The following is a 61,511-nucleotide window of genomic DNA, read 5'->3' as shown; positions in this document are numbered from 1 at the left end:
AGGGTGAGGATGATCGGACCTGTCGTTGAACCAGGAGCCACAATTATCTGTGATTTGCTACTTTGATTCGCGTGCCTCACTGGAAATGGCTGAGCTTGTGTGCGTCCTTATGAGTCGTATGAAAGGTGGCACTACCTTTAACAGTGTTGAGTCTTCAGCACAGGAGCTAGTCCAGTGTTGACTGTTTCTGAGACTTGCTCCAAACAACTAGTAAATCTCTCACATCAATATAGAGGACCTTCTTTCTTACAGGCTCCAGCCCTTAAAGATCAGACCTGACGTCTCCAGAATAACACTGATCCTGCAGCCATGATTCAGCCACAATTGCATTCTTAAATTACCACGGGCTGGAAGACCACAGTGGACCAGGTGTTCCTCACAGCTCAATTCATGGTCCTTTAATTTTCACTTACACTTTTCTCTCTCCCTCTTCTGTGTGTGTGTGTGTGTGTGTGTGTGTGTCTCCGTAATAGCCCAGGGCCCATGTGCAGCTGCCCACCAAGGGCCCTTCTTTGTGTGTCACCCTCCCCCACTTTGTAAACTCATGCCTTCATGGCTGTGCTCTCAGTGCATATATGTGTGCATTAAATGGAGAGAGAGAGAGGGGGACAGATTTGGGGTTCTGGGGATTAAGGGGCGGGGCTAAACCATCTTATCTTCCTGTCCCTTTCGATCAGCTGCGTCAGATTCTGTTGTTGGCTGAGGAAGCTTTGCAGAAGACGGAGGTGATCTGTGAGTGAGCTGCGTTGTTATTGGTGGGTCAGTAGAGAGAGGAAGGGCTGGTTCATGTCTCACCCTCCATCTGGTGTCACTCTCACAGATGAACCTGCAGCAACTGGATGTGTCTTCTTAGCCAAATAGGAACATCCCTGAACATCAAGCAGGAGCCATCTCTCTTGGAATGGAAGCTTTAATGCTGCAGTGAATATTGGTTTTTTTTTGTTTTTCAAACCCTTGGCTTTTGACAGGAATTCTCCACTCACCAGGGTTTACACCTAACCTTTTGGAGCAGGACTCCACTTTAAAAAGCATTTGAAGAAAGAGCTCATAGAAGACTGCACACTGAATTTGTCTGGTGAGTACTTTTGTCTTTTTTCACAAATTCTAGCTGAAGCACTACAATGGCCAAAAGCACGGGTTTATACAAACTTGTGTATTGTTGAAAATTGGTAACTTCTGAAAACAACACTGACTTGATGTTTAGCAGCTTTGATAATTGCTCAGGGTTGTTTTGGTAGGTACAATTCGAAATATGAAGTGAAGCTGGACCCCTGTGTGACTTGGATGGTTCCATCAACCAGGCCTTGGCAGAAATATCACTCCCTCAAGGGCTCATATTTAGCCTGCTCGGTTCAGATTTTCAGCAATTTCTATTCCAGCTAGGACCTTTTCTCACCAGCTCTGATGAACAAACCATCTTCCTATTGTGCCAGTTTTCATGAATCATCCATGGTTTAGTGGTCGGCCGGCTGATCGCAGCCCATTCGTAGAGAAACACTTTTAATATGAATTCATAATGTTCATTTCCCTGCCTCTACTTTAACAATAAATGTCAAAACAGTTGAACATCATTTTAGCAAAGTATTTACACTACAAAGAGAACGATTACAATAAGAATTAGGGAATGCTGTCATCAAATTTAAACTCAACTGCTTTACGGATAAAAATATTAACTTAGATCACCTCCATAACCATGTCATGTCATAGGCATGTGCGACTGTGTGGAGGCCCAAGACATGCTGGAGACCTCATGTGTCTCTGAAGACCTGAGAACTCCTCCCTGTTTCCCCAGAGGTTCAGGAAGTTCAGGAAGTGAGGGCCTTTCATCTCAGATACTGCCCTCTGCGATCCAACATCTGATAGAATAAATGGATGGATGGAAAGTCCATTTTAAACACCACAGTGAACCGATGAAACTAGAGTGTGAACATAACCGCTTCAGCAAATGAACGCCAAGTAGGAAAACTGTAAATAGAGTTCTGCAAAGCAGTCCTGGAGTTAGGATGGTGACATGAACTACTTCACTGCAGCAATAATACTTTGGACTATCTGATGGTTCATCCTCGTGAGAACCCAAATGCCAGCATCAAGCAGCTAGCATCAAGTCTGTCAGCCTTGCTCTTCCTCCATAGGCCTCAAAGCCTTTAGCAGAGGATACCATTGGCAAGCTAGCTGACACACTGTCACCCTACTTCCTGAATACAAGGGACGCATCACGTCAGAGCAGATCATTGATATGTCGAATGTTTAAAAGCAGTTTCATTGTGGGTTTGAAATATCCCTGTACATTTTCAGAACACTGTTGATCAGTCAGAGAGGAAGTTATAAACAATTTACAATTTATGTCTTGTTGTCAATCGCAGCAAAGTTCCACCTTCAGGCCACTGAAAACTTCCTTCTAAGACAGGACAGTGAAGTGCTTCCTGGGTGTCATCTATGATGTGTGCAGTTTTGAGAACTCTGAATCACCTGTATAAATGCAAAGGCTGGAGTCCAAATCAAATGTTTCCCTTCAGAGGTTAGAGAGCTGGTGTTGAAGATGACTTCAGGGAAGTCTTCTGCAGCCTTAGCAAGCATCTGTCATCCCCAACCCTCCCCCACATATCAGCCGCTCCACCAAACCATTGTCCCCCTTCCCCAGCCGGTCACTGGTGTGGCAGACTGGAGCACCGACAGGGCTCAGCCGGCGAATGGCAGCCGCTTGGCAGCCCTGAGGGACTGGTTAGGGTCTAGTCTCTGGGGAGCTCATCCCTCCACACCCACCCCAGGGGAGGTAACCCTGGATCATGACACAGAGAGAGAGAGTCCAGAGGCAGTGTAGGCCGATGGCCCGGGTCACTGAGGTGCAGGCTGGAGCATCTGCTGGCTGTGGAGGCACTCGCACCCCCCCCTCCTCCCAAACATCCTCAAGATCATTCAGATCACGTCCATATAAAGCTGATTCAGCATTTGATAGGAAGCCCTGACTGATGCCCATGAGGAGCACAGCTGACCAGACACACAGCATTGCATATGAAAAATAAATCAGCCTCAGAAATAATGAAGAAAAAGGTTGTCAAATTTCTGTGGTGTGGTTCAGTTAACTTTTACAAACTCGCTTGACTTCCTGTTTGACTATTGACACTCGTCCTTTCTTCTCGCTTCTTCCTTCCAGTCTATGTATTCATTCATTCAATTTTCTTATATTATATAAATTATTTAAAAAATGTATATATTTAAACTTTATTAATACACTTAGAGCTTTACATTCCTTCTCATTAAAGTGTTCCCTTTTTAATTGCCTAATATTTGAAGATGTGGTGTACCTGCACAGTTCCATTATAGGTATAATTATATAACATTGTATAACATTGTATAACATTGAGCTGGCATGCCATCTCCAACGTTGATGGCCCGTGCAGGGCTTCCATGTGGACATTAACAAACACAAGCAGGTGTTGTGTTACCAGTATTCAGCCATCCACGTTTAGTGGACTGACACATAAACCACAGCTGCAACTGAAAGACACATATTTTCATGTGCACAATGGCTTACACATATGAGGTGATCAAGCAGCTGGTGTTTTACCGGCTGCTGTGTCAATCTCTTAATTCTGCTGACTCCCCAAAAGATTGCGTCTGGCACAGACTAAACCAAGGGTGTGTGTGTGTGTTTCGAAAGCCCCCAGCCTCCGTCTGTGCATGCCGCCTGCTCCAGAGAACAATGCTGCCGATACAGAAGGACAGATTGGGTGGCAGCTGCATTGTTGCGGGACAGCACGCCAGACACACTTCTCCCCCACAAGCCCCTCCTCCTCTGCACACACACATATGCACACACACAAAACACTCTCCCTCTCTGGATTTGTGGCTCTATTGTTGTTGACTTAATTATTCCAGCTCACTCGTGGCATTCAGAGTGAAACAGTGTTGTGCTCTCTACAGCACCACAAGGTTTTCCAGGATTTCATCTTGACAATTTTGCCTGTTCGATTGTAAATGCCTGTTGCATGCCTTCACCCAGGTGGAGAAATACAGCAGGGCTTCTTCTCTGAGATGTAACCAGCTGATCTATTTCAGAGCATTCAGCTAAGTGTGTCTCTTCTGCCAAGAGCTCAGACAGAGCAGCAGGATGAGGTTGTTTTGAGGTCACACCAACTTCTGCCCGAGGTCACCATTGTCTTAGATTTCAGATCAACTGTTGCTCTCTGCTACTCACTCCTGCCAACCTTTGTGAACAAAAACCCGTACACACAGATGTCTGTGCAAAGCTTTTAAGCAAACGACAAAGGTGTGTGAGCGATGTCCCTGGATCATGCATCTGGATCAGCCGGGCTGTCCTTGGATCTGGCCGCCCCTTCGCCTGAAGAACATCAACCATCATGTTCTAGTTGTGTTGGTTATCTAGGACCGGGGTTCTGAACCTTTTTGATCTCAGGGCCCACCTTTCCCAGAACAAATGGGCCCATTCAAGTAATAGAAGATGCATGATCCATAGATTCCATATGTTACATAAGGAAAATCCCTTTATAGGCTTTATAGACGAGGTTTATAATCATGTATGGCGACTTTTAGTGTCATAAGGTACAGAATTAGAAATAATAATGTCCTCTTACCTTATAGTGCCACACGGTGTGCATGCGTGTGTGTGTGTGTGTGTGCCCTGCGATGGACTGGTGACCTGTCTCGCCCAATAACTGCCAGGATAGGCTCCAGCACTCCCCGCAACCCTGAACAGGACTAAGCAGTGGTTAATTGACTATGTATGTCTTACCATATTTCTGACAATATGATACTGTGGTGTGTGGTGAAGTTAAGGGATACAGTTATGGTTATGAGCTTTTGAGTCTTAATAACTGGATGAAGTAAAATCCACAACTTATAATATTTGCGTGAATATGAACATCCCCAACATCATCTATAAAGCCTTATAAATGTGTTATGGTGTCTTAGAAATGTACTAATAATGCACCATGGATGGCACCGTCCAGTAAAGCTTTGCTGCTTGTTAGCAAGGCATAACATGGAGCTACTGTGGTCCAGTATTTTAATTTGAAAAAAGGCCAGTAACCAAATATCAGGTGTTTATTTTGATAGTGGTCCTCTGTGTCGACGATCAGATGGAAGTATAATCCCAGTGAGGTATCACCAGAGTTTCTGTGGCACTAGATTGGATGGAAATCTGTTGTGTCAGACCCTTGAGGCGTTTCATCATGAAAGCAGAGTATGTGGTGACCAATGGGTGTTCTGGTGCAGTGGCCCAGCGGGAGCCTCCTGTCTTCATTTAACCAGTGGGTGGAGATTCTCACCAAAACTACAACACAACTGATCATTTGAATAATCTCATCAGTGGACAAACAGTGGACTAAGTCAGTTCTCAGCCTGGAGGACAGGACTGCTGACCGATAGCGATTTGAACTCGATCCATATTGATTTCGACATCCACGATACTGTATGGTTGTTGGAATGGTTACTAAGAACAAATTCATGCAAAGGGTGAACTGAGTTTTGGCAAGACTAAACTGGCAAACATGCCTGATAATTCTCAAGATTCTTGACTTCTCCATCTGCCCTCCTCAGGTTCCATTCCAAAATCAGTTGCTAATTTGGGTCCGTCCAGGACTCTGGACATCACAGGAGGTCCAGTGCTCTGGAAGTGTGAAGCTGGATGTATGAGACGACTTCATGGGCCTTAGGGACCATCTGGAGGATGGGACGGGCCACATCCTCAATTTGGGACTGGATCTGGACTACCTACACGTGGAAGGTGCTGAGCGGCCGGCGGGCTCCAGCTCAGTGGCTTCAGGTGCTGGAACTCCCGCCAGGCAGGGCACAGGGGGTCTTCTCAGTCACAGCATCGTCAGTTTAAGCACAGAGTCCAGCTTCAGCAGCAGCAGCAGTTTCTCCAACTTCTCAGAGGAGAGCGCTGCATCTGACAGTGAAGATGAGCGTCTGCAGAATTCTGGTGGCACCCAACCTTGTGGTGCATCTGGATCAGCCGGGCTGTCCTTGGAGCTGGCCGCCCCTTTGCCTGAAGAACATCAACCAACGATAACATCAATCACAGAGAGCCGCACCAAGGTTGAGTTTGCACTCAAACTGGGGTACTCTGAAGAGCTGGTGCTTCTGGTTCTGAAAAAACTGGGCCCTGACTCTCTCATAAATGACATACTGGGAGAACTGGTCAAGCTGGGAACCAAGACGGAGACAGGGCACCAGAGGGGAGGAGATGGGGGGAGCCCCCCACCGTCTTCTTGCTCTCCAGCTGCTTCATCGAACGCTTCCTTCTCAACAACCTCCTCTGTGGACTCGGTTCCATTGATGCGTCCGACCCAGCGACCAGAGGACAAGGGGAACCTGCGACCGGTGGTGGTGGATGGCAGCAATGTTGCGATGAGGTACAACATCTTAATCATTCTCTGTGCCACAGAGCAGGATAACCCATTTTGGTCTTATTATCTGGATCACCCCAAACCACAAATCCAGACTGTTTTGATCACAGAGTGGTCCAAGTTTCACATGCACGTTCTTTGACTGAAACACAGAGTGACGAAACATGACATTGGGTGGCATGGCTTTTGGCCGGACGTATAGCAGCACCAAAACAACAGTGTGCTTTATGTATGATGTGATCTGTGGATTTTCTTTTATGTTTTTTTTTCCATTTTGCTTTTTCCTTACTTTTTTTTACTTAAACCAGGCAACTGGAATCAAGTCTAGATGCTGAAAAAGTGGCACAAACCTTTTTTCTGATTCCTCCTCCAGTCATGGAAACAAAGAAGTCTTCTCGTGCCAAGGCATCCAGCTGGCTGTTGACTGGTTCTTGGATCGAGGTCACAGTGACATCACTGTTTTCGTACCTGCGTGGAGAAAGGAACAGTCACGACCTGATGCCTTGATCACAGGTGATGCACAGTTAAAGACCTGCAAGTGACACTCGACTCAGTTGATCATTGTGTCTAATGATCCCCACAGACCAGGAGATCCTCCGGCGAATGGAGAAGGATAAGATCTTGGTTTTCACGCCGTCTCGTCGTGTGCAAGGACGCCGTGTGGTCTGTTACGACGACCGCTTCATCGTCAAGTTGGCCTATGAGTCAGATGGCATCATAGTGTCCAACGACAACTACCGCGATCTGGCCAATGAGAAGCCGGAGTGGAAGAAGTTTATCGACGAGCGTCTGCTGATGTACTCTTTCGTTAATGACAAGTAAGAGACCTTTTTGTTTTACAGTTTCCATCGATATACAGTCATAATGCATAAAGGCAACTTTTTCAGACATCATATTTGTGTTTTAGATTCATGCCACCTGACGACCCTCTTGGACGCCACGGTCCCAGTCTGGAGAACTTCTTACGAAAGAGGCCAGTCATGCCGGAACACAGGAAGCAGCCATGTCCTTATGGTAAAGGGAACTTTTAGTACTATGATGCCGAGATGCTAATGCTAATGCTAATGACAATGTGGTTCGACATCTACGATAAAATGGGTTCAGCTGTCAAAAGCGGCACATCAATATTTAAACTGAAGTCGTCACAACATACTTCGCTTTCTTCTCCAGGTAAAAAGTGCACTTATGGCCACAAGTGCAAGTTCTACCATCCAGAACGAAGCAGTCAACCACAGCTCTCTGTAGCAGATGAACTCCGTGCTAGTGCCAAAATGTCTTCAGGAGCATCCAAAGTCCAGCTTGAGCACAACTTTATGGACAAGCATCAAATTACAGGTCAGGCAGTTTCGGATGCTGAGCTCAGGTGGTCCACACCAAAGAAACAGCCGAGCCCTCGTGCTTCCTGTGACCAGCGGCCTCATGCCCAACTCAAATTGGACCCATGTCCTAGAGGCAACTGCAGCTGGGATAAAAGTTGGCAGCCGGCTCCAGGGGGACCTCCTTCCAGAGGAAGCATGGATGAGATAGAGCCTTCCAGGAGACCAGACAGAGAGAATATTTGGCCACAGGGTCGAAATCCAAATGACTTGCTCACCAGAGGGGAGTCTCCAGACCTGGGCTACAGTTCCATGGTGAAGTCCTACGCCAGCCTCAGTCTGCTGGCGCCCTCCAGTCCTGACCGCTTTCCGCCCGTTCTCCATGCAAGATCTCTGCCATCAGACTGCAGCAGTGAGGGCAGTGCAAGTTCAGACTCCTTCTCCCCTGATCCAGTAATAGATGATGGCCACAGGTGCCACCACCACGGTCACCCTCTGCCTCAATTGCACCACTGCCCCGGCAAACTGGGACGACCTTCCCCGCGGATTCCTCCAGGATTGGACCAGCGGGCTCCTCCTGGATACCCACATTCACATTCATCCCAAAGGCCTCAGGGCTTCGCCATGGAAGACTCATCTGCACCGCCAAGTCCCTTCAAACCGGTTTCGACCTATACCCCACCACATCACCAGCACTCTCTGCTGAGCAGTTTTCCAGACTTCCCACCGACCTCAGCTCGCTCTCAGAGCTTTCACATGGGCCAAAGTCTTCAGGGAGGGATGCAAAACTCCAGGGTGTATCAGGGGTCCCCATTGCTCTCTAGAAGGAATTACTCTGTCCAGAACACACAGTACCAGTGGGACTATCAGCCAACCTCTAAACCTCACACCGAACCATTCGCTCTCTTCCCAGATGAGCGGCCTTGGCACTCCCCTTGGGGTCCCCAACCTCATTCCCCACCACGCCATCTCCCAGCAACACCTCCCCACCAGCTCTCCTTTCCAACTCACAAACCTCACCCTTGTCTGCAACCAAGGCACCAAGAGTCCCCCTTGTTGGGTCGCTACCAGGACCTAAGGGAGAGGATGTTTGTGAACTTGTGTGGCATCTTCTCTCCAGATGTGGTGAGGGTAGTGATGAATAGGAACCCCCACATGATGGATGCTCAAGAGCTGGCTGCAGCCATCTTGCGAGAGAGATCTGAGCATAACAGTTATTAACTGGTGAATGAAGACCAGTGGATTTCACCTGCAGCTGCAAGGATGGCTGAGCACAACCTGGCAAAAGCTAAAGCAGATCGACAGAATACATCACTGTTCGGCATCTGATCTGTGTCTTTTTGGCAAGTCATGGAAATAATTTATTCTAGCTGCACTGAGATGAGCTGCCGAGTGGCTCCTCATACTTCCTGATGTGAGCATGGCAACTGAGTCAGGGGCCAGATTTGTGAATCTGCCTGTTGAGCACTTCAAGAAAGGGAGCAGGTGTGAGACTGGTGACCTGCAATGCTCAAGCTGTGAGTGAGATGGATGAAATGATTTCCTGAAATATTTATTTCTTTTAAGTTATTTATGTAAGTTATTCTGTTTCTGCACTTTTTGTTGTGTGTTATGTTTCATGTTCTTTTTTTATTTTTTTGGCAATCATATCAGGGTATGAAGGCAGCTCCATGACCTCAGAGGGTGAAGTCAATGGAGAGTTTAAGGAGGACAATTTATTTCTGAACAGCCGCAATGTCAGACACGACAAGTCACTTCAAGTCCACTCCATTAGCATATGGCCCGAGTCAATTTCAAAACTACTTTTGTTATGGGCGCTTCTCTGAACACACACTACCACTATTCACACGATCCCATGATGCACTGAAACAGTTGAAGCTCTACTACCCCTTAGTACCATAAGAACCAAAGGCTGAAATCAAACCTATATTCCTGAGTTTTAATTAATGTTAGTCATGCGTGGTGCAAGACTTAGACTTAACACTAAAGCCCTCCATGTGATGGAGTTTGACTCCTTCCTTCACAGTAAGGGAAATCCACTTAATTTGACAGATGACTCACACATTAAATCCCTCTCCAGAATGTTTCTCTGGACAAATATTCATCCTCTCAAACACTGAAGCCAGAAATATACTGTTGATGTATATTGGAAAATAAAACAGATAAAGAAATAAAACAGGATTTAGAAAGTCCAAGAATAAAAGAACAATAATTATACCATAACACTATTTACAGATTACCACAAAGAGTTCTATTCATTTTGCAGCAAATTGATTTGCGATTCCTGTACAGTAAAAACATTTAACTATCTTCAGTCTTTTCCAGTTTATATCTCAACTCAAATGGGCCACATTTGTCCATAAATATTCAGAGACTGGAGTTTGATAATGGCAAAATTGAATGGTATTGATATGATTTAATGGTAAATAAAAACATGAATTAATAACTAATATAGTAAGAATTTAAATCTGTTGTTGAAGACGTCCCTTCCCCCTGTGGTGGGGAAAAAAAGTCCTGGAACTGTCTTCTAATTCCTGTCTGGACTTCAGTGTTATGTAACCAGCAAGCAGAATATCCAAAACTAGAGAGGCATGCTTCCTTATATGCCCATGTTCTCCCTACAGTTCTGAGCACTTGGAAAAGATTCACCAACCCACATTATGAAGCAAGTCAACGAGTCACTTGATCCTCTACTCCCCCAAAAAACTAAGGCACCAAAACTGGCCAGTAGTTTATATCCAGGTGCTGCGTCACAGCAGAAACTCACTAGAGACCATTTAATCTGCTTCTGTTTGCATCACCCCAGCAGACGGACTCTCTGTGTTGATACAAATTGTATCTTAATAGGGTTTTTAAGAGAACAATTTTTTGCTCCATAAAATATTGTGAATGTTAACCTTTCTTTAATGAACAAGATATTTTTTTCTAAAAAGTAGAGCAGTGGACTAAATCCCCAAATTCTTCTCAGACCAAAACTCACGACGAGGAAAAACGTGATTGTTCGCAAGTTCCAAATCCCAAAGCTTTCCAGGTGATGGCTTTATTTCCTTCTATGTTAACCTTGAACTTACTTGAAGAACCTTCGTGTTGAGGGCTGAACTGTAGTCCGGGTGCTGAAGTTTTTCCGAGAACCAAGCTGTAGCACCGTGTGCTAGTGATGATTTAAAGGGCCAAACCACAACTTTTACCTCGGGAGGTGTGCGTGAACTGTGGAGAGAGAATCCACGAAAAACTATTTTTCTACTGTTAAAGTGTGATTTCATAACGTGTATGTGATTGTAGCCAGTCAGTGTTGCTGCAGGAAGTGTTACTTGAAAACATATTTTGACTTTACTGTTGCAACACTGGAGTGATTGTATGCTGCATATGTGAAAGGAAAATACAGTGCCATTCATGTGTCTGTGCAGTCATGACAAAAACAAGAATTAGTGCTAAAAATGGATTTTTACTAAAATAAAGAGCATTAAATTGGTGTTCTGTTTTTGTCAAGTTTCTACATTCTCAGCAGCAGGCAGGACAGACTCATCCAGACCACGATGACGTACATACAGTTTGGACCAAGAGTTGATGAGTCCTATCGTGCACAGCCACAGTTCTATTAGTTAACAGTCAGTTAGGATCTAACATGGCCCAGAGACCACAGGTCCATCCTCTCACAAACTCATGGGAAGAGTCAGACCATTACTTCATCGGGCCAAACTTCACGACAGGTTCATTCAACTTTAGAAGGAGCCAGAAAACAACAAGCTGTTTATTTAAAGAAGTTCAAGCACAAACCGCGCTTCCGTGGCTCCTCTGCGCCGCAGGCCGTTACTCATGCAAACCTCAGCTTCATCCATAATAAACAACTATTCTGATAAAAAACAAACATGTGCTTTGTTGGGGTGGGGGCAGGGGGGACTCTAAAAAAAGCACGCAGCAGTGCGATTGTACAGCTGATGCCAGGCGGACCCTTTGGCGAGGCAGAAGCTGCTTAGCTTGTACCCTTCTTCTTTCCTCTCTGTCCCAAAAGCAGGAGGTTCCTGGGCCTGACGGTGAGCCAGTCACTGTCCACTGTCCTCACATGGACTCGAACTCGTCTATCCTCTGCTTTGTGTTGCCCTGGCGGATCTGACGCAGAGTCTTGTATTTGTCTCTGCCTGCTCGGACGTTCTCGGCGTGCAGGACGTCATTCTGCGTGTTCTTGGTGTCGTCTCTGGCCTCGGCCAGCTCGGAGCTCAGCGCCTGTGCGGGCAGGAGACAAAAGGTCTGAGCAGCTGCAGAGCAACCAAGTTTGGCCACTCAAAATAAGAACTCCCAAAACCACCAGAAACTATTTTTTGGTTAACAATAAAGAGTATAAAAAAACCCCAAGTGAATTCAATTAAAGACCGAAGTCGGAATGGCAATATCCAAAAGGCCATCCCTACTTCTTTACACTTCTAAGACAAGACCACACCAAACGTGGGTCCGAATCATTTTCCTCATTCAAGCAAGAAGCAGATGATAATCTTGATGGTTGGACAATTAATACACCACTTTGTTCAGTAGTCTAGTAACTATCAAGCAGTAGGGACAACCTTTGACCTTTGATACCAAGATCAGAACAATTGGGACGTGAGCCGAGTCAAAAGTGAGATTCCGTACCGTCAGTTATTTCACCATGAACATTTACAGTTACAGTAGGTTTTCTGTCAGTGGAATTTCCGGGCCGCTCCTACACAGTGGGTTAGCGGCTCTTAATAGGCTTAAAAGCATTAAGGACACTCATTGTTTTCTAATCGCATATGCCTGAACCTGTTGACAGCTGTTTGCATTATCACTGTCAATACGCAGGTGTGTAAAGTCTTAAGTGGGAAATAGATTGAGCTGTAACAGAGCCAGACATGCAACAGATCTCCCTTCTCAGTCGATCAAGTTGGTCGAAACATCATTTCGCAAGACAGCGTTGCAGTGCGAGCATCTACTGTGTTCACAGTTCATAGTTCAGTTTAGTTGTATCAGAGGGAAACAAACATTTGAATATTTGTCTTGAAAATGACGAAAATACAGGACCAATTGTAACTGCACCACCAATGCATCCTGGCACTTCTGAGCAGAGTTCCACTCCAGACCCAACATTAGTCCCAACTTGGCCACGCACGTGTTGGAGTCTGTCCTCCTCACCTGAAGCTGCTTCTTGACGCGCTCGTTCTTCTGCGCCTCAGTGATTCGTTCCTCCTCGCTGCGGTGGCTGGTGATGCCGTCGCTCAGCAGTTCCGCGCTCGCTTCCGCGTTGGTCTCATCTTCCTCGTCGTGTTCCGGCGCGGCAGGTGACATAATGGCCATCTTCAGTTCCTCCCTAGTCTTCTCTAAGTCCTCCTGTGCAGCCAGGGCCTGGAGCAGACACCAACAGGACTGAAGTGGCGCACCTGTCTTTGGTTCATTCCTGCTGCAGTAAAACCCAGCTCCACCTGGTGCGGTGAATGAGCAGATCAAACCATCTCACTGCAGCCACTGACACACCAATGCATTACTAGCCGGACTGGAGGTGAGCAGCTTTGCAGCACTCTCTGTGTTCACCAGAAACTGGAGATGCACTTCCACACTGAGAGCTCATTAAAACCGTAATACTCTGGCAGCATTCCACTTGGCCTTACATAATGACTGCAGTTCAGAGGAGGATTTCCTTGACAGTGTGTTAACAGCAGCAACAGAAGTCACTCAGACTCACTCTACCCAAGAGAACTGACAAAATCACTGACAACCTGCGATCATATTGCTGGGCTGGTGTGAAAACAGATTTCTTAAATACTTTCCATGTGTTTAATGATTTGTTAATAACGGCAGGTCGGATTTCAGGTTGAAGCGAGGTCTTCATGCGCCTCCTACCGATCCAAGATGTACTACATGTCAGAGTATGTTTATCATCAGTACTTCTCTCTTTGCTTTGAAATGTTCAGGAATCATTCCTCGCTCTCTGCAACTCTAGTATTTTTCTTAACAGTTGAACTTTTCTGCTCCTTAGTAGCTGACCCGCATCCTTGGCTGATGTGATCTAACTTCATCTTATTGAATTATGAAGACTGTTCACGTTACTTTGTGTTGCCATTCGGAGGCATCCTCCTCCTTTTTCCTCTTGGCCTCTTCCAGCAGAGCAATTTTGGCAGTGAACTCTGCTAACTCAGCAGCCTGGAGACAGAAAGCAAATAAACAGAGGAGGTGCAGGTGTGGCAATGGTGGTTTGGGTATGATCAAAATGTTTTTCTTGGGTAAGAAGAGGATGACAGCAGTGTTTGAACTGTGGTGCTTTGCTCAGTCAGTCATTCACCAGTTGTTCCTGCGTCTTCATCTGGTCCGCGGCCTGCTGAGCCAGCGCTGCCTTGGCCTCCTCTGCGGCTTGTCTCTCCTTCTCCAGCCGCTCGGCCTCCTCTTTCGCTCGCCTCCTCTCCTGTTCCAGCTCTAGAGCTCTACGCGTCTGCTCCTCCAGCTCTGTCAGCAAACATGTCATACTGAAGTCAGACTGTCAGCGGACTGAAGTGAACTGATGTGTTCTAGATGGCAGAAAATTCAGCAGGCTCACACAAAGCTCAATGCTTTGCTACAGAGGCTGGGACAAAAGTGAAACTATATTTTTTAATTGTGCATGAGCATCTCATGGTTACATTTACCATTATTATTATTATTACATTTATATTGATGTACATTCAGACCTGTTTGAGGTTTATCGACACACTATTGAGCCGAGTGGGTTGTGAGGGTTTACAGGCGTGAACCAGATGAACTTACAAGCCCTTCATTGCAGTCCTCCATTTTATCACTTTGACTTCAAAAACACTTATGGAATTAATGGGGAACACAGAAGTTAAATATCAAGTTAAGGTGCTTCCAAGTTATCCAGAGTGCTTTGCATTGAATGGCCTCCGACAGAAGCTGACCTTTCTGTGCCCTCTGTGTCTGCTCCTCGATCTGTCTCAGCCTCTCGATGAGCTCATCCTTTTCCCTTTCAATCCGCTCCTTCTCCTTCTCCGCATGCTCCCGCTTCTTCTTCTCATTCTCCAGCTGAGCTCTGAGAGGAACAGCCAGCACAGTAATTGGACACAGTGTTCCCTCACACCCTTCACCCTTCAATAACACCCGGCAGATTTTCTACTCAGGATACTTAGGCAGACAGATTAAGTTTATGGTTTTACTTACATGCTGTTTTAAATAAGCATTTTCCCACATAAAGAATCAGTTTAAAGTTTTATACCGCTCCATCTGTTTATGGTGCTTCTCCTCTCTGGCCTGAGCCTTCATCTGCTGCACCTCAATCGTGTCGGGCTTCCTCCTCTTCATGTATAACTCATGGTTGCCCATACACAGGGCCAGGATGCGCTTGTTGATACGGAGTCGTGGGGCATAGAAAACAAAGTCCTACAGGCACACAAAACCAAGAGAATCACTTCAAACATCTGTGCTCACACGTGCCACAGTCCAGAACTCACTGGAGCTTTCTTGTCGATGGGCTTGATGACAAACTTCTTGTCACTGAAGGAAATGTTTCGGATCTCGCTCCAGGGGAAGCCGATCTTTGGTGACAACCTGAGAAGGTCATAATGTATCAGTGAGACTGAGACGACATCAAGATCACTTTTGTAAGTGAAACAATGACATTCAACAGACATAGACTTAAAAACAAAAGCCTTCTGGTGGTCTATACATACATACAATCTCCCTTGCACTTCTTAAGCAGAAGCTAATAGGCCGATTTGCTCTACCTAACACACATCATGAAGCTATTCCCTGGACAATGGAGAGACATCATTCCAGCTGCATCCCAACAGCAACAGTTGCAATAATATTTTCTTCACAACACCAGACTAGTGTTTAAGAGACAAACCTGGTGAACTTTTTTGTTCAAGCTAAGCATATGTATGCAAAGCTGTCTACAACTGAAAGTGAAAATGGAACTCAGAGATCCCAATTCATTGTGCTCACGTCAGAGACCAATTTACCTGTTTATCTTATCATTTCACTTAACCCTTCAGACGGCATATTCAGCTGCAAATTTGAAGCCTACTGTAGTTAGCACTTGTATTTAGCACTTACACAACCAGTAACTTCAATCTGAGCAACATTTGTGGCTGTGTTCATATGAAAGTTTGAAATCTTCCTGCAGCTTCACAGGAGGTACAACCATATGGGGGCTGAGCTTCCAGACAGCCCAAGTGGGATTTTTTCTTTTTTTTTTACCTAAGACTCTCCCCGAGGGTCACAACTCATCTGAGAGTCAGAACTTGAATCAACAGAGAGTTTTGACTCATGTCTTGGCTCAAACCAATCCAGCGTCCTCATAACTAATTGCTGGATTCACTCGGTCCTTTCCTTACTTATGAACAAGACTCAATGTTGTCTTTAACAGTCTCAAGTTCTCACCCTGACCACTTGTTCTGACCATCAATGTTCTGGAGACAGTTGGAGGTCACATCATTTACTAAACGCACTACAATCCTGAGGCCACTTGACTGAAACCTCTGGATGAGCAGATGATATTGTGCTTTGTTAAGCAGAACAACAGTCAATATTAACGCATTAAAAATAAGTAAATAAAATATATAAATAAATAATCCAGAATAGTTGAACTAACACTGCTGCTCTACAAGATATTACAAGTACTTACTTGTCTCCATGTTCATATATGTTGAGACCAAGCGCATCCACCCCCAGCCACAGTTCTGTGCCTTTTTTGTTTTTTATTTCAAAATAGTTGACGCCATACATCTCCAAGTCCTGTGCAATCTTTAGGTACTCCATCATTGCATCCTCCCTGCACACACAAACGGCATGAGTTTTAATGTGTTCATTCGAAGTTGCTGAGGGCTTCTTCACCTGAGCAAGCTCCTGTGTTCCTCGTGCCATGTCTGTATTCTGTCCTCCCACTGCTCTTTTGTCAATTTGTGCTGCTCCAGAACTCTGCATGACGCATGGTACAGATGCAACACAGTTAGTGACTCTAAAACCAAACAACCATCAGGAAAACATGTTTTTATTGCTACTTACCACACTTTGAAAAATTCTGCTAGTTTCAGTATTGCTGTATTAAGTAACGCAATTGTGTTTTCAGAAGCACTGGAGTGGATCTACTGCCTTGAACGAGCGATATGTTTATGCCAGAGCTTGGTCTAATGAATGCTTGTCATCTTGGTGCTTCAGTTCACTTCTCACATTGTCTTGTGTTTCATGCAGCACTTTCAACACCAGATGTCGCCATCGAGCAATCGCATGTCAACCTCTCGGTACAGCTCCTTATGAGCCGTAAGTAATTTTGAGCATCATAATTCTGTGTATCACTGTATGTTGAAGTAGTGGACATGTGTGTGTGTGTGTGTGTGTACCTCTGTGGCAGCAGGCGATCTGAAGCCAGGTAACCAGGCTTGTGAATGTCTTTGTTGAAGTCTCCATATTTGGCCTGGACTGCGTAGGAAGCTAACAACACAGCTGTTTCTGGAGGACAATAGTTCTCATCGTTCAGGATGGCTTCCTTCACCTGCCACCAAGACACACATACATGCAAGATTACACTCACACAAACCTGAGTAAAAGAAATGTACTGCCTCGCTGTGCTAGGATTCATGCAAAAAAGAAGAAACTAAATGAAATCATGCATTTGAGGCTTTATGGTAGAAGAATAAATAATACACTTTTCGATCACAAATGCTTTTAATCATCAGACACACAAACCTAGAATTCTCAATCATGATAGTATATGAATAAGAAACATATTTCATGTTTAAAGCAAAGTGAGATGAGAAACAAGTTAAATGCCATACATCAATGGCGGGTGGGTGAAATCCAGTACCTGCATGAAGAAGAGTTTCTGCGTGATCTCCTGGATAAGTTCTTCAGACACATCCTCGGGAAAGAATCGGCCTCTGAACTTAAACTGCAGTGGATTTTCCTTCTTCACGTCCTGCTGTGTCACCTGGTACAAGTGAAACGTGAAACATGTTTGACTATTGTGTCTGTTCTCTAATGTAGGATTTGGCATGCAGGAATCCCTTAGTCAGCAAAACAAAACAAAAAAAGGTGTGTAATCCTGCACCAAGGATTATTCTTCATCCTAAAATCCACTGTGTAACACAGTTGACTCTGATTTTAGCAAAGAGTTTAATTATTTTAAGGACGTTAACAAGGAACTTACAAGGCCCACAATACATGTACTGTATTTTACCTTTTTGTTGTACTTGAGCCACGTGACGTATCCTTTGCTGTCAGTGTACTGCAGGCCGAAGAACCAGACCTCCCTCAAGCCCACCGTCTTCACCACCTGAGCCACACAAACACAACACGACTTTCCGTCTAAAAACACACTTCTTCTATTTCCCTGTAGAGGGCAGCATTGCTTCTCGCATGACTCGAATGTGTGTTATACGCGCATTAAAAAGAAATCGGCATGGAAGTTGACCAAACAGGGAGTGGAAAGATATTCATTTGCATTCAACGAAATGTGACACAAACGTGTAAGTAGAGAAGCGTCTCTGGAGGAATTGATGAGAACTAAAGTACAGTGGTGGGCAGACGCAGAAACCACTGCTGATGCATGTTTGCTTTGCTGCACTGCAGTGGCCAAAAGTCAGGGGACAAATTTATCAATTAAAGGATCGATTTCTTCCTTCCCTCCATTCTGCTTTTTTACTCATCTAAAAGTAAAAGATGTCAGTTAAAAAACAAATCACACCCTGAAATCTCTCTGCTTTGCAATGCAAGTTCAGAGGTAGAATCGAGCGCAAGCAAGTCGCCAGATACAGGGAGGGATTGTTGCAACAAGACCATGTGGATTTTAAACTCATGCAAATATTATTTTGGCTAACCATTCATTCATGTATTTTCAGTCACACATTTCCCTTTATACTGATGTACATTTGAACATGACTTTATTCTATTTCTGCTGCCTTTTAAGCCCGCTGCCTTTTTGTCTCCTCCCACATGTGCAAACCATCCAAGTTCTCCACATGAGCTGTCCCCTCTTGTTTTTATGAAATGCAAACCTTTTAATTTCTTCAACCTCTGCTTCCTGTTTTTGTGTCATAGCTACTGTCACTACTGTCAGTAGTAAAGCTACTCTTTCATTGGAGCATCGCATGCAGGGGCATAGCGCATCATGCACGGGGGTAGAAAAAAAAGACAAGCACGGGAGACACTGAAAGAGAGTGGATGTTAGTTGCTATTTGTAACCTCTTACTTAGTTATCCTCCTAGTGACGCTACTGAAAGTCACTGTGACTTAAACACATGGCCATTTGATAGGCTTTAAATAGCACCTGGCATGTTTTAGGTATAGAATGAATGGAGCGTCATCCCTTAGCTTACCCTAACCCCAACCTAGATCTTTTTTCACATGTCACACTGCCAATGCGACGTTGGATTGGACGTAATGGATTGGTGCAATGCTGCCATGACAATGCTATGGTGCAATCTGTTGAGATCCATACAGCAAGACTCTGAATCTACTAGTCACTTTACGGAACTCACCCGAACATAGTGGAAGGAATAGATTACATTTGAATTACATCCATCTCTGATCCTTCACCTTCACACACTTCCTCACAGAACAAATCAAATCATTGCTTTCACAACGATGCAGTTCGAATAAAAGAAGTCCTTTGTTTACACAAACCTGCTCATTTTCCTCAAAAAATGCTGACAAATCATTAATTTTTCGACTTCCTCCACTTCAGTGGACACCACACCAATTTCACCCAACTGGAGGAACCAAAGAGTCGTAGATGGCAGCGGTTTTTGACCCATTTTTGAGAACCTTGTCGGAATCACAATGTTATTTAGGATTTTGGATGCACAGAATGAAAACATAGTATTTCGTCTTTCTCTTTTAGTGGCTGTCTGAAAATACTTTGCAGACTTTGAAAGTAAAAATGTCAGTTCACTGGTTGCATGGACATATCTTAAAGAATTTAGTTCTAACTAACATATCTTTTTGACATGTGTCACAGCCATATTATCAGTGTGCGACATTAGTCAGTGAGGATGTCAACTGGGACAGCCATCGATTGTACTGCAAACTGGAAACTACTAGGTGATTGTGGTAGTGCACATTTTTGGGCAGCTACAATGGGCACACACAAGTAATTGATTTCACTCAGTATTTGTCCTTGAGTGTAAAACCCGAGCACACACACAGTGCTATATCAAAAAGCTGAAAAAAGAATTCCTTCCCTTTCATTTTTGTCTTCCTCCGCCTGCATTATTGAAAGCCTTAAGACCTTTACAGCTGGACATGAAACAATGCTGAAAGCTGCCCTTTTTACTTGCCCGACACACACATTCACACAACACTGCGCACCGTTCTGCCGCCCAGACAACGGACCTTTGTCTTCCTGCGACAGAGACGGCATGAGCCCAGAAAAATCACACAAACAGGTAGTCATCCTAGAATATCACCTTTCAATCTTAATGGACAAAACAAACTCCTGATTCTTTGAGCAGGTCATGAGGAAAGACCAGGGAGCAGATCAAACTGGGATTTCCTCTGCTGGCTGTAGTGAATGAAGCTGCTGGTTTACATTACACAAAGGAGGGATTGTAAGGTGTCTGACTGTTGTGCCTCTTACCTGGTCATAGAGCTGCTTGCCTGTTGTGTTTGGGTGGATGGCAAACTCCAGCTCAGCGTCCATGGTGGTGACGCGGACATTGATCTGCAAATACAAATTAGCGATTAATCACGAGGGGTCCTCTGCATGGAAGCTAGGCTTGAGCGATATGGTCGAAAAATAAATCTCAGATATTTTGATCCAAATAATGGATTGATGATTTTTTACATTTCTTTTCATACTCTTACTCAATACTCTATACTCAAACTAATCTAAACTGCTTAGCAACTTAAGTTATTTAAGCTGTTTGATACCTACTTACTCACAGCATTTACACATGTGCGCGAGCGATGCTTATATACATCCAAATAACCAGTAAGGTTTAGAATATCGCCAACAAAAAAACTAGCAACTGTATTTGCTGTTTGGTTCTGATGCGGAAAACAGAACGTGCTGTACAGAGAGCACTAAATGGCAGGTTGAACTCACTACAGACAGAAGCAGCACGCACAGCTCATATTTGCACCATTATTATTTGTAGTATTTTAATTTTTTTTAAAAAGAAGGGGACTCAGTTTATTTAACTCTAGTTAGTACTAGCCATGCTGTCTACGATGGAAATGGGGGAGGGGCGTCTACAATACTGAAGCTCCGCAAGGACACAAGAAGTAAAAAATAAAAAACATTAAATCTTCCGCCAAAAAAAAAAAAAAATCAATAAGCTCATGTTTTTGCAGTGGTTTTACTTGTTGAAGCCATGTATAACTCTGCAGAAGTTGCAAACAAGAAGTGACTCTTTTGTCATTACAAAAGGCCCTACAGTTACTCGAATGAGACCATCTACACCCCAGTGTATGTGCGTGTGTTCACCTATCAGCCTTCTATAAATAGTATTTGCAAAGGCAAAGAACACACACACGCACACACAGAGTGACTACAGGCAGTCCTTATATGGTACTAGGAAGCTAGACAGCCGACTACTTCCACTATGGCTATTGGATCACTAAATTATGTTATATTTATATAAATGCTGCTCTGAGAAAAAAAAAAGCAGTGAGCAGTCTAAAATCAATTAGTACTTGATGACAAAATTAAGGGGACAACATTTTTCAAAGCGTTTATTTAATTATTGCGTCCAAAAAAACCTACCTGAGAAATAGTTCATTTATTTTATCATTCCAGGTGATTCAACTGTTGACAGTTCTTTCAGATTATTAGTTGTTTCTGGATAAAAAAAACCTTTGATGTGATATCCTATTCTGGATATCCACAGAAGCTAAAAGCAATACAACACACAGATACATGTCTCTCACATGGTCTCTCCTTATTTGATTTACCTCCCATCGCACAAGGAGTTCATCTCTATCCCAGAAACTTTTACCTCAGTAACATTTTAATATAGTTGACTTTGTTGCAGTCACATTGAGTTTAAGGTGAAACTTATAGCTACACATTTTTTACATATTGAATAAACCAAGTTTATTTCAGATTGAGTCAAATATGGGAGGGACAGATAATTTCCTGTGTGGTCAGTCAGTGTTCAAATTGTCAGCCTACACGTGCACATTACACTTCGGTTAGTCACATTTGATTGTATTAGAAAAACAGCATGCACGTTTAATTTTGCTGGTCAGAATGTATTCGTGAGGAGGAGACTGAGCAAAATTTCTCGTCCAGTAATAAAAGTTGGTGAACCCTGGTATAGACAAATTATTTTTTTATTAAAAATGACGTTAATCCTGGTATTGCATAGGAGTAGCAGAGAGTCATCGACATCTGTCACACAAAAAACATACCAAGCTTCCCTTAGTGAAATTGCAAAATACATAAGAATATCTAAGAATTTTTAGGCTGGTCTGTAGAAAGATGCAGACAAAAATATAATACTTACACTAGATAGAAACCAAACAATCTTTGGAAGGTTAATTGACATTTCATGTAGTCAAGCTGTTAATGCTACTTTGCCTACTGGACAAAAATGCCAAACTTAACCCGTTTTCCTTTCTACTCTGTCTCAGATTTGTTTGACTGAAATAGGTGTCCTACATAACCCACACTCAGATGAGGGGGTGGACAAAAGTAATGAGTGGCAAGTGTGTGTCACGTGAAGAGAGCCAACCAAGGAATACAAAGCTGACGCTTTGAAGCCGAATGAAATGCCAATAAAAATTCATACAAACTTTATATGATAAATTTTATATTTAATATGGACAGTATATATTAAAACATATATTAAATATATTAAAATATATTTAATTAATTTGCACATAGCTGTATAAACATGTTTTGTACAAACCTGTGGTATCAGAATTTTAATTATTATTAAAAGGACTAATATTTGTCTGACTTTTCTGTACTTTGTTCATGTCCACTTCCATGATATGCTATGTGTTATCCTTTTGTTTCAATGTTTCCACTTGGTCTCAATACATTTGATCATGTGGGCTTTCATCTTTGAAAATCTTACATCTTTGTGGTGGTGCGATAGTTTATTCGTGGTGGAAACCCTCACTTTTTGATCCGTTAGTTCTAGTAAAGGAGGCCCATGGCTATTCTGAAAATATTGGCAAACAATGAAGACACCATTTCCCCTACAATTTAGGCCACAATTCACAAAAAGATGCAGTGAACAGGGTTTTTTTTTAAGCTACACATACCTATTTTACATTTTTTTTTCATTATTTATTATTTTACTACATAGATGTTGCATGTAGATGTGTATGGTGTGTGTAATCATCAGTGTTCACCATTATTTTGTGGCCAACACACAAAGAAAAAGACACTTTTTTGTCAATAAACAAGAAATTGAATCATTTGAGGTGCGAATAGTCTCAACTCTCCAAATCTCAACTAGTTTCTGACAGGCTTCTACCAATGTTGCTTAGCAACACAATAATCATCAAGGATAGCGAAAGCCACAAGCAAAATCAGGAAGGTAGTGTTTTGTTTCCCTTATCTGCAAACATCCTCTTCCCACTCAATCGCTGAATCTAGTTCTACAAAGGGCGGCAAAAGCCAGAACCTGACCAGAGGATAACAATGAGTGAAGATGGAAATCTCAGGTGCCATTAATGGCACAGTTGGAAACATGCTCCAGGGCAAATCGGTGTGGAAGCCAGACACAAAGAGTGATCCAGAACAGACAAAAGCATCCAGCCATCCTGACCGAAATAAACTCACTCCAACTCATGTGTGCTAATTACTAGTATAACATTCACTGGGAATGTAATGTAGACTAGATAGCAATGCTGGGATGGCAATGCAAAGCACTTATGCTGAGTCAGATAGCTTTCTCCCTTTTATCTGGTAATACAGTATGGTTACTGGTAAGACCATTTTGATTCCATCCCACCCACAGAAATCTGCTGGTTATTTGGGCCATACTGAAATGACATATTATAAAACCTTTAAAATGTGGGCTTTCGGCTTTTTTTGTCATCACACTGTGAGGAGGTGTTTCAGAGAAATAGGGTGCTCCACACAGAAGAGGGTTAAGATCCTTGAAGCAGACAGATCAACTAACCTAAAAAAAACTTCCTGGCTAATATAGTAAGTAAAGCAATGAAGCAAAAAAAATGAGCGCACCAAAAAACATCCCACATTCAAATGGAATGGCAAAAGAACAAAACACATTCAGAGCAGTAAATACATTCCATGGAGGTTCCACCAACCACCAACTTCCCACAGACATGACGAATCCGACCCCACACAAACACATGCAAACATTAGCAGCAAGGAACACAGGCATGAGAGTCTGACAAAAGACATGAATCCAATGATCAGTAGCAGTCATACGGACATTGTGCTCATAGCTTCAGGCACAACATGTACAACAGTGGTCCTAACACAAAAGAGCAGCTATACAAAGGCAGATGGAAGACTGTAAAGCTGTAATCAACAGTGAACTCGCAAGCATGGGAAGAATACCATGTGGTCAACTGTGTGTGTGTGTGTGTGTGTATATATGGAACGACTTTGGGGCTTTTATAGTAAAAATCGTTGAAACCTTGGTTGTGGTTTAACAGTTATCTTACAGTGACAGAAACTTTAGGCAAGAACACGGCTTCAGAACCATGTTCATCCATTTCTGAGTTATTTTGTTCTAAAAAGGTCAACACAAAAGATTACCCCTACGTGACCCATACAGATCATGACTTCAAGCATTTTCGTCACAGGTTCATGTGACCCGGAGAGAATCATGGGATTGATGGTGCATCTCTTGTTGTAAAAAAAAAACGGCTTACAGACTTCACAGAACTTTTAACTGCTGCTAAATATTGTGAGAGATGAAGAAGAGTGTTTTTAGATATAAGAGGAGGAGGAACATGTTTGCTACAGCTCTGTCAATAAAAGCGCAGCTGCAGCAGAGTCTCTCACCCAGCCGACTGATGCTGGTGCGGAGTGTGTGACAGACACAGTGTTCGTGGATAAGTACTCATGCACGACTAAGGACCTTTTTCGAACACTGGTCCTGGATCTGAACTTTGATGTCAGAACCTCTGAAGCTCAGTAGAGCTGCTGTTGCTGAAGTGAGTACTATGATTTCAACACGTACTGCTGTAAAACAACAATGAACTCCTCTTGGATGAATTAAACTGAAAACTGAGGACAAACGTAGAACAAATTTGTTCCTGTTCACTGGAAAGAGACTGCTACACAAGCTTAACTTAAAGGAACAGGTGAATGAGAAGTTACAAGAGCGGTTATTGGATGGTTTGAACTTTAGCAGCTTAGTAGACAATGTAAAAACCACTAACCATCATGTTTATATGAACTCAACAGTTACAGAAACCCCCTGACAAGAGAGATAGATCAGTCGTTCACTACTGTGAACACCAGTTGGAAATGCAGTTTTCTATAACTAATACAAATACTAATACAAATACTACTAATACCATAACTATTGTGCATACAACCAATTGTTTAGTTACACACAAATATTTAGAGGAATAAATACCACACATTTAGATGCTATTTATCTATTTATTGTAGCACACTTCGGTCGGAGGGTGATGTACATCATAACATCACAAAAAATTAGAAAAACCTACAAATAGTAGGTCAGAGGAACATATTAATCCCGCAACAAAAGCATGGATGCACAGTTATGATTGCCTTGGGAAATGCCCCATCCCCTTCAGCAAACCTCTTGTTGTCGCTCATCATCAGTAATTCAATGAAATTGTGTCATGAGTGAAAAACAATGGAAAAATGGTTCTTAGAAGTGGGGTGGCTGTACCTTAAACTTAAACATGAATAATGGCAACCAAAATGTAAATAAAATAAAATAAAATGTGTGTTGCACAGTGCTGTTCGTACAATCTGTTATAATTTAAACCTTATTCACCTCAAACACTCGACAACAGTGGTCGAGAATTTTGAACAATAGACATGGTTGAAAACTCTGGACCTACACGGTGACCACCTCAAGATAGGTTCCAGCATGAAAAACACATGGTTTGTGCTGATAAGAGAATATACAACGGCCAGTGAATTCATGAGTCACATTTATTCATCAAATTTAATTGTAAAAATTAATCAGCACACTATCAAACAGTTATTTTGGTGACTCAGCATGGCATCGTGAGTGAGAAACCTAGAACACCTATTATTTAGTCATTTAAACCTGCAGTGTGAGGCAGCAGTGGCAGGCTCCTCCCTCTGCAGTGCAGCTTCAGCTGCTAAATTAAGTAATAATGCAATGGCGTGTGTGTTTGATAATTAGAGCAGCATGAAATGTTCTGGAGTTTTCGGCTTTGTCTAATACAGATGACTACATAACAAATAGCAGCCTGTCTTTGAGCTAATTGTAGTATTATTGGTTTAAGTCAAGGTGTCACACTACCAATGTTGACAGAATGACGACAAGTCATTTGCATGCATTTATGTCACACAAATATTTACTGCCAGCATAAAATATGAGAACCAAATATTCACACGACAACCAGTGAATTTGCACACAGTCATTCATTCTGCATATCTGTATTAATATTTCACTGTGCCTTTCATTCAAATAGGTTTTCCATAAAACCCAGAAGTTCCACTGGGATGTCTGCCTCAGAACAGAGTGGTTGATAAAATGAACATCAACCTATTGATGTCATTTGAATCAATATGTTCCATGTTCATTTTAACAGAAACCTTGGATGTTCATGAAATACTTTTATTGAATAAAAAATTATAATTGCAAGCTGAATGTTGGCCTCTTTCTTGGAATTTGTGTAGCGTGTCAAAAACAGCACATACTTTTTAAAAAAAAAATTTTTTATTGAAGGTGGTATATAGATGATTGATTTAATGTCACACGCCGAGTTTCATATCAGTAAGTAATAACAATGACATTTGCCCAGAGTTAAGTAATCATCACATGTACTCCAATGTGTTTTCAGCTGTTATTTATGTAGACATAGATCTTCAGTTAACCACTGCTTAGCCCTGTTCAAAGCCAGCAGATCCCTGCAGTAAACAGGCTTTTCGCTAGGATTTTGAAACAGTGTATCCAAAGGCCCGCCCCCAGCCTATAACCCCGCCCCCATTCCCCTCCCAACACACCATGTCAACGACTGACTTAACAACTTGCTTTGTAAAAAACAAGATGTAAACATCAATTTGTACAAAAATAACTTCTTATAAAAACAAACATCTGACTCAAATAATAGAAATGAACTCAGTAGCTGTTGCCACAATAACACTTTTAGATGCAGAGCTCTCCTGGGGAGCTGTTTTTCTGGACTGACCCTGATTAATAAAAAAAAAAAAAAACAACAACATATTTTTATAATGATTCCTTCCCTTAGTACAAGCTAAACTTCTACTTCAATTTTGTTCATCTTCTTTTATAAGCATACAACAAGATAAGCATACAGTTATATCAGCTGTGTATCTATTTTCTGAACTTTCATTCATTCAAACAAAATATATATGAATGCTTGCCTCTTGATTAAATAGAACCATGTAGATTTTGATCACAGTTGAACTATTTAGCTTGTAGCAATCGCAGTGTGCAGTGCAACGAACTGCACCACTCCCCAGCACAGCTCGCTACACTGCACTGGGGACTGAGAGAAGCGGGTGTAGCGAGCTTCGTGCCAAATGAAATGCCCAAACACTCCTCTGATTAAAAATCAATGAGTTACTTTTGTAAACAATTGTTTAAAGTTTAGTGGAACTTTGCGGCTTCCTCCTGTCATCAGCGACATCCCATCAATCACAACGCGCTTCCATGACGTGAGAGTGGCGACTCGCGAGATGTGGATAACTGCGAGATTACGCCGGTAAACAAATATGTCTGCCAAGCTACAGCTGCAAAAGGGTCGATAAACGGCCAACTTTCGATCACGAAATTAAGAAGCGGAAACACCCTTTTCATGGAAAGCGGTGTGATGACACAACGAGTAGGGAATTATACAGGCACTAATAATGGAACATCTACATTTTATTATTGCTTGGCTCTAGCAACTGTATTTTATTAGGGTATTCTGACACGTCCCCATGAAATTGCTTCTCTACTGCAAAGCAGCAATAGTCAGACAATGATGTCTTATGGACTGCAGCGACAGCTGCCTTTAAAAATAAATTAGGATGAAACAACTACACCCCTTATCCTCGAAACCAATTCTCTCTTCTACAAGCAGATCATGCACCTCTGGAATACTTTTCAATCTCTGTGAAATTTAAGATAAGCTGTTGACTACACTACTGGTAATGTATTGGAAGCAATGTTATGTAATGAAAGTCATTTGTGCAAAGGCCAAATGTAATGACAAGTTTTGCTATGATGTTGAAACAACTTGTCATTACCAACATGTAGACAAACAGTAGTCAGTGTTGAGCCCTATGTCCATGTGAAGGGTGTGAAAGAGACTCAGACAGCCATAATCAAAAGCCGTTTGGGTTAAGCTGGTTAACAACAGCTTTGAGGTGGCCAGAGCAATGCTGCCATCTTAACCTCACTCATTAACTTGTCCTCTTAGATGCTTCTTCCTCTCCCTTTAGTGCTTCTGTCAGCGTGATTTCATTCTCACTGCATCATTGTGGAGCACCTTTCAACTTCACTGTTCCTTTCTTTACTTCATAGTCACTTGTGCGTTTGTCTTCACTGTACATTTAAAAAACACCACCTTAGGCCCCACATACACTAAACAGTGTAACAGTAGCCCATGCAAGATTCTCAGTCTGCAGTCCAGCTCATCTATCAAGTAAACATGGCTTTCTAATGCTCTCTCTGATATACTAAATACATCTACTCTAAATTCCATCTAAGCTGGTCTATGTTGCCAAGACGGGGCCCTGGCATTAACCCCGCCTGACCTGTCAAGGTAAACAATTACACAAACCTAAGAATAAGAGCAAAATAACTCAAAAGGCAAAGTAAAGTGAGTGCAAAAGTAAACACATTCTATTCACATTAAATCGCTCATCAGCTAGCCAGGAACACTTTCCATCAAAGGGTCAACACTGTGACGATTGCTCAGGCAAGTCATACTGGTCAAAGAGCAGCAAATGACTGTTGCCTTAGTACATTGTATCTTTCTTCTTTGACTATTACTATGAAGTCAGGGGATTAACTGCCACCAAATAGATGAACAACACGTGTTCATGTGTTTAGCAATTAATAAACACGAAACTCCATGACAAACCAACTTCATAGTGAGATGAAGTGATTTAGGGAGAGCACTTTGCTTACGTTACTGATTTCTCGGTGGGAATAACATCAAAATTTTCGTTCTGAACAAGTATTACAATTTGTAGAATGTTCACTGCAAAACTCGTAGTCACACACTGAAGAGAGCCACTAAATACTGCTACGCTTGATTTCCTATCCCTGTCAAAATCTGTACCTCCTCTTAACTTTTGAAGTAAAAATAATAAAAATAATTTGAGTCCCAACACTTGAAAGTGGAGTCAGGAAGCGGCTCCTTTTGTCTGAGGACGCAACAGCATTTGCAGCAAACTCCAAGCGGGGATCTGCAGTAGACTGATACTGATAATCGTCTCTACATGGTGCAAGGAAGACGTGCTTAAGTATAGTATTAACTCTGATATTAATGGCATATTATTACTAGTTCTTGTCATACTCAAGGTCTAAGGTTTCAAAAAGTTCAAGGTGCATGTGAGGCCTAGGCGTGGCCAGGCAGTGACACTCATCTCTTTAAATGCCGGACCAACCATAATACCATGGATAAAACTTATATTCCTGACCTTATTCATCTGTTTGCACAACCTTGCAATGCACCGCACCACTCCCTGTGCTCAGAGGTGCACGTCAAGATTGCCCTCTCTTTCCATTACTATTTGCCATTGCGGTTGAGCCTTTATCTATCGCCCTGAAATCTGACACTAAATTTAGAGGTATACAGAGGTGGGGCTTGAAACACAGAGTGCCATTATATGCTGATGATCTCCTTTTATACGTCTGTGACCCCCTTTCGAACATCCTCACCCTCATATTCGGACCATTTTAAATAATTGGGGGAAATCTCTGGCTATAAACGTAACATTCAGAAAAGTACATTATTCCATTGGTCTACCTAAACTTCTTAGATATTACTTCGATGGGTTACAATCTCACAATCAACGCCTATTTGTGATGACCACCTTTTTAAATCAGCTCTAATTGACTCTCAGTTTATCAGTTTCATAGTCAAAGGCTTATGTAATCTCAAAGAACTTTATACAAACAACATATTCTCCAGCTTTGACCAACTCCAATCCGCCTTTAACCTTAATACCTCTGACTGGTTTAGATACTTGCAATTACGAGATTTTGCCAAGACACACAGCAGCTCATTTCCTGAAATCCCAGCACCAAGTGGCGCTGACCTGATATTGAAAGCCAGACTTTTATTAAAACACCACATTTCCTTCTTCTGCAGCTTAATATCTCACCCAAATGGACTTCAGTTGACTGAAATTAAGAGAAAATGGGAAATGGAACTCCAGATTGACCTCTCTGATGATTTTTGTGAAAAAGCTAGGAGCAATAAACTCATTGTCTGTGCAAATCTTAATCTTATTCAATTCAAAGTTCTCCATAGACTCCACTATAGCGAAGAAAAATTATCAACTATATACCCTGATGCAGTCTCTGAAAACTCTGACCGATGAACTGTGATGTTCTTTAACACCATGTAACCTGACACATATGTTCTGGTCTTGTCCAAAATTACAGAATTACTGGCAGCTCTTCTTTGATACATACAGTATAGCTATATTTGGAACATCACTTAGAAATGATGTATTAACAAAAAGACATAAGAATATTATCGCTTTACCTCATTAATTGCTCGCAGAAGAATTCTCTTCTTATGGAAGTCTGAGCTGCCACCTAGCCATAAATCCTGGCTACAGTATATGATATCACGTCATTTCTAAAAATAGAAAAAGTTCAATTTACCATGGGAGAATTGGTTGACAATGTTTTTTTCAAATTTGACAAATTTGACAAAATGATTTCAATTCACATTGGAAAACTCTTATCACTCTTTTTAATCTTAATCCAGGATGATTTCTCTACACTGGCCAGTGTTCCTGCCTGCTCGCCTGCTGTCCCGTCCCCTGTATGCTTGACTGTGCTGTAATGTTTAATATGAACCTGTTCGATACAAAAAAAAAAAAAAAAAATTTAAGAATTTAACTCCCAGGTACCTTTGCTTTGCTTCAGAAGTACATATACTTTAGTAAGACATAGCTGTAGCTGCACCTCTATTTTACAGTCATTAAAGTTTTGAGTAAAGACTCAACATGAGTCTTTGCCTCATCACCGAAAATATACTTTATCTTTCAGGAAACAAGTATAATCAACTGCATTTATAGTTAAACAAATACAAGTGTAGTAGATTTGTCACCCGGCCCTAATTTCTGTCATTATGTACCAATGATCATGAGTTTCTATGAATATGTGCTTTTAAAATTGTTCTCTCTATTAATGTTTACAGAGATTTTGGCTTTATCGCTTATTGCTGTAAATCACTGGAGAATTATTCAAGTGCTGAGTCCTTTAATGTGATGTAATTACGATGTTGCACTGAATCTTTCAAATGGTCTTCAATAAAGCAATGACTTAATTTAAGAGGCGGTTGTTCGCAGGGGTGAGCGAGCACTGAACTTCACACCCTCCCTCTAATTAGATTTAGTGACTTGGATAATTCCCATTATATAAATGAAAACGGTCCACTGAAATATTTAAAGCCCTGCTGCTGATCAAACCAGACTTCCACCCCCTCCCACTTTACAAACCCTCAGCGCTCCTGAGACATAATCGCTGGAGGGGCAACATGTGCAAAACGTGGTGATAAATCAATAATGCACCAAGTCTCAAGACTCTCAACGCATCTCACACCCAGGACTAACACACGTGTACACTCACAGGTATCACTAGTGGTCAGATGACATTGTCTTGGTTCAAGCAGGATCAGACGTATCAACATAAATGACAGCTCACATTAAAATCGAACACTTGTTAAGCTCGCTCAAGGATGCTGACACACAATTACACCAGAACACCACTTGAAACACAGTCACCACATCTCATAGGAAATCAATGTCATTCAAGGATTCCACAGTTGTCCACAGTTATTGTGGGTCAGCAGGGTTTTTTCTCCTTGCGTGTTGTTTTGAAAGACTCCTTTCTTTCCCTCTCAATCAACCATTATAAATAGCAAGTCAAACATGTCTTAAATGAAACTCTCAACTTGACTGACAGACCTGACAAGATATATCCGTGATGTGTGAAAGAATGATGATCTTCTGGACTTCATCATCATCATCATCACTGACATGTTTCCTTCTGCGCTATTGAATTTGAATGAATTGTTGAAGCTTGTTTATAGTTAAATTGGAGCAAGTGGATTGAAGGTTGAATTATCACTACACTTCATCCCATAACCATGAGTGGTTATGCCAAATATTAGAATATTACACTATATTTTGGTTCATTCACTTTATTTTTGTAAGGTTCTAAGATGTTATATTTCACACTATGAAAAAGTTTTTACACTCGTACCAGTGGCAATTAGGATGATTTTGCGGTACTATGAAATAATTTCATCGATCTTACACAAAACGTTCTGTTGTATGACATAAAGCACAATATGATGCTGTTCACCCGGCCATCTTTAGTTGGTCGAGAAAGAGCTTAGCTGCAAGCTAAGATGCCTTGATATGTGTGTACATGAAGACGGAGAAACCATTAAAACAAAACTTCTGGGTGAGTTATTCTCCTGGACACCACTCTAAGGGCAAAATACATGATTTCACATTTTTGAGGAGAGCATTGTTATTTCAGCCTTCAATGACAATAAACGTTTGCTTTTGTATTTATTTTGGAAGAATGCAGGTCGCAAAGCGATCAAGGATCGAGCTCTCATTCCACTCAAACTTCTATTGTTAATCCGTTGTCACCAGAAACCTTTTTTTTTTGTGGTGAATGCACGGCAGATCCAGTGAAAGGTCTGACATGTTTAATGGCGTAGCTTAAGGTCAAAGCCCACAGACTAGTGTAACCAGAGTTCCTCCCGAGGGCAGCATAGGTGTCATTTTTCTAGACTGCAAAAGAACAAAGAACATGTCTGTCACTGGCCTACCAAATATTCTCTGCTTCCCTTTTTATTTCCTCCCCTGTGGTGCAGATAATCTGCCTCGCCTTTCCGAGTCAATCATGATTATACTGAGTAGGTTCTTAGTGAGGTAGGTGTTGCTGTTGGAGGCGTTTAAATGCAACCACAGTGAGTTTTTTTGGAAAGTGCAAGCTTCCTTGTTATGGAAATGGTGTAGTGCAGAACTCAATTCATACATGAGGATGACAAGAACCATGAAAATGTAACTACCTCTTCATAGCAAGCAGACAAGCAGGGCTGCACAATCACGGCCAAAATGATAATTACTGTTATTTTTCATTTATGTGCTATAACTACTTACTAATTTCATTATGCTAGGGAAACTGCTTTTATAGCATTACTTTCAAAATCTTTCAATTGAATATAATTCCTAAATAAAACAAGCAAAAACAATGGATGGTGAGATGGATTCACAACAAATTACAAAGCAAACGACTAGTGCACATGTGCAAGTGAGACGGAGAAATGACCACAGTGGACCAGAACAGGAACATATCACAATATACACACATCAGAACTATAGTGATATTGCAACATCTCTCATGCCATGAACATTTGAAGTGCATGTACATTGGTCAGGGGGAAGTGGATTCTAGTGCTCCTCTTAAACATAGTGAGTAAACAACAACAAGATGGGATAGTGAAAACAATTATTTTAACTCAAGTTTGTCAGCTAAACTTTATCCATATACTTGTGCACATTTTCAGTGTATACTACAGTGTGGTACACAGTAGTTAAGTTGGCTGCTTGAATACATCTAAACTCTTTCTCCAAGTATCACATATTAGTTAAGGAACATGCTCGACAGAGAGGCCAATTTGAAAGTTGAATATTAAAATGTTATCTTTGAACTTTCAAGAACTAATAATCTATTGTTTATCAATAACATACAGCGTTGGATCCTTGTAGTCGCTGTTACAGATGCAGCTACAGTTCCTTTGAGGTTATGGACAGTGGGTTAATGGTTGTGCCACATTCATAGTTCTCCCCCCCGTGAGAAGGTGTTGCATTTTATGTGCCGTCTATCTTGCTGTTGTTCTTAAACTGCTGGTGCATTTAAAAAAAGAAAATAAAAAAAATCTGGTTTAATCGCACTGAAGCAGAGTTAACTTGTGATTAATTGCAAATTAAACTGTAAAAGAAAAAAAAAGAAGTAAAAAACTCAGAAATGAACATGCACAGATGAAAAATTAAGGGTTGTTTATTGAAACAATGCAAGTAAAAACATATTTTGCAAAGGTGCCTCTAAGATTGGCAGCCAGTTCGGCAGATACTGTTGTTTCTGAGCTTTTTGTGTTTTCTTGTTGAGTCTGCTGTTGTGTTTTTGTCTCGTTTTTGTGTGGATATGCTGGTCCCAACATGGACTATGATACCCTTCCGTCTGAAAACCGTGCTCATTGCTATCGTGCCATTGTCCGCAGCCCCACTCCGGATCACAGTTAGCACTACTGTACATTCTAACCCCATGCCGGTGCCTAGCTGGTGTTCCCCTGGTACTGAGCAGGGAGGACCAGACAGGGTGTCTGTCATACTGGAGCTGGGCGCGGAGTGACAACAGTACACTGACGCGGACCATTGTGAGGTCTCTCTCCAGCAACGTCAGCAATGTCAGCCAGATGATGGGTGAGCTAGCAGCGCAAGTCCAGTATCAGTGGAGGATGTTAGCACGGGACCATGGCTAGACGGGTTCCAGCTCATACCATGGCCTCTCTCTCTCACAATGGCGGTGCTGGGCAGCACATCTTTGGAGACGGACTTGACCACCTTTGCTGCATGAGAGAGTGATTCCTTCCATGCTCATTATCAGGTGGCACTGTGGTGGTTTCTGACTGGACTCACTCTTTATTGTTGGGCATTCTTTTATATTATTATTTATTATGCATTTCTTTTCAAAAAATATTCAGCATGTTCTATTATTTGTTGTTATTTTCCTTTGTTTCTATAGTGATGATTATGGTGTTCCTTTGTCTGCTGTATGTCATTAATGGTCAGTGTTTGTCTTTATTATTTGTATGCCGCCGTAACAACCCAAATTTCCCCATTGTGGGAAGAATAAAGGCTGTCTAATCTAATATCAGAATTAAACCATTTGTGGAAATAGCTGTCCTCTGTCACAGGAACGAAACAAAAAAGTTTGCACCAGACACTGTGTGCCCAAAACATTGACACAGAATTTGTTTTGGGAACTATCTACAGTGTCACATGGCTACTACTTCTTCCACAGCCTAGCTCTGTGGCTGCAAACCTGTGGAAGTGAGGGGTCCTGTGGTTTTTGCACACATCATAGATCATTTTGTTTATCTTTAGCATGTAGTTAGTACCATTCCGATTTAAAGGGAGTTGTTTTTAAATCCACTTGAGTGTTGAAATTCAAACTCGTATAAGACCAACAAAAGGCCCATTTGAAAGAGACTACTTATACCACATATGCAACACAGAATTGTCTTCAAGCACCTTATGTCATCACCACAAATGTGCATCATACTTATGGTTCCCGTCTTGAATTCAGTGTTCGCCAACTTTTTTTTCTGTATTGATGTAATTGTATTGTCAGAATGATATTTTGTGATAACTGCAGTGTTTTGATGGCATTCACATGCTAAAAGCTCTTGGTTTCTATATAAACCCTGGCCAGCCTCCATGCACAGTAGGAATGGCTGATAAATGAAATGTGTCATGGGTGTACCAGTGCCCAGTCAAGTTCATATTTCTCTACTAGGCTGCGCATCGGAGGAGTGGCTACGTGCCACATACTTTCGACCACCCTCATTTGTGTGAGTGCTGACACACCGGTATAGACCTGTTATGGACAGTGCCATGTCGTATTTGACAGGTACGAGTGCAGCAAAATACGCCGGCGCAAGTACAGACGCTGGTATCAGTATAGAGACATTCCTTGGAATGTTAATACACTGTTCTCACATTGGACAAAGAGAAATTGTCCTGTTGGGGCCACGCCGATACTTGACTTGTAACGCTAGTGGCGAGCCATGGAACTGCATTCTGTGGGTTGCAATTAGGGATGCGCATAGATTTTTGCTGCCAATCATCGATACGGATGATGGATTGAATGAATTTGTTATCAAAATGATGAGACTTTCTGTGTCCATGATGTAAAAAATTTATGAAATACTTTTAATTCAGACACATTTTTATAAATCTCTTCAAGGGGGCCAAAAATACAAAAACCTTGCTGAATAGAGCAATTATTCTGTCAAAAAATTAAATTCAGGTGGCGAACGCTGCACCTGACACCAAAATGGGGACGGATCTTGTAGTTTCCGCGTAAATGACACCTGAGAACGGCTGGTCATCTGGCTCGGTGAAATTAATAATTATTTCTTATCATTCCGAATGTCACGCTCAAACCGCCGGTCTAAGCGTCAGCTGTGCTAATAGCCTGCTGAGGAACCAGCAGCCTCACTTTCATGAGCCCGGAAAACTCTCTGTGGTCCGTCAAGTGCTTTAAATGGCGTGTTTAATTTGAAGGCCCTTCCCTGGACAGCATTTTCCCGTGCATGTGCTGCAGGATGCAAACTTTACATGGCGGATTGAAAGAACCTCCAGACCAGACATGAATAGGGAGGAACGGACACGTCACAACCAGCAGGGCTTCATCAGAGCGCCGGCTGTTACACGTGATCAGTTGTTGTGATCGGCAGAAACAGGTAGTGAACGGCATAGCGGTCACGCTGAAATGGACCGATCGTGATCAGTGACCGATCGATCGGAGCATCCCTGGTTGCAAATGGCCCACGAGCCTGGAGTTCGCGATGCCAGTGCTTGTGGTTTGGAGGCAGACTTGTCAAACCACTATTCAGTCGTGTATTTTAAAGGAATGGAGGAAGAAGGGAAAAACAAAATTGCGGTTGCAAAGCTAACTGCGATTACAAGCTCTAAATGATTTTTTTTTCAGCCGATTGGCCAGCCCTACTGCAGAGACAGGATAAGGAACAGGTTATCAGCAGCAATGAGTATAAAACTGTAGTTCTTGAGATACAATAGAGCCTCAAGATACTCCAGATATGGAATTCTTCTGTGACAGAGGACCATCAAGTTCTGATTAGGAACTTAATGGAAATGAAATTGTACATTTGATACAGAAAAAGCAGAAACTACTAGTGGTTGTGAGACTATGAAATATTATAGGATGACTTGATGCTAATTTTTTTTTATTTGTGAAGTCACTTAAAAAAGGAACTGACTGATCTATCATCATAAGCATATGGTGTACAATGGGGGATGTTGATTTTAAATCACTAATACATTAGTTAAATCTGTTAAGTGCCGGCCAATCGATCCATTCCTTCTCCCACTTTGACTAGACACAACTCCACCTTGATGTATCCCATTTGTTTCCATTACAACTCTTGCCAGGAAGGGACTGGCTCTAATTCCACATTAATGAAATTGATGGAACAAGGATTGGTCCAATCTATTTGAATGCAGATCCTCTCTGTTAGCAACCAGCCTGAACAGCACAAGGATTTCAACCTCCTTTTTGAACACTACCAGATGTAACTGCAGATTTTGCTGAATTTACATGAATGTTACCATCAGCGGTCCAGCAGTTAAATGATCCAAATGAAAACAAAGCTAACTCTCAAGGCAATCAAATGTCTTCCAACAATGAAATGGCCTGATCAGAGCTGAGGCAATAGTTGTGGATAACACATAGAAAAGGCTTTCACCACAGTCTTCATTGTGCTTTCAGTCTTCAGGATCAGTAGCATCTTAATTGGGCAACCTGTACGGCCAGTATTGAATTCATGGATGAATCCCCTGCTATGGATCATTGTGAAAAAAATACATTATTGAGGTAATCTGCCTATGAACAATGGTTGATTAAAGTTAATAAAGAGAACTTCTATTGGAAAAAAATGCAGGAGTATTCGTCTAAATATGAACAATGTTGAATTGGTCATATTTAGAATCATAGTTCCATGTTCTCGCTATGCTGCTTTGTTTTTGTGTTGCCGTTTGCACGGAGCAGAGGTGAAGCCATATTCCAGTCAACACATGGAAACCAGTGGAGGAAAAGGCTGACAAAACAGCCTGGATAGGAAATTTGAAAATATCCTATTTTATTAATTACAGTGTAGAATATCGATACTTGGTGCCATCAATAAATGCATCACACATAGGAAATTTTGTCCTGCCACAGGTAAGAAAAATCTTGAGCTCAATCAGACAGCTGGTTGCTGGAGTGTCACAGTGCTCCTATAACTCACACAAGACACATGAAGAAGAAGCCATGTTGCAGTGAAACCAACTGAAACGCTTTATAAGATTTGTAAATCCACATTTTTCACTGTAGTCAACTGAAAAATTATTTATAAAGATTCATTCACGACTGGCCGGTCCTCCATTGAAAGTCCAAGGGGGACATTTCCAGTCTCATTGGAGACTATGATGAAGCCCTGATTGTCTTTTTCTTTTCTTCTATTGAAGGTTTAGGCCAATGTCAAGATTTTTGTTATTTGTACATGGTCATTTTTTTTATTTTTTTCAATGAAAGTTTTTAAAAAAAAAGTTAGCTGCTCCATGACTGGTGTAGGTCATGTATGAATGAGTGTGTGCGTGTGCGTGTGTGTGTGTGCACATTGTATACATGCGAGTCCTTTCAAATTTCAGTTCAGTTGTTGAGCCTTAGGTTACACTGAAATAATATGAAAGAATAAAAAAGCTGATGTTGACATAGATGGATGATGAAATAAAAGTGAAGTCAACTTGACCTACTTGATATAAGACAGGGCTAATTAGTCTGTAGCCTGATATATAATTTATACACAAACAGGAATAATGAGCACAATGGATGAATTTCAAGATGCAGTAAAAGCAAGACCTCATTTATACAACGCCCAGCAAAGCACAATGGACTCTATCAGCTAATAGACTGGCAGACTGTTGTCAATATGGGACATGCTAATGTCGTTGCTTCTGTAAACTGCAAGAAAAATAATAGTCTTTTCATGCAGTGGGAAGACATGGGCTATTATCCAACACTGATGCTAAACTGACACTTAAGGTTAATAATCGAGCCACTCACACACTTCATACTCCTGCAGCTTACGAGGGAAATAGCAATGTGTTTCCAGGACAACCAAGAAACACAATCTCATCAGGTGGTAACTCCTTCACCAGGGAGTCACCCACAATTCATCCTGACTCGATGCCGGGAGCCCCCTAAATCAGCTTCACTGGCCGCGAAAAAATACCACTCCTCACTATTTAGGAAGAGCCCCGAAAACCTACAGTACAATGGAAACAACCTACAGCAGCTAATATCAGTCACCTTGTTCTCTTTGTCACAATCCAAGTCTCAGGAGCAACACTGAGGGTAGGAATGTACACTGACAGATATCCCAAAAAGGTTTGATTCACCTGGTCAAACCCATGCCTCATTACTGTTACTACTGCACCATTGAGTTAACATTGGAAAGTATGCAAATGGTAAAAATTGGAATCGACCCAATGAATGATTTGAATGTGTAAACTGAATATGGGAAACAGGGTAATGCATGAAAAAGCCAAGCTAAGCAGGAGGGAGGGAATGAATGGAAGAGATCAGACCTGCAGGAAACCTAGCAGAAGTAGGCAGTATCGTCACAGATCTAGCCAAACGTCACCTTAAATTAAAAGTTTCTGAGAAATGTAGTGAGTACTAATTTCCTTTTCAATTACAGACGAAAAGTGTCATCTGATTAAAAAAATAACACTAATGGTTATGATTTATCATCACAACACACATAGTTGATGAAAATAGAATGAAAAAATGATGAGTAGCTGTGTTAGAACTCACTGGTTTGGGCATCTTTCTCCTATCTCCACCGGGGCCCTGCTGCTGAGGAAACAGAAAGAAGTCGTCCTCCGTCTTTCTGCCTCGCTCCAGGGCACCACCGCCTGATGAAACAAACAAAGACACAGTAGCATTTAAATCTGACTGGGAACAAGAAAAGGAAATAAAACAGGAAATAAGAATTCAGTATTTCAATTTACATCAGTGAATTCAAATGTGGAAAACATCTCCGTCTGCATTTACCCTCCACATAGAAAAATCTTAAAGAATATCGTATTTTATACGTATTTTTATACCGTATTTTTTAATAATGTCGTATTTTGATTTTGCAAAGCACTGGAACAACTGTTAAATGCAGGAGTAAACATCATAATAGTGGATTCGACAGAAGTTCTAAACAAACACTGGTGGCATTTAACTACAAATTAACATACACTTTTGCATCCCAAAGTAATAGTATGTATTTCTCCTTTCCCTCCACCCCAAGTGTCAGGGGTATTATTTCACTGCTATATGTCTTTGGTAGACTTGTGGAGGGACCATGGAGCATGGATTTATTAAGGACATCCTGGAAAAAAAGACCTCTAGGCAGGGAACAAAGTGGACAAAAGACAAGTTTGGGCTTTGGATACTGTCAGTATGACTTGAAAGGGAGCAGATAGTATGACTCTGGGACTGGCCAGAGCTCTGAATTGACTGTCAAAGACTTGGCCTGCAGTAATGACCCACATCAAAGTGATTTTACTAAGCTTGATGTGCAAACGAGAATTAGGGATTAGTTTTCATAATGCTCTCTGATGTGACGAGAAAATGGCAAAAGAATAATGAATCCAGAACTCCCTCATTCCTTACGTAATGTAGGACACGACATGAAAGTAGTACCTCAGTTATCTAAGCCATCAGTAATGAATGCAGCCAAGGCTTCTTGAAAATACTAAGTGAAATGTCCACTGTGAATGCATCCATATTGGCAGCATAAAAGAAGATCATGCCAATTTAAAGTTGTGAAGTTGCTGCAAATGCATGGATAAAATTTGTTCTCCTTGTTCCGCTGCTGTCTTTCTAGCTCAGGCCAGTTAACGGCTGGAGGAAGAAAAGGCAGTGTGACAAGAATTCAAATCTTTGCCCTGACCCATTTACCTGCAGAGGGGAGATAAGTGGAGAATACTAAAATAACTGAGGGACATATTAGCTCCTATCCCAACCTACGTAAAGCTGCACATGGTTTCACTGCTCAGGCTATGTACTGTAACGGTGCACACCTCAGTGAATGTGTGTTGGTCTTAAAAAAGAGGGAGAGTCAGCCAAGTCAGACTGTTGGCTTGTTATCTGGCAAAAGCAAAGTCATATTGATTTCAGGGGGGGTGAAACTATGGTTTTCAAGGTGTATCCCTACCTCGCTTCTGAAAACTATACTACAATGACAAATAGAAGACGATAAAAATATATCTTCACCATAGAATAGAATGAAGTGAGTCTGATAAAATGAATAGAGGTGTAACAATGACAGTGAAAGCCTTTCAAGTGAAATTACTCTTGTACTTAATTATATCTTTTTTGGTGGAGTGATTTATTGAACTAAAATTTAAAAGTGCTTTAATTAATTCACACTGGTATATAAGAGGAGCAAAAACTACACAAACAAAGAGGTAAAATAGTGCTGAGGCATCAAACTAGTACTGACAGTCTCATTGGCAGTTAATGCGGGGAAAAAAACAAAACAACCAAAAAAACAGTCATTCGGCAAAACTCCTAAATGTCCAGATTTTATGCACCTGCTTTTCGAGCTCCATGACAGTGATCCACAAAGAATACCTGTACATATGCAGTGGTTTAATGACCTAAGCTTCTTCCTGCTCTGGCTACATTCTTTCAAAATGTTTAAATTGTTGCTTTATAACAATGGCAACAGATGTTGGTGTTATTTGAAATATTAACACAACCCACCTTTCGTTCACTGCCACGAAGATACAAATGTCTTAGAGCCAACATGCTCTCTTGTTCTCACTCACCACCTCATACATCCACAATTCAACCTCAAAATTAACCTCAATAAGACCAGTACAAAAGTGAAATATACAGAGAAATATAGAGAAGTGGAAATGGTAATGAAACTGCTCGGGTCAATCCGGTCACACAAAAGACACAATATCACAGTCCCTCCAGAATGTTGCGATCCCAACTATTAATGCAATTTCAAGCAATCCCAAGGAGTTCTCCAATTTTGTCCTATCATTGCGATTATGTGTGCCCTCATATTCACTACTTTTTTGACATGAGTCATGTGAAACGCTCCGAATAGATTGTTATACGTCCAAATTTGATCTTTGACAGAATGATAGAGGCAGGGATGTAACGGTTACCGTTATAAATGGTATGCCACTATGAAATTTGTGAAAGTTAGTAATACTGCCTCTTTAAAAAAACCACCAGCAAACCATCTCCAACTATCTCACTTTACCAAAAATGATTCACAGTGACTTCTTATTGCAATAGCATTGATTACATTGTGTTCATCATTCATGCAAATATCAGAGAGTGTCTGCTGCTGGGTGTTCATTGAGGCGACACCGCGTTCTCCAGGCTCGCCGTGCTGCTACTGAGCTAGTGTCGACCAGGCTGGCATCTCTGAAATATACATCTGTAATACTTTACGCCTTTGAGAGGAATCTCCAAGTTCTGACATGACCAGAAGATAGTCTCAAGGTCAGCCAGGACGGTTGTCAATGAACCTCCCGGACCAGAGTGAACACTGAGCTGACTAGGAACAGTTGGTTGGATTCACATATGGAGCCTTTTCCACCCACCAAATGAGGTGGATGGTGAGTTGGTGCTTCTGCTGCTCCTCAGCTGAAAAAAAGATCTGCCACTAAATCAGGCATTTTTGGCTGCAATAAAAAAAAGTCAGCAAAATCCTGGAAGGACTGAAAATGTAACCGAAACATGGACATTCTATCCCAGAGGAAAGAATCTGCTTCTCAGCAGGAATGATGACGCGATTGATAACCTTCTAGAATTGGAATGAGAAATGCAGATCCCAATCCCTAACATTTCACAAACGTGTAGGGCCTTTACGGCAAGCGAAGACACCAAACCAGGGCCTACCATCACTCTATTAATGTAGACCAGGGGGTAAGCAGACTGTTCTAGAAAGGGCCACAGTGGACGCATGTTTCAGTTCAGTTCCAAGATTAGTTTTAACAAAAAACCTACAATCATGTGAGAAATTACAAAGAGACAGATTTGGATGAATTTGTCAGGAAATATGTGGCATGGGACAAGGAAAATGATTCCATTTTGGGAGTGATCCTGATCAGCGTCTGGATCCACTTTTTTTTGAAGAATATCTTGTAATTGAGAGACAGTGTTTGGGCTGGACTGAAGCTGCTTGGAGGAGGTGTGCACACAGCTTCTCCAGTGAAGTCAATATTTTGACCTCACCTAACAAAACAATCAAATGTTGTCCGATTGGTCTCAATCAAAATAATAAAAAAAATGTCAAATCTAATTTTGAAAAAAAAAAAGGTCTTTAGAAATTGCATAAAAAGGGCATTTGGTTTGCATCCCTAGAGTAGCACAAGACCAATCAAGACTTTCACTTTCTCCATTAGATGAGTATCATTGATCTTCAGTCAGCAGAAATCGTCATCTGTGTTTAACAAGTCTTTCCAATGATTTACAATAATTTGAGGCATCAGTACAGCGTCAATTCAAGTGAAAGAAATAAACACAAGATTGCCGAGTGATGAGTAGCAGTCCCAAGTCCAAACACATGTCTATCAAGTTCTACCTGAGAGACTGGAGCAAGAAAAGGGAAGAAATCCCTGGTAAAATGGTTACCCTGGTAACCAAAGCTGCAGCCCATTTTCTATAAATGAATAAACGAAGCTGGCTGCAGACACTTTGTTGATCCACAGAAATCACATAGCTAATCACAGTACTCTTACAAATTACAAATATTTAAAATCATTTTCTTAATAGTTCAATGATCCTTTGCTCACACAGTCGCACAATGCAAGTGCCAATGGCAATAACTTATTTTGATCTGTGGCGGTGGGGTCACTGAAGAGGTCTGAGAAAAACAGCAGGGAAACTCAACACCGGGCTGGGCAGGTATCTGATGTCACGATGCACTGGAGCTCTCTCTTAAATGACTTGTAACTTGGTCCACTCTAGGGGCGTGGCCAAGCGCAACAGGCAGATTTGAGCGGCAAGCATATCAGCCAATTAGTAAACTTCCCACGCGACTCTTTTAACCAATCGGCAGCAGCCATTTTGACAGCCGCGGGCGGGATCAGATGGGCAGCTAGCGTCTTGTGTGTGGGCGCCCACTCTGTACAGCTGTTGAGGTGAAAACACGTTGTCTTCTCGGGACACAATGCTACACAACTGTCAACAATCAGGCGCCTTCCAGAAGATTTGGAACGAGTGATCTTATCTGCCTTCAACGTATAGAACCAATACACTGTCCGTTGTTTTCTAAAAGAGATTGACGCACACAAAAATGAGGAATTAACTTTCAAGTAGGTGTTAAACTAAATGGCAGCAGTGGGCTACTAGCCAAAAGGCTGCGCGATGATCGACGGTTGCCAGCAGCAACTGGAGTTGCAGGGTCCCAGTCCAAACACCACAGACCCAAAACCATAGCATGTGTACACACACGGACCCAGTACGGCTCGTGTATGTTCCTCAAAAGTGTGGTGGTTGTTTTAAGCGCAGTCGCCTCTTGAATCATCATCCTGCCGCCTCCAACGTAAGCACCGTCACAGTTGCATAACATGAGACTGACACACAGCACCTCAGCGCCAGGTGACACCGGTCCACTCACCCGCCCGACAGTCCTGAATTGAGGGCGAAGACGCCGGAGATGAAGCAGAGTAGGACGGCCGAAGTGGAGCTCCCAGCCGCTGGAGCTCGCCGCTTGTTTTCTAATATGTCTACGCAGCACAAGAAGTTGTCCTCACCGCGGCAGATAAACCCTCAGTGTTTGAACGGCTTAAAGAAGAGATGAAGGCGGTCAAACTCACCTCGAACTGCGGTGAAGGATGCCGCCCCTGGCCGTCACTCGCCCGGCTAAAAGCAGACTTAATATATCCACCGTGGGTTTATAAATAGAGCGCTTCGCCCTGCAGCCGCCTGTGCTGTTCACCTAACGGAGTGCGATCCCCTCCTGCAGCCCGAGAAGAGGTACACACAAGTCAATATGGCTGACGAAGTTACCGTGCTGAGGCGTGGTGAGTCCTGCAGCCCTCCTCACCCCTCCTCACCCTGTACTCACCCATCACTTCCAGCTGCATGCACACCGAAGAGGTCCTGCACTTGGAATTATTATTATTATTATTATTATTATTATTATTATTATTATTATTATTATTATTATTATTATTATTATTATTATTATTATTACTGGTAATAATATTTCATTTGTGTGAAAAGTTGGGAAAAGTAAATAGACCATTAAGCACACATTCAATACGCTTTTCAGAAGCTCTGCATTCGAGGAACACGTTCCACTATTCATTCATGCATTCACATTCAGTCTTTAGATTACCTTGGTATTTTACCAGAAGAACTGAAACGAGGTTTGTGATGAGAGGGAATTCAGGAATGAGGAGCGCAAACCAACTTGTAGTTGGGGAAGTTGTGACGAGGAGCCAAAAATATTTGTTAGATAGTTAGTATTAAATCAGTGTGGTATCCAGTCATTGGTCACTAACAACAAATCATGGAATTTAGATAGACGGACCACAACTGTACCCTGAATCTGTCAGAGGACTTCTTTTATTCATTTATCTTTGTCAAATAAACGTGACAACTCGTTCAATAATGATAATACTTACTTGAGGCTATGTTCTTGCAAATAGTGTTCCAGTTCCTAACTCTTTCCTTTATTCACTCTGATTTGCCCAGTCTATGAAAACCCCCGCCTCATTCCCACTGCCCTCTCCAGATCAGCTTGTCTCTGCCCTGACTAGTCTTCAGGCATTTGTCTTCCCACCTGCCTGCATGTTTATCCTGTTATGACCACCATCTTCTGCCTCAACCCTATTGGAGTGTTGTTAGAATAATCTCAATAATAACCAAACTATCTTTTTATCCTAATGTTCCCATCTACTCTTCTCGTGCATACTGTTTAAAGGCCAATGTTGTTGTTTTTTTCCCCACAATAGAATGACAATCTGAGCAACTTGAAGGGGCCACAATTGATTTTTAGTTATTCTTAATTAAATGTCTTCAGAGGTATATTGTAATTGTATTCCAATATCTGAGTGGCCATCGGATGAAAGTAGTGATAGAAAAACTCATGAATCCCATAATGACCGGAATGATGCTCTTGAGTATGTTATCCTTCTGTATTCACCCCAGCATTTATTTCTTCCCACCAGTATAATATCTGACTATCTCCGTGCTGGTGTGAGACGCTGATATTCATCTCTATCTTGACCTTCGCTAGAATGTCATTTCACAATCTGACCCCTCATGGTGTCATTAGACTTTGAGACTGTGCTAGTGATGCCCTCATAGCTTAAACAGGTTGTGCCCATGTTCAAGTCAAGGATGACCCTGATAGATTCAGTGTGAGCAAACAGATTAAAAGGCATGTTTTGCGGCATCACTGGAAGCATTTTACTCATATTCACCAGCATTTTAATTAAATAGATTACTACACAGCAATTAAGTGAATCTGTTGAACTTCAATGCACAGCCCTCTATTTTTCTATTTTACCCTCTAAATTAGCACCTTTTGGCACTAAAGGTTCTGTTAACATGTGGGAACTCCAACTGTCAGATTTATATTTCTGGTCTGTAATGTATAAACAGCAAATTGATTCATGTGTTATGACCATCCCCTCCAGACAGCGTAGAGCTGCCAATATCACACGGGCGGGAGGAGCAAATGGAAGTGTTTTGGATCTCTGATGGAGGCTCTTATGTTGTCAATAACTTCAGTTTCCGTTGCGTGTCCAGACCTGATCTTGTGCACCTCTCTGACTCAAGGAACTCTCAGTGAAAGAGAATGGCATAACAATGAAGGTGAGAAATTTAAAATGGCCATCTATAATAATATTTTTTATCCCATATTTCTGTTCACGCATATGTATTATCTCGTGAAAAGTTTAAATTAAAATTAAATAAAATTTATTCCCAGCAATTTCTTTTCACTAACTGCTCAGACGGGACCATTGTTGAAACACCACTGATGTCATTTTAGTGTAACACTGACATCTGGCGGTAGTTGAGGTGTAATGCGGTATGAGACTTGTCTGAGTGGGAAGAAGCCCGTTCACACTACGTTTAAATAAATAAAATAAAAAAATATATAATAAAATACATTTTATATAGTTTAATGTGGTTTAGTGCAGTTTTGGCAGTGAAATCCACATACATTTCTTGCTGTCTTGTTCTCGTGTGAGGGGGCAGTTGGAGATAAATTCTATTCTGACTCTGATTCTGCAGTTTCAGTACACTCTCCGGTGGTAACTGGGGGTTAAACCTTTACTCTTATTCAAATTCTTCAATCTTCAATGTAACAACCGCTATTAAAAAATGACCAGGATATGTGTGATAAGTTTAGTTTATTATAAATAGACCATGGAGATAAAGCTTCAATTAAATTAATTAAAATTTTACTTTACTTGCCACGTTTTGCAGTTTTTGCAATATTGAACGCCTGTGGTATAAAGTCGCACAAGTCAAAAGAAATATGACCACTAGAGGGCAGCAAGGTATTTTTTTTGAAATCGCAGAAATCAGTCATTATACATATGTGAATGGCTTCGTGTGTGCGGTAGTCTGTCTGTGTATCTCGTTTAGGAGAGAAGACCCGCATTCAGTTGTGTCCAGAACCTTTCAGCCCTTCTGGCCCTGTATTGAGGCCCTCTCCAAACACACAGATTAACCACGACCTGCACTTTCACAATGGAAATTTGCCATTGTGAAATTGTTAGTTGTCTTGAGGAGGAAGTAAAACTCTGTAAGTGTCAGCAGGGAAAGCAAAGCCACGTTAAATGTGTATTTATGCGAAATTAAAAAAAGCAAGACAAGGAAATTAATTGATTAAAATCCCTGTCTTGATAAATAAATGTACCAAGTGCCAATATATGCGATCTATCTTGTATATAAATGGTGAATATGCCATAACTTTGCTCAATGATTTCAAATAGATGCACTAAAAAAACCGAAACCCTTACTTTCTTTTTTTATGAGTTAACCCCCTCAAGTGTAAAACAAACCAACATGAAGAGTTAATTTATCCTCTTGTGTGGGACCTTCTTTGTCTAGTGATCCATTTGGATCGAACAGATTGTGTTAGTGTTCCAAAGGAGAGTCAACAGAGCTCAGCACACTGTACACACTGTGTTTACTCATGGCACAGCATCTACATTGTGTGAAGGAACATCAACATGGCTGAACTTCTGGCCACCCTGCTATAGCACCAGTAATGAAAATAACAATGGTCAATGGAATTTACAACAAACTGTTAAAAACACTGAACATATTTATACATAAAGTAATGTATCCTGGACAAGACATAATCTATCAAAGCAGGTTAAGTGCTCTTTGTCTGCAAATATTTGTGATTCTCTGAGCTATCTGATGTCTGTGGAATCTGTTATTTCAGAGTCTGTTCTTCACCAGTGTTGTCTTCCAAGCTGCACAACTTGCTGCTTTTTGTTGTGAGGAAGCACCGCCTCTCCTACAAGTCTCTGGTGGATGGATGAACAGGCTGCTCACCCAAGGTTTATCAGTCGCCACAATTTCCCTCCAAATGTTTGTACATCTGTTCTATAAATTAAGAAACATCAGCACCAGTGTTAGGTCTTTTAGGAGCTCATACATTGGCATTTACATGATAAACCATAGAACTCCACTTAAACTTAATCCAGTCAGCTATGTCAGCTGCTTTACCCCATGTGCATCTACTCTCTATTTTGCAATAAATCTCTTATCAGGTACAAGCTGCTGCACGTACAGTACCAGAGTTTGGGTGTCCAGACCCAGACCAACACATCCACATGGTCAACATTAGATTTGGCTCCAGCCTCCGAGGTGACGTGATGTTTTCAGCAGCAGCTTGAAGGAATTGTGGGAGGCATCCGTGAGCCAACATTGCTACTTTCTAAATCCATTTATCTGTCAGCCACAGTTGATCCAGGACCAGCTTGTGGCACCTCCCCAGTTCTATAGCAACTTCTAGAGGATCCTGAACTGATCGTCTGACTGGTTTTGTGAGGAGCAAACTGAAGAGAAGCTAAAACAGAGTTGAAAAACAGCCCTCAAGACTTGCTTAAATAATGCTAACTCTTGTAGACCATCATATCAATAAATGTCTCTGAATAAGTGCCAGTAAGAACAATACCATCATGCTCAATTTCAAATATTACAAAATCTTTCTCCGTTAATTTATATTACACTATGTGGTTGACTGAATCTGAAAAACAAACCCATCACTGAAATATAGCCTTTAATTTATCTGGGTGTGTGGTATCTTAGTAAAAATGTATCTATTCAATATTGATTGATGACTTCAGTGCACGCTGACAACAATATTACTGTATAATACTATGGCTGGAGCACTGTGCTAAGTGTGCACTGGAGGAGTGCCTTTTCATTTGAATGTGTATGCTGTGTTAATTCAAGATGCTAAACTGGATTATAATGTGTACCTTTTAATAACCAAACATTTTGAAAATACATTTGGGTGGAATTGGCTTTTTTTCCTGGAGTGTTTAATGAGGAAAAAGGGCATCTTACTCTTGCAGGGAAAAGGACTAGTGCTTTAGGTCTATCTGTGCACATGCCTGCAAACAACAGGAACGGAACCAAAAGCGAATTCAGCATGATTGGTGTTACTATTATTTGCAAAGGCAATAAACACAGGTGAGACAAAATGTAACTGCAAGACTTCATTTTTATTTATTTTCATCATTAGTGAATCAGTACGGGCCTGTCGATGAGATAGATTCAATATGACAAGATACACATGAAACAACTCTTGTTGTATCATCTCAGCTTGATCTGAGGGACTGAAAAGAAGTGTTTTATTTTATAATTTCTGAGACTCTTTTTTCTTTATTTGTATTTTTTTTTCTTTTTTCATGAAGTCCCTGTTGATTTCTGTCCTGTAAATAAACTTAAGCAAAGATTGTTAATGGAAAAATGCAGAACAGAAAATGGTAACTGAGAAAACACACTGCAGTCGAAGGCTCTGTTCCACTTTTAGCTTGCCGTTAGTGACACACTCAAACGACTGTTTAGTGTTTATCTCAAGCAATCGCATCTGGGGAAGTCACCTGATCGGCACCACAACAAACCTGGAGGATATTTCCTTGTTATCTATATTAGGTATTGGAGGTTTCGTTTCTCCGGCCTACGTTCTCGGCCCTCTTCGTCACACTGACATGTGGCTCATGTGACCTGTTTCCATGGCTTTATATGGTGGAATCAACACATCAGTGTTCAGAGCCGGAGCATGAAGGTGAGGAAGAGGAGGAGGAGAGCTGCTGGGAGTGAAGCTGCCTTTTCAAATGGAGACTCAAAGTGACGAGAAGCAGATGAGAAGGAGGAGAGAAACACAACACTCTCTGAGATGGAGACAAGCAGGAATGACAGGGAGGGACTTAAGTCCCACACTTCTCTGACTGAACAGTTTAAGAATATGAAAATCCCCCCCTTCACTCTTTCACATGCCAGACACCCCAGCTGTCGGGTCTATCCATTTTGCAGAGCGGATTTAGGATTAGCATTTGTAGCTACGTTCAAGAATTCCGTTTTGGTTAAAATGATACCAATGTAATGACAATTACAAATAATGAGTATTTATCTAGGATTGTATTTTGTAATTGCAGAGAATTTTATTTGAGCATGCAGAGTGAGGATTACTGACAACACTTGAGTTTACTCACAGGACTCTGGAAATCAAAATTGACTACTGCAAGGGACACCAAAACCTGTCTGGGAAAAGAAAATACAAAAAACAAAGACAGAAAGGATTCTTCTCTGTGCTACTCTTCAATCCCTCAGCCCAAGCTGATAATGGAAGAGTTCTTGTCGTATGAATGTTTGATGTAAGACTGAAGCAAACATTTATTAATTAATTCATTTATAAGTAAGAGAATTATAGTTTTCATTGTAAAGTAAAACCTAATATTTTTACAGAGGAAATGTAATTGTGGTATTGTGTGCAATTGCAGCCACCAAGCAAGAGGATGTGTGGCATTCTTCACTTCCTGGTTGATCTTCCCAGTTCTGCGTCCTGTATGTGTGCTTCTTTGCTCTGTCAGAAATTGTGCGTGGTTTTTGACTAAGATGGGTTTAGCCACATTCTCTTAAGGCAAAACATTTTGAAGTGGACTAAAGTGAGGTGGACTGTTGCATTCACTGTTGATCTGCATTGCACTTTTCAAGTGAATCAAATGTTCATGGTTAGATTAGGGATGAGGACGCTCAGTGTTGACTGAGGGAACACTTCTGACGTTACAAAAGTATGCACGCTCATCACAACGGCCACCCTTTGCTTTGCTTACTCTCGGGATGAGCTTCATGAGGTCGTCACTTGAAATGTTTTTTTCCAACAGGTGACTCATCAAGCTCTTTAATAAGAAGGCTGAGGGTTTGTTAGGTTTGTTAGCGAAGCAGATGGTGGTTTCTTTGAGTCGACTAAATTACAAAACAGATTTAGAGTTTTACAATGTATCAGTAAATACCAGGACAAAAAACACTGAATCAGACGGTGTGTTCAAACCTTTGGCTTGTACTGTAGTACCTGACAGTATGTGCCCATAAATGTAACTCAGAACTGAGTATTTTCAAAAAGCTTCTGTTATGAACTTCTCAGAATTGTTCCATCTCTGCGGTGTGGTCCTAGGCAATGTTGCAGGATAGGTGTGACGAAAGCCCGTTGAGGTGACATGCAACCAGTGATTGAAAGTGCTCAATAGACAAGAAAAGAAATGACCTTGATCTTTTCCTTGAACATTTCCTTTGAGTACAACATTGTAAGCTCCGTAGAAAAGACGTGACAAGGTGAAACTGTCCTTCTTCAACACCTCCAGACAACGTGAGGCTGTCAGCTCCGACGCTCGTCTCAAGTGTGCACATGCACACACAGTCATGCTGATAAGGCACTTTTAGCATGAATCATTAAACAGTGGACGAGTACACAACTTGTACAGACGTAAACATGTTAAAATTCATCGCCATGGCTGTAAACTCAACCCAGACACCAGACATGAACAAAATTGAAGTGCTTACATTGATTCAGTGGAAAAGTATTGCCTGTGAAGTCACAAAGGGGCAGAGGCAGAAGATGAGTCACACTTTTATTTGGCAATAGGAGTGATGAACTGTTGTTGTTGTCAATGTCCATAGAAATCAAAAGGAGACCATCGCAGACCTGGAGATAAATGGAGTCATTGTCTGCTCAAGGATTTGTATTGGTCATTCTAGGGATTTCTGCAGGAGCTTCTTACGGTTCCAGTTTTCTTCCTTCAAGTTGGTGTTTTCATCCTAAAGGGCAACTGACCAGCCAGAATGTATATGTTGCTGTTGTTCATGTTCTGCATGATTTGTGATGATGTTATTGCCGTTTTAATCATAACTATGTACTGTGTAGATCAAAGCAATATCCACCGACAGCGCATAAACATGATAATAGAATGCCACATAACTCGTGGAAATGCAGAAAGATAAACCTGAAAACAATAATGTTTAAATCGAATCCAGCTCTGGACCTTTCAGGGTGGAGTTTGCCTGTTCTCCCTGCGAGTCCGTGGGTTTTCCCCGAGTAGTCTGGTTTCCTCCAACAGCCCAAAGACATGCTCACTAGGTTAATAGGACACCAAAATTGTCCCTAGGTGAGTGTGTGAATGGTGTGTGTGTGTCCTGCAACGGACTGGACTAAGTGCTGGTTAAGTGAACTGAACTCACATTGTTCATTTTTCATGTTACGTGGAATATATAACACCTCATGTGCTGAACGACATCATCATTTGAGTTGTGCACGTGGCTTAACCCTGTCTTTTTTTTTTTTTTTTTTGATGTGATGCGCTGCCCCACAGCACCAGGAAGTGCAGCAGAAGGTGAGACATGCACGGCTGACTTAAAACATTCTCTAACCCCGGTTTGTTTGTTGATGTTAGACTTTGCTTTAAGATGCTATATAGAGATGTCTAACATCAACAAGTAGACTAAAGAATGCGACAAAGCAAATGGCCAATGTGGCACAACGCTTAGAGCAGGGCTCACCAACATGGTGCCCATGGGCCCACCATCTTACGATGTTTGATTTTGTGATTTTTTTTGTTACACCATTGGTAATTATTGTGAAAACAATGGGACGTGTGTTTGAGAGGAATATCATTTATCATCCATTATTTATTGTGATTTCAGAAGTGTGTACTGAACCGATACTAGCCCTTTTCGTCACACAGTGACTTCGGTGACCCCTGCGTCAAAGTGCAGTGCTTTGATCTGATTGGGGTTACACTTGGTGGTTTGGTTTCTCAGGGCAACATCTTTATGGATGCACCAGGCGTGAATGATGATGAAGTGCTTTCTCACTGGTCAGGATGGATCGCTCAGTGAGCTGTGGCTGGTTCTCCAATATTGACAAGTCTGCGCTCCCTGGAAACTGGGAAATCTGTTCTCCTGTCAGGCTTTTAACACAATCATACATGGATTTCACATCAGTATTGGAGATGGAGATGAATACCCAGCAGACCGTCATGTTTGCAGTTCTTAAATGTGTTTGAACAGCACTGAGTGTGTATAACACAACACGCAGTGTGTTGACTTTCAAGCATGTGAGCCACCCATGTCCTCACGGACATCAAACCTTTGAGTAGTAGAATGTGAAGTAGATTTTGATCAAGTTCAATTCCATTGACTCCACTGAAGGCCCATTGCCCAACCTGCCCCTACCTGGGATGATTATAGTTGATGTTTAAAAAAGATTATTTATATATAGAATAAATCAACAAGCACATTCCGTTCAGATTTCATATCGTAGTCTGCACTTATGCAGCTAATGCTCAACTGAGATTCCTGAGTTTGGTGAAGATAGCAGCAGTGAGGGCATTTCATTCATTCATTTTTGAACCTCAGGAATGCTCCAATACCTCAGTTAAATTCTCAGTTACAGTTACATGCTGCTGGTCTCTCATGAAGAACCCTTCTACACTCAGTTTATGTGACCACAGGGTTCTCTAGACCCACCTGTGAGTCAATTAAATGGCCACTTTATTAAGACTAGGTATCCAGCACATCTGCTCTGCTTCACTAAAGGACTCATCACGAAGTCAACAGGCCATTAATTGTTCTGTGCTTTTCGTCACATAGTTTTACATAATGTAAATGCTGCTCACCAACTCCCATTAAAACGAATAAATAAACAAAAAAGTGAGACATCAGGATCCGTAGATAGGAAGTATTGTAGAGTGAGCATCATCGTCGCCATTACTTCAGATGCTCCATGTGACGGCTACATCTCCCCCACACCTCCGTTCTTCCTCCCTCTCATTGTCACTTGCCAACGTGTCTTCTAAATAGTCCATCTTTTAAGTTTCCAATTTGTATTTGGAACAGCGAGAGAAAAAAAAGGCAGCTTCTCTATTTTGTGTGGTGAATTCTCTTCTTATCTTCTTACTTCTCCTCTCTCCATCGCTGCATCTTAAATCAGCGTCAGACAGCAGCAGCAGCAGGAGGTGAAATAAACAGCGTATGTTCTCTGAGCTCCATGGTGGCAGATGTTAAACAGGGAGGGATGCCGTCAGTGGGCCTCATCTGGTCCCTCACTCCAGCAGCAGCACGTGAGCCGAGGAAACTCACCATCGAACATTCCGGACGCAGCCTGAGGTGATTTGCATCGGTGGATTAGTAACATGTGGCGGCTGCGTCCAAGACCATCACCTGCCAGGTGCACCAGTGAAACATCTACAGCCATCCGGAAAATCTGAACACATGTAAGTTCATCTTGCAAATTATTGTGTTTACACCACAAGCTCCAGAATGTCTGCAGATGTACGCGGCCCACCGACTAGCATGGCCAGTCAGACAACATGTGGCTGCACTGAATCTGAAGCCTTGAATTGAGCTCTTTGAACTGAAGGTGGATCTGAGAAGTGGAAAAATAGATGATTCATCCACCAACAAATTGTGTATTTTGGTCATTGAATATTGACAGTGAACAGAAATAGTGATAATAAAAGCCAGTCAGTCAGCAGGTGGTCTCATAGTTGAAGAGGGAAAATGGTGGACATTTGGAAGTTTAATCGTATTTTAGACCACTTATAAAAATAGTGAATGTGTATTTATGCGTGACCAGACCAGTCACCCAGAACATCTTTTTGTGTGAAAATTAGCAGAAGAGAATTTCCACTCTGTTTTGACCCTGAAAAGCTGTTTGCATAGTAGTTGCTTTGTGTTTCTGTGTGTATTTCAGAAAATATATTTGAACTTGCTGATCCTGTATTTCTTTCTAACCAGCGGACCAGATGGGCCCAATAGGAAAGGTTCAGACCATGCTATTGGTCTCCTTTCAGTCATTTCATTGGAGCCCGCCCTGGCATCTAATTAATGTAAAAACACAGATATATTTTCACAAAAAAGCCAAGAAAACATTTTAAGGTGCCATGACAGAGTATCATAAAAACAAAAAAACCGAGGCAGTATAATTACCAGCTGTTTGCTTGGATAGAAGCCAAAGAAACATTTGGAAAGTGGACAGTGACGGTGCCTGTCTTATGTGAAGAGGGAGGGCATTCTAAAGCAGAGGGCCACAGAGCGAGATGGCCCTGCATTGTAAACAAAAGCCATGCATTTTGTATGGTAAAAAAATGGTGTCCAAAACTTTCACGGTGTAAATGACATTTTTTTTCATGAACATGGAAAAAGCTGTAATAGACCACATACATAAAATGTAATTACAAAACAAACATTATTTGTTTGTTTTACCAGGAGATGATTCTTAATTTAAGTACATTTTGCCGCAGTTGAGCCATAAAAAAACTGTCTCTCCGTAAAATGAAAGCAATAAAACAGTAAAAAAAATCACTTGTAAAAGCTCAGCTTTATAGGACTAACACATTACGTGGATGGAACACCTAAGACAGTATGGCATTCACAGTCCAGCATGTGAGGTGCCATCGCTCTCTACAATACGCCATTCATAGTCCAAATGTGGGATCAGAATGGCTCTTCTGTTTGAAGTCTTCTGTGTTCATCAAGCTGTGTTCATTGACCTGCCTGAAAAAGGAATAGGAATGAGAGGAGTGCAAACCATGCACCAAGACTTGGGATGCAGCCGTGATGTATCTTGTTATATGTTATATAAACTACATAAATACATATTTTAAATCTGTCATGGTGATGATTTGTAGTAGTTGAATATGCTTCTTTTCTAAATTCCCTGTTTAATTTTGGAGATTTTCCTCCAGCTGAGCGTCATCATCATCATCCATCCACAGAAGTCTGTGTCACTTTCCAAATCCCCATGTTTTGATTCTTTCATCTCGGCCAAATCAAACAGCCGACTTGGAAACAAGAGGATTGCAGAAACGTTACAGAGCTGCAATTTCAACTGTTTCTGCTTGACTTCCACAAATCAGGTCAAAGTGTGGAGTTTTCTGAGTCAATCAGCACAAACACAAACACATGGGATGTTTGGGAGCTGAGCTGCATGAGTGAGCTGCTGCATGGCAGCTGCTGAAATCTGCCTGCACCGACGTTGGCCGGGCAGCCGGCCAGCTGAGGAGCCAAAGTGGGTCAGTATGCGAGTGCTCCACCTATCAGGGACTCAGAAGCGGCTGAATATTAGTTTTTGAGTGGCTTATTGTTGAGCAACTCAGATATGAACATGATGAGGTCAAAGCCCTGGTAAGCCACTAACAATGATTGCAATAATCTGATTTGAGGGTTTGGATGTATTCAATCCTGGCAGATTTCCTGAGCTGATGAAAAGTGGAAATTCCTCTTCTTCCTGTTGTTTGTATGGCAGTGAGGAAATGAAAAGCAATAAATACAGATTATTACGTGGCAAAGCTGTTACTGTTCTGGAAAAAATGGCTTTGAGTCCGTTTCAATGTGTATGATACATTTATTTTGTGACACGCCTGTAGCAGCAGTGTTGTTATGCAACATGTAGCATACTTCTGTGCTTCACAATATTTTTTCATATACTGTACTCGTACTTTGTCATTTAGACTTTCTCAACTCTTCATTTCTTTCAAACATCATTGTTGGTTGTGACTGTTGCTGCGAGCTCTGGTGCGACGCCACCAGTGATTTCCACCAGTGATTTCCACCAATGATTTCCTCATGGGAAGTGACAAATTCTTCCTTGTTTTTTAGGTGCCCTTAAAAAAAAAAAAAAAGAAAGATAAATGGAAACACACTTATATTTCTATCCTTGTGGGCACACGGTGAGGTTTCTTTGAGGTTGCCATAACCCTTTCCCCAGCATATCACCCCAAGCCAAACAACAAATGGCTAACCTCAACTAGGACGCTGAACCAAACTTAAACCCAATTATAATGACCCACGTATTTTAAAGTCAAATGTCCACAAAGTCATACAGTGCTCCCAAGGATAGGATACACACTACACTTAAATAGAACGTGCAGTGCTGCATCAGGCTTCATACCACTGCTAATCTGCTAAGACAGTGTTGTATGAAGATGTTTGAAATGCTGTGCTTCTGGCCACATCAGAGGTTGGAACAACGTCCTCACCAACTGCTTGTTTCAATTTACGCATGACTTGATCAGGAATTAGTTCACTTCAGCTGCTTGTATGAGCTTGTTTTATCTGCCATTATTTTTATTATGACAGGTGTGTAAAGTAACCTTCTTTGACCTCAGATTAAAATCTATAATCCATTTGTGTACCATTACAATGATTGCTGTGTAACCGTGGTTTTACATTTTGGGATTTATTTTCAGTATAGACATAAAAAAGAAATTCATTTACAGCCGAAATGATTTACAACCTGAATACAACTAGTACTCGTACTACATCAAGCCCAGTTTGAAAGTGTCATGCCATGCTTCTCTCCTGGTAAGGACTGAACTGCAAGCCCCTTTAACAAACAGCAATAACTCACTTTTTTTTGACTTTTGGGGGGTTGGTTGCTGCACACGTTAAAATTCAATTCAATTACAAATATTACATTGTAAATCAACGAGCTAGAGTTATTTTCCATTGTATTTTGAATATGCTGTAGTGCATACCTTTTTGATCTCGGGGCCCACCTTTCTCAGAACAAATGGACTCGGGGCCCATTTAAGTAATAGAACTGATTCATTACTCAAGATTCCATTTGGGATCAACAACCATATTTAATCTACTGACTGATAAACAAACCAAAACCTTGTGAAATGACATGAAACCACATGATCGTTGCAAATATATTTGTCAAAAAAGTCCAACCAGCAGCAGAACCAGGTGCAAGTCATATTCATCAAATTTACTAATACTAATTTTACTGCAAAGTGCTGAGAAAACTGGGAAAATTCCAAATAAAATAAAATGTTATAAAATAAAATGAATATATTGCATTTAAAATCCATAGAAATGTGTAATTGAAAGCATCATCATAAAATGTTAAACATGCACAAATTTACTAATTTTAAACTGCTACAGTTGCTTTCATGAACAGTTTCTTTATCATTTCTTCTTTTCAACAACTTCAAACCGGGAGAAGTCCACAAACACGAGTAAGAGTCCAAACAGAAAACGTCACCGAACCGGGGGAGTCAAACAAACTTAAATCTGTAAACAGCGAGAGAAATACACAATGAACAGAAATAGTAAAATCATAGAACAAACCAGGAAACACGCAGAAACAGAGGAAGGAACTAAACTCTAAACTCGAACTCAGGCACCAGGGTTTCAAAGAGAGAAGTAAAAAACTGAACAAACTAGAGCACAGACAGAGAGCAGACAAGGGGAACCAATTTACCACAGCAACAAGAGGAGACGATCTGGCACACATTGCTGGAGTCCAGGTGCTCTTATACTCAGGTGATCAGGGGTTGATTGGCTCCAGCCGTGTGACACAGGAACAGGAAGAAACGAGGGAGAAAGCAAAACAGGACTCACATGACAAAATAAAAGCAGAATCATGACACATAGTTGTCAACTGTCAGACAGATTTACAGATGTCAAGTCAACTCAGTGACACACTACTGCCACCATACGTGGCTAATGTATCAAAAGTGAGCACCTCCCGGCCCTCACGACCCAGAGGTGTATATAACAAAAAACTTATAGCGGCCCTCAAGGAGGCGCTCGTGGCCCAACCATGGGGCCCAGCCCTATGGTTAAGAATCCCTGCTGTAGTGCATGTGAGATAGTTGTATACAGATTTATTAAAATGAAATTTCGAGAATTACATTTGAAAAAAATCTATTCTCGCTTTACTGAGCACAATTGTTTTATGGGTGTTTTGATAAGCAAAAATATATGAAGGAAACAATGCTTTTGATTGAAAAAAAAAACCCCAGAAATCTCAGTACAAATATTTGTGGTATTTTCATGGTGACAACTTGAGTGCCTGCACTATAGGTGATGTGACTTTGGTATGCCACTAGACCAGTTCCATCAGTTCTGTAACAAGCCAAACAAAGGTATTTATTTCCTAAAACTACGAGGACAACATCCGGATTGTGAACATGGTTATTACTTGGACTTCATGTGGTGAGAGATCTGTCACTATCGCATTCTCTTCAGTTGTCACACAGTAGCTGTCAACACACACTATAGTCAGTGAGGTTGGAGGCATGCTGCTCCAACATTATGTAAGCACTAAATTGTCTGGATTATTGAAAGCATACTCTGTTAAATTGGTGTAGTCAAGTGTATGTGTATGTCTCAGACAAAAAAAAATGGAGGAGACACTGAGAGGGAAGTCTCTATATGACATGTTCAGGAGGAAACACAGACACACCTCAACTTTTTTTTTTTCAAAACTCCTGCTTCCTGCTTCAATGAGCACCAACCACAAAGAACAATATATTTCCAAGGCACTGTAACAATGTAATTTGGGCGCCTGGATTTACATGGTTAAGTCACGGTTAAAGACTTTCATGTTTAATACGGCACATGGGTTGATGACAGGTTAGGCATGGCTGAGCAGCTGCATCCAAAGCCATACATCACCAAGTGCAATGCAAAGCGCCAGATGCATTGATGTAAAGCCACTGGACTATAGAGCAGTGGAGACGCACTCTCTGCAGCGATGAATCACGCTTCTCCATCTGACAGACCAGTCTGGGTTTGGAGGTTGCCAGGAGAATGGTACATTTCAGACTGCATAGTGCCAAGTGTGAAATATGGTGGAGGAGGAATTATTGTGTGGGGTTGTTTTTCAGGAGTTGGGCTTGGCCCCGTAGTTCCAGTGAAAGGAACTTTGAATACTACAAGATACCAAAACATTTTAGACAATTCCATGCTCCCAACCTTGTGGCAACAGTTTGGAGCAGGCCCCTTCCTTCTCCACCAACATCAGTGTAACCTCACCAATGCGCTTTTGGAAGACTGGTAAAAACAATGTCCTATCGACACTCAGTCTTGTGGACAGCCTTCCCAGAAGAGTTGAAGCTGTCTTAGCTGCAAAAGGTGGACCGATATCACATTGAACCCTATGGTTTAGGAATGGGATGGCGCTTGGTCAAATGTGAGTCCAGTTGAGCAAATACTTTTGGTTAATATAGCGTACTAAAAGGTTAAGATCACTGTTATTTTGGCGTCTGGCAGTGAGTTATTTGGAACGTAAATAACAAGCAATATGAACATGTAAAACAGACATCATCCAAAAACCTACAGTACCCCTCACCCCACATTTTTTCTCCTTCAGCAGTCGATTCCCGCAAATTCTCTGAGTAGCTTTGCAGCAAAACTAAGGTGAAAGTGTTTGCATTTCTTGCTATTAATTGCTGTTTAGTTTAAGTTTACAAAATGGCTGCCTCACTCAAAATGTGCTGTTTTAGATCGATAGAGCGACAAGGACTACAAAAATGGCAGATGTGCCGTGGTTACAACTACACCGTTGTTTCATCTGATCCAAAAATTCAGATTATTTTGCTAACTTTTGGGAAAGCATAACAGGGTCCCTTTAACTATCATTGTCTCTCTCTGTGTTATTAAACACGCTCTTAATTCACAATTCCCCTGACATGATTTGTTCTGGACACTGAACTGAGGTGTTAGGTTATGTAATGTTGTATGTGTGTGTGTGTGTGTGTGTGTGTGTGTGTGTGTGTGCGCACACGCTCGCTCACATCAAAGTCATCTGCAGCAAACCCTAAGTGTGATGAATGTGTACTGAGCAGGACACTGACCTTCTCTCTCTGTTATCGGTGTCTCTTGTTGCTGGAGAGAAGATGAACATCTGCCATAACATTGCAACTTTACCTGCGGCCCTGCTGTTGTTAACAATTTCGTCTGTTTTCCTTAAGCACAGCAGGTGTTACCGACATTCTGAAGCACAAACAAGGAAAAACTGAATGACAGTGGGACATAGTCATTATATAAGTCCATAAAGAAGAGAAAACAAGAGAAGGTTTGAAAATCTAAGACCTGATTCACAGAACACGCATATGCAGAGTAAACATTAGTGATTAATTTCCCCACTGTGGGACTAATAAAAGCCATTTAATCAAATCTAATCCAGAGCCAGTACACCACCAAGTGTTGCTAATACATTCACTGGTGATGTATGAAATGTGGAAGGCCGATGGACGCTCTAGGTTGCTACACTTTCTTCACCTGTCTGGCCTCAGATATTGGTCATCTTCCATGTCTTAGGGCCGTGCTCAGTTGTGCCCCCTAAAGTCTTGCCAGTCTGTGACACCCCACCGTGT

At 41.6% G+C, this 61,511-nt stretch overlaps 2 protein-coding genes across 5 annotated transcripts; one reads left to right on the top strand and one right to left on the bottom strand.

The window, feature by feature from the left end:
- The first annotated feature begins 849 nt into the window (after positions 1-849).
- Positions 850-11,140, top strand: LOC128765805 (probable ribonuclease ZC3H12C). Of its 2 annotated transcripts, XM_053876933.1 has the most exons (6): positions 850-1,075; positions 5,560-6,377; positions 6,745-6,884; positions 6,955-7,189; positions 7,279-7,385; positions 7,542-11,140. In XM_053876933.1, the coding sequence occupies exons 2-6, from the start codon at positions 5,665-5,667 to the stop codon at positions 8,906-8,908; spliced, it is 2,562 nt and encodes an 853-aa protein (XP_053732908.1). In that variant the 5' UTR covers positions 850-1,075; positions 5,560-5,664; the 3' UTR covers positions 8,909-11,140. The 2 variants fall into 2 exon arrangements, with proteins under 2 accessions (XP_053732908.1, XP_053732909.1); XM_053876934.1 differs by lacking the exon at positions 850-1,075 and having other exon boundaries at positions 5,445-6,377.
- Positions 11,141-11,419: 279 nt separating this feature from the next.
- Positions 11,420-44,879, bottom strand: LOC128765806 (radixin). Of its 3 annotated transcripts, none has more exons than XM_053876936.1 (15): positions 44,679-44,879; positions 39,655-39,755; positions 20,256-20,339; positions 17,859-17,954; positions 17,487-17,609; positions 17,023-17,174; positions 16,517-16,600; positions 16,308-16,454; positions 15,133-15,229; positions 14,898-15,061; positions 14,584-14,714; positions 13,977-14,137; positions 13,745-13,837; positions 12,833-13,042; positions 11,420-11,911 (listed from the first exon to the last, which is right to left on the bottom strand). In XM_053876936.1, the coding sequence occupies exons 2-15, from the start codon at positions 39,664-39,666 to the stop codon at positions 11,747-11,749; spliced, it is 1,719 nt and encodes a 572-aa protein (XP_053732911.1). In that variant the 5' UTR covers positions 39,667-39,755; positions 44,679-44,879; the 3' UTR covers positions 11,420-11,746. The 3 variants fall into 3 exon arrangements, with proteins under 3 accessions (XP_053732911.1, XP_053732912.1, XP_053732913.1); XM_053876937.1 differs by lacking the exon at positions 44,679-44,879 and adding an exon at positions 44,480-44,655; XM_053876938.1 differs by lacking the exon at positions 44,679-44,879 and adding an exon at positions 20,086-20,180 and having other exon boundaries at positions 39,655-39,699.
- Between the last annotated feature and the right edge of the window lie 16,632 nt (positions 44,880-61,511).

Source organism: Synchiropus splendidus, chromosome 10 (genome assembly GCF_027744825.2).
Source record: "Synchiropus splendidus isolate RoL2022-P1 chromosome 10, RoL_Sspl_1.0, whole genome shotgun sequence".
Lineage (NCBI taxonomy): Eukaryota > Metazoa > Chordata > Actinopteri > Syngnathiformes > Callionymidae > Synchiropus > Synchiropus splendidus.
The sequence above is the reverse complement of the archived record's forward strand: the minus strand, read 5'-3'. Positions and strand labels throughout refer to the sequence as shown.

Excerpts from the sequence above, each read along its gene's own strand:
- LOC128765805 (XM_053876933.1), top strand. The coding sequence starts at position 5,665 with ATGGGCCTTAGGGACCATCTGGAGGATGGGACGGGCCACATCCTCAAT. Across the intron at positions 6,378-6,744 it reads GGCAGCAATGTTGCGATGAG|TCATGGAAACAAAGAAGTCT; the intron begins GTACAACATCTT and ends TTCCTCCTCCAG. Across the intron at positions 7,386-7,541 it reads GAAGCAGCCATGTCCTTATG|GTAAAAAGTGCACTTATGGC; the intron begins GTAAAGGGAACT and ends TTTCTTCTCCAG.
- LOC128765806 (XM_053876936.1), bottom strand. Across the intron at positions 16,601-17,022 it reads GATCGCCTGCTGCCACAGAG|AGTTCTGGAGCAGCACAAAT; the intron begins GTACACACACAC and ends TGCGTCATGCAG. Across the intron at positions 13,838-13,976 it reads TGAAGACGCAGGAACAACTG|GCTGCTGAGTTAGCAGAGTT; the intron begins GTGAATGACTGA and ends TTCTGTCTCCAG.